This window comes from Portunus trituberculatus, chromosome 23 (genome assembly GCF_017591435.1).
Source record: "Portunus trituberculatus isolate SZX2019 chromosome 23, ASM1759143v1, whole genome shotgun sequence".
Taxonomy (NCBI): Eukaryota; Metazoa; Arthropoda; class Malacostraca; order Decapoda; family Portunidae; genus Portunus; species Portunus trituberculatus.
In genome coordinates, this window is record NC_059277.1 from 3,714,205 (window position 1) to 3,786,293 (window position 72,089).

The 72,089-nt window shown below is 38.7% G+C and overlaps 5 protein-coding genes, 1 long non-coding RNA gene and 1 other non-coding gene across 9 annotated transcripts in view; all 7 read right to left on the reverse strand.

The window, feature by feature from the left end:
* Positions 1 to 14,707, reverse strand: part of LOC123507852 — a 58,698-nt gene extending 43,991 nt beyond the window's left edge. The window contains exon 1 of the long non-coding RNA XR_006675804.1: positions 14,160 to 14,707. This is a non-coding gene — a long non-coding RNA (uncharacterized LOC123507852). The remainder of the gene's footprint in view (positions 1 to 14,159) is intronic.
* Positions 10,301 to 10,373, reverse strand: Trnav-aac. The gene has a single exon. It is a non-coding gene; the product is annotated as a tRNA-Val (tRNA).
* Positions 14,708 to 22,073: 7,366 nt separating the features above from the next.
* On the reverse strand, positions 22,074 to 28,353 carry LOC123507631 (glutathione S-transferase kappa 1-like). Its single transcript, XM_045260661.1, has 5 exons — positions 28,197 to 28,353; positions 25,939 to 26,121; positions 23,491 to 23,619; positions 22,937 to 23,089; positions 22,074 to 22,413 (listed from the first exon to the last, which is right to left on the reverse strand). Exons 1-5 carry the CDS (start codon positions 28,299 to 28,301, stop codon positions 22,270 to 22,272), a joined length of 714 nt encoding a protein of 237 aa, XP_045116596.1. The 5' UTR covers positions 28,302 to 28,353; the 3' UTR covers positions 22,074 to 22,269.
* Positions 28,354 to 32,500: 4,147 nt separating this feature from the next.
* Positions 32,501 to 41,341, reverse strand: LOC123507630 (2-oxoisovalerate dehydrogenase subunit beta, mitochondrial-like). The gene is made up of 8 exons (XM_045260660.1): positions 41,136 to 41,341; positions 39,272 to 39,349; positions 38,053 to 38,255; positions 37,557 to 37,712; positions 36,924 to 37,095; positions 36,210 to 36,355; positions 35,487 to 35,573; positions 32,501 to 35,084 (listed from the first exon to the last, which is right to left on the reverse strand). The coding sequence occupies exons 1-8, from the start codon at positions 41,278 to 41,280 to the stop codon at positions 34,944 to 34,946; spliced, it is 1,128 nt and encodes a 375-aa protein (XP_045116595.1). The 5' UTR covers positions 41,281 to 41,341; the 3' UTR covers positions 32,501 to 34,943.
* A 1,742-nt stretch (positions 41,342 to 43,083) lies between these two features.
* LOC123507629 (protein regulator of cytokinesis 1-like) lies at positions 43,084 to 58,718 on the reverse strand. Of its 2 annotated transcripts, XM_045260659.1 has the most exons (15): positions 58,596 to 58,718; positions 55,782 to 55,945; positions 55,347 to 55,445; positions 55,004 to 55,147; positions 54,635 to 54,748; positions 54,136 to 54,318; positions 50,101 to 50,238; positions 48,228 to 48,375; positions 47,879 to 47,988; positions 47,490 to 47,603; positions 47,057 to 47,215; positions 46,628 to 46,798; positions 46,053 to 46,181; positions 45,836 to 45,900; positions 45,382 to 45,523 (listed from the first exon to the last, which is right to left on the reverse strand). In XM_045260659.1, coding segments are annotated over exons 2-15 (1,710 nt in total). In that variant the 5' UTR covers positions 55,917 to 55,945; positions 58,596 to 58,718; the 3' UTR covers positions 45,382 to 45,522. The 2 variants fall into 2 exon arrangements, with proteins under 2 accessions (XP_045116593.1, XP_045116594.1); XM_045260658.1 differs by lacking the exon at positions 45,836 to 45,900 and having other exon boundaries at positions 43,084 to 45,523.
* A 6,217-nt stretch (positions 58,719 to 64,935) lies between these two features.
* Positions 64,936 to 71,505, reverse strand: LOC123507704 (4F2 cell-surface antigen heavy chain-like). 2 transcript variants are annotated; one of them, XM_045260845.1, is made up of 11 exons: positions 71,364 to 71,505; positions 69,889 to 70,046; positions 69,439 to 69,602; positions 69,073 to 69,197; positions 68,658 to 68,819; positions 68,385 to 68,503; positions 67,585 to 67,705; positions 67,096 to 67,328; positions 66,649 to 66,654; positions 65,538 to 65,678; positions 64,936 to 65,353 (listed from the first exon to the last, which is right to left on the reverse strand). In XM_045260845.1, the coding sequence occupies exons 1-11, from the start codon at positions 71,460 to 71,462 to the stop codon at positions 65,269 to 65,271; spliced, it is 1,413 nt and encodes a 470-aa protein (XP_045116780.1). In that variant the 5' UTR covers positions 71,463 to 71,505; the 3' UTR covers positions 64,936 to 65,268. The 2 variants fall into 2 exon arrangements, with proteins under 2 accessions (XP_045116780.1, XP_045116781.1); XM_045260846.1 differs by having other exon boundaries at positions 69,889 to 70,043; positions 71,364 to 71,499.
* LOC123507703 (T-cell activation inhibitor, mitochondrial-like) overlaps positions 71,407 to 72,089 on the reverse strand; it is an 11,533-nt gene continuing 10,850 nt past the window's right edge. The window contains exon 10 of the mRNA XM_045260844.1: positions 71,407 to 71,661. The gene's annotated coding sequence lies outside the window, so the exon portion shown is untranslated. The remainder of the gene's footprint in view (positions 71,662 to 72,089) is intronic.

Here is a 72,089-nt window from a genome sequence, read left to right on the forward strand (position 1 = left end):
CAAACCAACTAGAAAACATACCACCGCTGCCTATAGACAAACATGACCCCTGAATTACCATACATCCCTTGCACGCTCACAAACCTACGAGACAAAACACACAAACGAACTCAAAACAACTCCATTTGAATCACGTGAGCATTTGCATCCTTATGAGCGCTGCAGCTAGAGTAGAACGTGCCCAGATAGAGCAACCGGCTTTCAGAGCAGCTTCTAACAATGAGAAGGAAGGAAGCAACGCGTCAGGGAGCGCAAAGGATACACTCTATGAAGAACCTTTGACTTTTAGAGTTATAAATAATTGTATTCGCTTAAAAGCACATATGGGTGATTGTTCCTTACGGATTGCTGAGTGGAACAGAAATGGCGTAAAAAGATGTTTTGACAGTCACACGGAAAAGAAAATAAGTAATAAACATTAATTCGGTGTTTTTTTTCGGGTAAAAAAAATAATTTAAGAGACTGTGATAGAGAGAAAACACTGTCTCACTATCTAGAAAAAACGTAGGTGAATAAAAGCAAACCCGCACAATAGTTTAATGGTTCCGTGAAAGACTGTGTTAATCTCACCAATATATCAGCCCTATTAACGAGAATAGGCTTGATTCCCTCACTACAGCTATTTTCCACTGTTATACAGACGATTAATCGGGTTCTCAAGAGTGTTTATCATGTTAACCTTTGACTGACACTTGGTACACTTTTACCTAATTGCCAATCACTCTGAAACGACTTTCCTTACTCTACAATCACATCCAGTCTTTGAACTGAGAAAAAATAGCAAAACGCAATACTTTCATCGTTAACTTTTTCATAGATGTTTAAAAAGAACATGCATTACTTCTGTTGCTGCTAATTGTTTTGCATCGCTTTATAAATCATGTTATGTCACTAAAACAGCGAAAACACACACAAAAAAAAAAAACATTGCAAATCCAACTAACAAAGTTTTTTTTTTTTATAGTGGTGGTGCGGCACAGAAGCGTTACAGGAAAAATGTTGGCAATGCGTCACTCGGCACAAACGCCATTAGAGTTAGGCGTAGTATTTCTGTCAGGACTCAGGTGTCGCTCCACGTCCGCCTCGAATAGACGTTACAGTAATGATCCAAACTAACCTACAAAAAAAAATAAATAAAATAATACCTTCCTTTAGAGGCAAGAAGTACGTTAATTGTCTCTTATGTAGCGTAAACGAGAGATGACCACCTATCTCTGGAAGCAGCATTAGCTCTCTCACCTTTCTCTCCTGAATAAATAGCACCAAAGGTGACTGAAATGATGATAACGCCAGCGCCATAAGCATCAACAAATCCCGGTGCTCGAGAGTCGGCACCCTGACTAGCCTGCACTGCGACCGTCAGGGAGCAGAGAGAGAGAGAGAGAGAGAGAGAGAGAGAGAGAGAGAGAGAGAGAGAGAGAGAGAGAGAGAGAGAGAGAGAGAGAGAGAGAGAGAGAGAGAGAGAGAGAGAGAGAGAGAGAGAGAGAGAGAGAGAGAGACCACACACACACACACACACACACACACACACACACACACACACACACACACACACACACACACACACACACACACACACACACACACTCACAAGAAAGGGAATGAGAAAAGACTGAACTATGTATAAAGCCGAGGACAATGCTGTGAGAGAGAGAGAGAGAGAGAGAGAGAGAGAGAGAGAGAGAGAGAGAGAGAGAGAGAGAGAGAGAGAGAGAGAGAGAGAGAGAGAGAGAACAAAAAAGAGAACGAGAGAGAGGAACACAAAGAGACAAGATTTCAATGCATCTGGAGTTGACGTCCGGGCATCGATCCCTCCTACTATGGTGCCTCTTTTGTCCTTTGTGTCAAGCTAAACACTGACTTTTCTTCTTGTCATATGCACTCCTTCGATGTCTCCCCTCCACCACCACTACCACTACCACCACCAACGCTACCACTATCGCCACTATCAGAAAGCGAAACAAGAAAAGCATGCAGTGTTGTGGCTCTAAAACTCCATTTCTGTAAACTTATATAGGCACAGATATAGAAGGAAAAGAACCTGTTGTCCTCACGTGGAAAGGGAAGGTAAGGTATTGAGACTAAAATCTTCACCATGTTTTTCTCTCTCACTTTTTTTTTTTCCTTTGGTTGAGATTCCTTACAGGCTCACGTCTTATTCTTTACCGCGTCCGCATTGTCCACAATTCCAGTAGCAGTGGTGGTGGTAGTAGTAGTAGTAGTAGTAGTAGTAGTAGTAGTAGTAGTAGTAGTAGTAGTAGTAGTAGTAGTAGTAAAAAAAAGACGCTTGTTCCTTTTTATTACGAGTTATTTTTCGAAGTGATATGAAAGACGAGGTTCTGACACGCGGCTAAGGTGAGGGAAGAGAGAAACATAAAAAAAAAAATCTATGAAGGGTGAAGGAGAGTTGAGGATACCGCTGAGTGCAAGTGAGGCTGGGCAGAGGTGAGACAAGGTGAGGGTACCGCTGCGTGAAGGGAGGCTGGGACGCGGTGACAGTAGAGATGTGACGCTAGATGGAGTGACAGTGATTGGGTGACGTAGGGTAAAAGTGACGGGGAAAAAGGTGACGTAAGATGGCGGTGACGGAGAGACTCGATTCACAGGCCACCGGGCATCACACACACACACACACACACACACACACACACACACACACATTACCACAACCACCAGGCAGAGTTTCCCCGCGAAAAATAACAACAATAACAATACCCGAACTGGAGAAGCATCCGTTGTTAAGTCATTACGAAGCACACACGCATTGTCGTGAGTGTAGGAAATCACCTTTACGGAGACTACGAATGTCTAAAATTGCTTCAAATATTTGCAAGGAGACGCAGCGGTGGAGGAGACGAAGGCTAGACTGCCCCGCGGCTACCCGTAACAGCCTTGACAGACCGCAGAGGGACGACCGGCGACTCTGGCAACGGCTAGTAATGACAGTGGCGGCAGGACGACCAGGACTACCGCGGCCACGAAACACGATACTGGAAATGCTCCCCCGTCTTGAGCAGCCCCCGGCAGCCAAACGGACCGCGTCTCTTGGATTCGAACATGCAGACCTCGGGCTCCTCTTCCCCATCTCTCTCAGGACAATATTCTGAAACACTTCTGCGCCCTCTACTACTTTCAAAAGACTCTAGTTGAAGCTACTCGGGTATTAAGGATGTATCTTCAATGGTTCTAGTGACAGATTAACAAGACCTCTAAATTTTAAGCAGACGAAATCCCCTTGAGAACCCTGAACTTATGCGGATTTTATAAATGGCCAATGTGAGAGCAAAGCGTTTCTGAATACCGGCCTTTCTTCCTCTGCAGGAGTGTGGAGTCCTTCCCGAGGTTTTGTAGAGCGTTAAGTAACCAAGACACACCGGAACGTAATGAAGAGGGAGAGGCAGGGAGGGAGTGCGGCCTCAGGTGTGCCTCGGGGCCGTGTCAGGTGTGAGAGGTAAGCCAGCCGCAGCATTCCCCGTTCAGCTCATCGCACAGACTCAAATATGCGACCGCTAACCCTACCTCGTGGAAATAAACGAAGAGAATTAACTACTCAGCTAGGTGGAATTATCTTATCATATTCCGCTTCTTATTTTCTCTCTTTTTTGTGTTTATTTGGATAGAGTGGACAAACTGTTCGCATTACTTCATTACGAGATGCTTGGTTGATCTTCAGTATGAGGAAGAAAAGAAGGAAGAAGTGACAAGGCAACCATTTTTTCTTTAGCTATCGGTCCTTTCACCCGTCCATTAACTCAGTATTGTATAACATAAAGCGTTCACCTCTTCTGGAAATAAGAACTACGAAACTTTACACTTATTTGATGCTCTCTCTCTCTCTCTCTCTCTCTCTCTCTCTCTCTCTCTCTCTCTCTCTCTCTCTCGTACAGTAGTTCCATCAGTACTGTTCCTTTTGAGGGACTTAACCCCTTCAGTACCATGACGCATTTCAATATTCATTCTGTTTACTATTTGGTGATTTTACACAGCTTCAGAAAATTATGTGATGATTAAATAGTGAAGACTCTGGCCATTAATCTTCTGACCTTCATAGACCCTTCCTAGTGTCAATAAAATCGTCTAATCGCACCCAAAACTCAAGGTAGAAATGTGTCCCAGTACTGAAGGGGTTAAGGAAATAGACACACAAGGTACAGCGGTTCCGGAACACAACAAACCTCGCCGGTAAATACCTCTGCGGACGCACCGTGCTCATATACCAGAAGCTCCTCCAGGTAAAAAAATAATTAACTCCTATAATAAAGTAGGTTAGCTTCTATCAGGATAAGGGAGATTATCACGAAAAATATTATCATTTTCAGTGGATTTTTCATGGAAGAATCTTAGTGAGTACAATTTAGTTATGTTTCTTTTTTTATGTAACAGCGGACGTCCAAACACGTCCAAACACACACACACACACACACACACACACACACACACACACACACACACACACACACACACACTCTCTCTCTCTCTCTCTCTCTCTCTCTCTCTCACACACACACACACACACACACACACACACACATTAAGGAGGTAAGTCTAACACAGCTAAACATTACGAAACTCAGTCCTTCACCTATAACACCCAAAAACGAAAGAATGAAAGAAATCAACAAAACCATACACTGCCCGCTACCGTAACTAGAGAAAGCTACCTCTTCCACCGACAAATCACCACCAGCTAGCATCGAATTGAAAACCACCACCACCTCCTCCTCCTCCTCCTCCTCCTCCTCCTCCTCCTCCTCCTCCTCCTCCTTCCTCCGTCCGGTCGTCAGTCAAAGCAGCGTGCCAAGAAGCCAGCAGATTCCTCGTAAATGCCGCCTCCGCTACTGCTGCCTTATTAAATCCGAGGCGTGTCACAGGGAGGATGAAAATTATGGCAAGTAAGGAAATTACATCATACGCATATATTACTTGATGAAAAAATTTTGGATCATTTTCATCTAAATCGTCTCAAACATATATATTTTTTTTTCGTTTTCGTCTTTTTTTTTAAGAGGTTATTTATTTATTTTTTTTACTTTACAAGGTTGACGTTGGTGTTTTCTCATTACTATATTATGAGGAGGAGGAGGAGGAGGAGGACGAGGAAGGAGGAGGAGGAGGACGAGGACAAGGACAAGGACGAGGACGAGGACGAGGAGGACGAGGACGAGGAGGACGAGGACGAGGAGGACGAGGACGAGGAGGACGAGGAGGAGAAGGAGAAGAAAGAGAATGAGAAGGAGAAGGAGGAGGAGGAGGAAGAAGAGCAAGAAAGGGAGGAAGGAAGAAAGAAGGAGAGGAATCATGGGAAAGGAAGGAGGAAACATGGAAGGAAAAGGAAATGTGCATTAACTACCTCTGAAAAAAGAAAACAGACAGACAGACAGACAGACAAACAGACAGACAGACAGACAAAAAGGGGGAAAATGAAAAAAGAAAAAAGAAAAAAACGGGGAAATGAGTAATTACATCACCCGCGTTTGTGTGGCTTCTCTCTCTCTCTCTCTCTCTCTCTCTCTCTCTCTCTCTCTCTCTGGAATTCAACACTAATGGAGAGTTTCAAGGGCAGCAATTTCCCGCATTTATATCGCTATGGTTGTTTTCTCTTCAATCGTAGACGAATCACCGAATGAGGATGATCACTTACTTCTCTCTCTCTCTCTCTCTCTCTCTCTCTCTCTCTCTCTCTCTCTCTCTCTCTCTCTCTCTCTTACCCTTTACCTTTCCCATTTTCTCCCTTGCCATTTTCCCCCCCTCTCTCTTCTCCCTGCATCATCCTTGCATATGCTCCATCCTAACTTCTGTTCTAATCCTTGAATCCTCTCACCTCCTTCACTCACCAGGTCAAATACAAATAAGTATAAAAATCAACGGATAAAATAAAAGAAAGATAGATAGATGGGTGGAAAGATGGATGAACAATAAAAGAAACTTCCCAACAGAGGCGCAGGAACAGGCAAGTTGTTCACAAAGGCACGAACATAAACTTTTAGAGCCTCGCCGTGATATTTATGTTGACATCTTGAGCCACCGAACTGAGATGAACAATGTGGACTCCCGCTGAGGGCTCGCTTGGGAGGAGACGAGTTGAGGCTCCCGGCTTAAACTGAACAATTCGCTTTTGATGGTCGAAAAAGCTATTCTTTTATACCTATGTTCAGAAGCGCTTTGCTCTCTCATCAAGACTACTTTATAAGACCACAGAGATGATAAATCGGGTCTCTTGAGTGTTTTACCTGTTAACAATGTATAAAAACGTTAATTTATCACTAGAAGAGTAAAACAAAATCATTAAAAATCAGTGACACTATTCACACCCAGTTTTATTGAAAGAAGTCGAGGTATTTCAGAATATGGTCCAATATTGTATGGCAATTGGAAAGATGTAGTAGTATATATGGTAGTATACTATTAGATCAGGTGCTATCGTCAATACATATCTCTTAATCTTTCAGGGAACTAGCAATCAAGAGGGCCTTTTCTTTTCTTTCCTTTTTCTTTTCTTTTTTGCCCTTGATCAGCTTCCCCTATTCCATAAAAAAAAATACTGTGGCATTACGCAAAACCCGTTCTTTACAACATTTGCAGGACTGTTGGAAGCACGAAGGTGTGTAGTATCATCACGTGCCGTCATGAGTAAGAATTGTTACTGTAATACTATTCAAATCTTGCTTATCATTCACTTCCAGTTTGAACCGCCCACTCTTCCCGAGACGTGACTGTGAACTTAAGAGATTGTGGGACCAGTAGTGAATGTTTAAATTGCAAAGTATGACGCTCAGTCCCTTCCTTACACTTCAATAAACGGAGAAGTGACATTTTCTTGTGATTTTTTTTTTTTTTTATGCAACGGCAGGAAGGCAAGAGATCAGATTGTAATATCCATTCGCTTATTAGAGTAGCTTGTGTAGGTATATATTTACAGTTTTACCGCCAAAAATTTCCGTAACGTAAATCCTGTGCCTGTCTTCCGCTCATTGATATCGTCGCTTGTGTGTGTGTGTGTGTGTGTGTGTGTGTGTGTGTGTGTGTGTGTGTGTGTGTGTGTGTGTGTGTGTGTGTGTGTGTGTGTGTGTGTGTGTGTGTGTGTCTTGTCTATTGAAGGTGGACTTGTTTCTCCACAAGCAAAATATCTTTTTGTCTCAGTATTCTGTAGTTCTTAGCCAGACTGCTTTAGACGTAAAAGTATAGCGAAATGAAAGCTAAATACAGCATTTCTGTCTGGCTTCCCAAGTTTGTGCCTAATGGAAACGCTGATATGCATATTCAGTTACAAGCCAATGACAGAAGCCGAGAAGAACTACAAGTCACACATTGATGACTCGTGGAGGACTGATAAAACTAACAGATGTGATATTTCGGGGTGTATTAATTCAGTCTTTGTGTGATATGGGCCCCAGATAATACAGACTTGTTGAGAAAAAGTTTCACTGGAGTAATTTGATACGAGCTTGATATGAGTGATGAATGGCACGAGAAAAATGCTAAATACATAAACATGCTCATTAATTCCGCTGCCAGTAGAGTGAAACAGTCCGCGATCCTATGTAGAAGGAAATGGACCAAGCATCACCAGTAAATCAAAGCCAACCCAACACCACCAACTCAGCAGCATCAAACTAGCCACGTCAACACAGTATAATCAACCCATCAACTCAACACGCCATGAACTAACCCAGTAACATCAAGCGTCATATAGCTCCGCACTACCAGGTTCATACAGGTAAACATTCCCCATTCTCACCTTCCCCACCCTTACACCTTCCCTCCCTCCACACCTGCTCTCCCCCTTCCGCACACTGCACCTCCCTGCATGACGTCAGCTGGGTGGCCTCAGGTGGCGCGGGTGAGCATGGCCTACTTGCACATAATTGACCGATGAAAAGCCCAGTTTAGCAACATCCGGTATTGATTGGCAAGGTGAGTGTTCGGGGAGTCTGCTGAAGGAAAAGTCCATTGATAGTCGTGGCGGTGACTTGGGATTAGCATTGTCAGACTGTCTTTGTGTTTGTGTGGGGTGTTTGTGTCTGTGTCTGTCCTTGTCTCTATCGACGAATACCTATCTATGTGGCTGTATTATGTCTGCTTGTCTGTTCTGCTTGTTTTGTTGGTCTGTCTTTGTCTATCTTTGCTTATGTTTTTGTCTATTTTTGTCTTTGTTTAGTCTCTCTCTCTCTCTCTCTCTCTCTCTCTCTCTCTCTCTCTCTCTCTCTCTCCGGATCTCCATTTTTGTATCATTAAATATAGAAATACTCACATTTCAACGATTGTATGCATCTACGTCTCTCTCTCTCTCTCTCTCTCTCTCTCTCTCTCTCTGGATCTGCATTTTTTGTATCATCAAATTTAGAAACACACATACATTTCAACGATTCTCTCTCTCTCTCTCTCTCTCTCTCTCTCTCTCTCTCTCTCTCTCTCTCTCTCACGTGACCAGGCCGAACAGCAAGGCAGGCGTGACGTCAGAACTCGCTCCACGTCACCGAAGCTTAAAACATTTGCCGGTAAACCGACCCTGTCACTCGCCGCGGCCCCGCATGCTGAGCCGGGGACGCGAGGGGCCATGACGCGTGCAGGTGCTGATGCGCGAAGCTTGGTGAAGTGTAAATAAGTCGCTTTGGCAGCAAGTGAAACAACGATAGACAGGAGGGACTACTTGTAAGAATGAAGCAGCCACTTCTACAGAGAGGGACTTTGAGAATGAAACCGCGATAGAGAGAAGGGCACGAGTAAGAAAGAAGCAGCGTGGAGAGGATGGCACTGTAAGACTTGTAAAAATCAACCCCTTCATCACTGGGACACATTTTTACCTTGATTTTTGGGTATGATTAGATAATTTCATTTGCATTAGGTAGAGCTTACGGAGATCAGAAGAATAATAGCCAGAGTCTTTACTATTCTAATCCCAACATATGTTTCTGTATTATATCACCAAATAGTAACCAGAATGAATATGAAAACGCGTCATGGTACTGAAGGGGGTTAAAATCAGCCTTAAGAAGAATGCAACAATCACATAAATGGCCTTGTAAAAATAAATCAGCTACAAAGAGCGATTTGTAAAAGTGAAGTACATAGAAAAGGAGCTTGTAAGAATGAAGCAGTCACAGGGAGAAGAGGGAATGTACTTTTAAAAAATTAATCAGTGCAAGATTCAGGATCTAAGAGATTTTAACAGTGAGGTTGAGAGAAAATTAGAGCCATGTAGTACTTGTAAGATTGCATTAGCGATGGTAATACTATTCTGTTTGGGAGAGTAAGAATGTTGTAGACAGACAAAAACGTTAAAAACTACAACTAGAAAGAGAGAGAGAGAGAGAGAGAGAGAGAGAGAGAGAGAGAGAGAGAGAGAGAGAGAGAGAGAGAGACCAAGCCAGCCAGCCAGCAAGCAAGATATAGATAATTCATTAACCACAGACAGACAGAGTAGCACTGACTTCAAACGATTATGAAAGACTATTTTTTCACCACCTTAATAATAAAATGTTATACCAAGGTATCAGAATAAATAAAGGATATGTTTGATTAATGCATATCTTTAATTTACTGTATCAGCACGCTACAAATAAACAAAGCTTTGGCGACTTTTTTATCATTATGCACCGAATAAGCCGAGAACACAAGTCACGCACACAAGAGATCTGTGGCGCAGAAAGCGGAATTAGATACGAAAACTGATAATACAGAGTAGTGCAAGAAAAAGAATAATTACTCAATGGGGATTTAAAATGAGATTAGCTTCTAAAATAACAAGAACAAAACGGGTGCCATGAGAGAGACGACGAGACACCACAAAAACAGACCAGAAAACCTTAAATCCTTCCATCCACGGCCGCTTGATTACAGTACATAACACAGCATTACAAGAGAAGATAACATAGTAGAAGGTTTCTCCCCATCCACCAACATGAGCGAACTACGAAAAATAACTATATATATACCAGGAATACTTTATATCCTTCCTGCTTAACCTCTTTGGTACCATGACTCGCTTTCATACTTATTTTGCTTACGATATGGTGATTTTATACAGCTTCAGAAACTTGTGTGGGGGTTGAAATAGTGAAGACTCTGGCCATTAATCTTCTGATGTCCATAGACTCTTTCTAATGTAAATAAAATCATCTAATCATACCCGAAATTCATAGTAAAAATGCGTCCCAGTACTGAAGGGGTTAACCACACTACACGACACAACTATAAGTAGAGGGAGGCAGATATACACAACGGAATGTTCCTCTCCACTCTCCCACTCCTATACAGATCAAACTGACTGGACGAAAAATAAATTGAAAAATACATAAATTGTGCTCACCAGGGCTCGAACCTGGGACCTTCTGTGTGTTAGACAGATGTGATAACCACTACACCATGAGCACTTGGATGATTGTGGTTGGTTAAAAAATTAATACCAGTAAAAAAAAAAGGACGTAAGTACATTTATGAGTTTAGTTATGTTAGGTTAGGTTATGTTATATTAGATTAGGTTAGGTTTGAGAGATATTAATAGATAGATGAGACACTTCATTAATATTACTAAGCTAAAATCTCCCGTAAAAATAGTTTCACCCAATATTTTCACTTAAAAGTAGGCAAAAGAAGGGGAAACGAGACAGTACAGAAGGAAGACTCCTGAACCTGAATGTAAAAATAATATTAAGTTTTACTTTTCCCCTAGAACACCTGTGAGTACGAAAAGTAATGAGGCAGGTGTACTGAAAGGTTGCCTGAATTACATGTGTGTGTGTGTGTGTGTGTGTGTGTGTGTGTGTGTGTGTGTGTGTGTGTGTGTGTGTGTGTGTGTGTGTGTGTATGCGCGCGCGCTGCCACGCACCTCAATAACTGTTATCGTAGCAATTTACTTTAATCAAATGCAAATGTTGTTCCCTGATACACACACACACACACACACACACACATGCTTACGCGAACACATGTGTATGCTGCTACACACACACACACACACACACACACACACACACACACACACACACACACACACACACACACACACACTGAACATAAAAATATACCGGTAAAACTGTACACCCTGACACGCACATGCATAGACGCACGCGACCATGAACATGTAAGTAAAAGGAATGATGTACGTACACACACACACACACACACACACACACACACACACACACACACACACACACACACACACACACATTCTTACAAATTCCTCCTCCGTAAGAAAACGTGACTTTCCAACAAACACCTCACAAACTCTTAGTTAGTAATTATCTGATGATGAAAAAAAAAAAAAAAAAGAAGGAAAAAGAACGTGCATGATTTTCCTGTCGCTAGTAAAAACAAATAGCATAAACAAAAAAAAAGAATATATATATATATATATATATATATATATATATATATATATATATATATATATATATATATATATATATATATATATATATACTGTTTTTCCTTTACGTCGACTAGAGGTATTTAGCGAGTATATGATCTTACTTTGATAACAAATTAACAAAAACATAACATGGATAGTATGCAATATACATTCAAGGACGTTCTAACACTTGCTTGATTCTTCGACTTCAAACACTTGAACAGTGAAGCACAAGCCGTTGAAACACTGAGGTATTCATTGCAGCACTGTTTTAAGGATGATGATGATGATGATGATGATGATGATGATGATGATGGTGATGATGATAATGATGATGATGATGATGATGGCAAATAGTAAACTTTAAATATACTGGACCCGCCGCCTTGTGTCCATGTACGTCAGCTGGCTTTCTGAAGTCCCCTTAAATTTCCTGCGCGTGTTCCAGCAGTTGATGACCATGACCCTCCATCATACCCATCGTGTTTGTGAGGTCAGATGCTATACGATCGATACTCTGCTAGTCATCAGCAGAAACTTATAACAATAATGACAGTATAATAACGATATAAATAACGTCGATTCTTAGGTAAGGGAAAATCTAAGCCCTCGAAACAAGACAGCATAATAACAAGCGAATTAAATACTAATCGATATATGAGAAGTAATGGAAATTAGACTTGTGAAATCTAGATACATTGGCGGAGAAAAAGAAGACAGTAACAGCAAGGAAATATGTACTCAGGTAAATTAATTAATACACCTGATATAGCGGCATAGATAAGACTGAAGGCTAATCAATAAATTCAGCGATATTAACATTCAAACATGTGGAAACTGATAAGAATAGAGATTACGATACCATAGACAGTAACAAGAATAAATTCATAATGAAACTTAACTGATAAACACTTGATAATATATAATTAAGACAGAAGCAGACGTAGCTCCCTTTACACTGTTGCCAAAGCGAAAACGTAACCTTTCCCGGTACACTGAGGACATTTTGCAGTCCCTTGGCGCGCGAGCGATGTATTTTGAGTTGCTATAATGCAGTTGCCAGCCGCTGCGCCCCGCCCTCTCCCAAACTCCCCCGCCCACTCGCTGCCTTCACCGCCCTGTCCCCGCCTCTTCCCTAACCTCGCTACCCGCCCACTGTTAATCTTCCCCGCCCACCTATCCTGCTACTCTCTCCCCTGCGCATTTCTGTCCTCCCCTTGTCTAAGCCCTGAGCCGAGAAAGACATGGTGGTGGTGGTGGTGGTGGTAGTGATGGTGGTGGAAGCCAGGCATCTAATTCGCAGGTTCAGAGAGAGAGAGAGAGAGAGAGAGAGAGAGAGAGAGAGAGAGAGAGAGAGAGAGAGAGAGAGAGAGAGGATAGCTGTTTCAACACGAAGGTCACGACGAAACGGGACGGCCTCTGACTCACTAACTTGTACTCTTCCCTTCACAAAACACGAAAAGGAAAAGAAAGGTAAGAAAGAAAAAAAGGATTACCACGAGAGAGAGAGAGAGAGAGAGAGAGAGAGAGAGAGAGAGAGAGAGAGAGAGAAGGAAATAAGGGAGGAAGAGGACGGTGAGAGGACGTATGGAGAAGAAAAGTTAAAAGAAATTGAGGAGGAGGAGGAGGAGGAGGAGGAGAAAGGAGAAACGAAAATTTTTGTTACCATGGTTTGTTTATATTTCCTATTGGAGAGAGAGAGAGAGAGAGAGAGAGAGAGAGAGAGAGAGAGAGAGAGAGAGAGAGAGAGAGAGAATTTCTAACTTACACTGCAATGAAAACAAGTGCACATTATCAACATCCATTTGAAATTCCACCCATAAAGAAAAATAAACAAATGAATAGATAAAAGCACAATACGAAGAGAATTAAATCGAACATGAAATCGATTCTTCATTAATTCTTCAAAACTAGTAAGAAAAAGTTTACTCTCCACATTACATTGCAAAGAAAACCAATAATAACAGTACCTAGAATTAACTAATGCTTGAGCGGACGTGAACGGACATCATGGAGACGATTAACTGAGATTATTGAAGGAAAACTCTTGTCCAGGAAAGTACACGAAATATATCTTGATAAGGACTCTCTACATTCACCATTTCTCTGATTCCTCCTCACTGGGTCTCAACACCATCAACTCCACAACCTTCATGTAGCCTCCATACAGCCTCCAAAACCAGAACACACCTCCCCATAACCCTAACACAGCTTTCACAACTTAACACGGCCTTTGCAGCCTTCACATAAGTTGTTACAACCATACCGCCTCCTCAACTCTAACACAGCTTTCACAACTCTTATATAGGTTTCACAACTTTAATACAGCCCATACAACCTTAACACAACCTCCACAGTTTTGCAAGATATGACAATCACAGCTTCCACAACCTCCAGACTTCACAATCTGCTCCCATTCCAAGGCCTCCATACGTAGATCCTACCACAACTCATTCACCTCATTATAGCACAACCCTTACCACTAAGGGTACCTGAAGTCCCTGATCCGCCGACCCACATTACTACATCTACGACCCCATAACCGAAACTATTTTACAACACATAAAAACACCCATCCTTTAGGGAAAGATTTTCCAGCGTGACGCGTGTGAGTGGATGAGTGCGGTGTTTTGTAATGTGTGCTGACTGATTTCACTTCCCTGGAGCAGTTAGTCAAACGCGGGGCCATAAATCACTCGTCGCTCTCGGCGCCACGTGCGGGAGCGAGCAACCTAGAAGGCCCGCCAGCCAGCCAGCCAGCCATCAGCCCTCCCGCCTCTCGCCCCTCCCCCCTTCTGCTACTTACGGCAAGTGAAGGTGGCGGTGGCGCTGTGAGTGGCGTGGCGCGGAGATGCAGTCTCCAGTACTCCGGCACACGCGTCTGTCTCACTGTTACACTCCCGGGCGAGATGACCTGAGGGCTGTGCCGCGGACCGACGTGCTCGTCATCGCACGCATTTCCCTCGGCAAGGACCGAGCTCAGGCCGCGACGCGACTATTATGTTGCACTGTAAGGAGAGCACACCATCCCTACACTGAGGGTTGGGAACACTTAGCCACAAGCACGTCGGCAGCCATAGGCAAGAAGCGGCGGAAGGGCACTTGTCGCGGTACTGAAATGTACGGAGGGGCGCGCCGCCACACCACTTCCCCATCAGTTACATCCTGACAGTTTGTCAACACTATCTCGTGACTACATCCACGAGCCCCCAGTCCTGTGCGGACACCATCCTCCGCCAGGCTTCGATACATTGCTCCTGCCATGTCTTGAGCTGCTTTGAGCCACGATTCAACTGGTGGTTTGAGAACTTTTGGGCAGGAATGTGCGTGAGATGACTGACAGACCTCCACGGCTCAACGGCTGGCCGGTGACTGCGCTCTCCTGCGTGATGACGAACGGCCGCCCCGCCGCCTCCCGACACCTGCGCGCCGAGCCCCTCCGCGGCACACTCGCTCCACCTTGCCGAGTATTGCTCCCGCCCTCGCTCTAAACCGCTGAAATATACACCAAACCACTGATATTGTATTTAACATGATCAGTGATTAGTCTCCCCGCACGAGATGGGAAGCGAGATGAAGCCGAGGCCGCAATCAAACGCAGCCTCCCGAACACCCAGGTACACGGCGCCAAGCCCTATTACCTTGACAAACTCACCTTTCCATAATATCTATTTACATTTATCTTACTTAGTGCCGAGATGTGTATTCACAATAAAACAGTATAAATGTCTTTCACCTTACATCCCAGCAAGTATTGGGGTACCTGGGAATGCAATCGATTCCAGTGGGGTTTATTCAGCCTGAGGCGGTCCGGAGGGTTGGCAGGCGTGGGAGTTCCAGCGGATTCCCAGGTTAGCGGTGTATTACGTGAGCGACACAATTACCCTCGTGGACATGCACGGAAGCATTCCCAAGTTTCTATTAGTTCATCCAAATGTAGTCACTAGATGAAGGTAATCAGGTATCAATTAGAATAATTAACAGTCGCCACGCTAGTCGAGGCAGAAGTAAGTGCATACTTCAGGCGCCCTCGAAGGCTGCATTGACGACACAGCACGTTAGGGAGGTTGCTCAAAGCTCCCAGGGTTGTGTCTGCAGGACGAAGCCTTGTCGCGACCTTGGGGCATCTCACCAGGTTAGTTACCCGCCTAACACGTCTCGGGCACCACTATTCCGTGTATGGCAGTCGCTACTCACCTCCACGGAAGCCTAGAGGGCGCGTGAAGTCTGTTCGTAATGCAAGATTAATAGAAGTGTTTCTCCCACAGACCGTCATTAGGCAAAAAGGACTGGGGCCAAGTTGCCTTTCTCACCAAGCTAGCCTACCATCTTCCTTCCTCCCCCCCCGACTCTCGCCATCCACCGTACACCAGTCTTCCATGTAGGTGTTCTACCCGTATCCTCTACAGAGAGAGGAACCACTGTCTTAACTGACCTCGACCACCGCCTGCCACCTAAAGAAGACGCATCCTCCAGGCGGCAAGTCACGTGGCAGCAGACCTTGGCTCCCGCCGCCGGTCCGTACGGGTTGGCACTGCTTGAGACCGAACCTCGCGGACTCTCTCTCTCTCTCTCTCTCTCTCTCTCTCTCTGTGTCTTCATCAAGGTCCGTGTGCTCCGTTAGTCTGTAGATGGCGCCAAGCAACAACCTACACTGGCGCGTGATGTGTCTGCACCTGGCATATGTTACATTCCAAGTTGCTGATTATGCCCCACGCACCACGCTCCCAATTATGACATGATATGATTAGGACTGACGATTGACACTGGAAAAAAAAAAAAAAAAAAAAAAGCGGCTTAGACGGGACTGGTCTACCTCGCTAACACTGCACACTCGTCCATTATCTCTGTATGAACAATATTTTTTTCTTCTGTGTACAACTGCCATTGTTTCAACCCTACTCAATCAAAGAAAAAACAATGAAGTCTAACATTCGAAAACGTTCACATCCTTTAATGAAATACATTAATAATCATGACAAAAATTATTATATCTAATATTATATGATATGACAAAAATTATCATATCTAATATCATATTTATAACACCAAATTTTCAGTAACTGGTTGTTAGCATCATTACTCACTCGTAATATTAAAGCTCCACGGATCACGAAACATTTGAGGCGAATTATTTCAAAGGCTACTGTGAATCTTGTTCCGCAACTCGCCTTCTGAAATCCTGTCTTGTCATTTACTTATCAAGGCAGACCGGACACTTCCCCACAGGTTATGCTCGAAGATATCAAGATAACAGATGTCTCGACAGTGTTCCTTCAACTGCGATTCAGCTATGAGCTCAAATGAATTGTCCCTGTGAAGCTTCGGAACACCTTTTAAACACTACATTAATTCCTCAATGATGTTTTTGATACCTATACGGTCGAAAAACGAGGGGAAAACTAAAATTATCATAAATGTTGGCTCTTAGAAAGCTGTTTGTAATAAGCAATATTTCCTTATTATTTTGAAGTAACAAATGAAAGATAAGAAACATGAAGGAACGCGTAAAAATATGTACTCTCTCTCTCTCTCTCTCTCTCTCTCTCTCTCTCATACACTGACCACGTGACCTTCTCCCCCTCACTTCACCTCACACTCCGTTACGTGTCTCATCTCTTCCCTTTAGTTTCTTTTCCGCTTAGTTCCTCCCTCCCCGTCCCTCGTATGATATCTCCCTTATTCTATTGTCCTTGGCTCTCTCTCTCTCTCTCTCTCTCTCTCTCTGTGTGTGTGTGTGTGTGTGTGTGTGTGTGTGTGTGTGTCGTACTTTATTATAATTGATTGGTAATGGTTTCAAGAGAAAGAGAGAGAGAGAGAGAGAGAGAGAGAGAGAGAGAGAGAGAGAGAGAGAGAGAGAGAGAGAGAGAGAGAGAGAGAGCGGGTGTATGTTGCTCCGTATAAAGGGAAAAGATGAGAAGTGTACCTGTAGGTTTGAAGGTTCCTCTCTCAGGCTTGAAACGGAGACAAAGCTCTAAGAACGAAGCCAGACAGGAGCGATCATCAGTGAGTGCGCAGCGCCAAACAGGGAAATGTAAATTAGTGAGACTTGAAAAAGTTTTACCCTATGTCTGATGAAATGATGATGATGATGATGATGATAAGAATAATAGTAATAACAATAACAATGATAATAATGATAATGGTAAGAATAATAATAATAACAATAATAATGATAATAATAATAATAATAATAATAATAATAATAATAATAATAATAATAATAATAATAATAATAATAATAATAGTAACAAGGAAATAAATGAATTGCTCTTCGTAAATTCCCAGACATAACAAAGACAGTATTTACCAGAGCACACCTGGAATGCGATACAATTTTGTGTAGCGAAATACACGGCAGAAGAAAATTTACTGCACAAAGATGAACGGAAGCATAAATCCAAACACTGTATGATTTACTAAGGTCAACAGGGCACTGAACTTTGCACTGTACGTAATCTGTCTCGCCGACACGTTGTTCTTCCGTAAAGACTTAACAATATATATATATATATATATATATATATATATATATATATATATATATATATATATATATATATATATATATATATATATATATATATATATATATATATATATATATATATATATATATTCAGACTTTATCCTTTTAAGTGTCAACTATCAAGTAAAGTTTTGTTCTCCCATTTCGCTCGTGATCTGCGAAACAATCACTCCTACGAGTTTCTACATTAAGTTCTATATTTTTATACGGCAAAGTTCTCCAGCGAATGAGGTGAATGAACATTATGAACCTACTTTAGTATTTAATTTATATTTATTTTATTTCTTTCTATATTTTCTCTTATGTATAACAAACTAAAATCAAAGTCATTATGAATGGGAAATTAAAACTCCGACTTTCTTTCATGCATCCATGAACAGCAAATAATTAAAAATCTTTAACTCGTCGAATATAAAGGAATAGTCTCTTACAAGTTTAGAACATGATTTCGAAAGACACAACATTCAGCATAAAAAAAAGGAGAAAAAATCGATCGAGTAATTCAGATGTATAAGTAGTCATGATCTCTGTAAAATAATCTGCTGTAACAAAAAACACTGTATCTGGGCCTCACTAGCTATCATAGGATTGAACAAATATAATATACCTCTGCAGTATCAACGTCCACTTTTCTACTTGTCTCTTCATCTATCTATTTATGTATCCATCTATATCTGACGCATTCTCCTAAGAATGTGAATAGCTATGATAGGGTTGTCGGGGCAACAGCCGGCCGCCTAAAAGAACAGCAGTGGAAACAATCATACGAACACGAAAACAACATTACTGGAAATTACTTGCCGAGAATAAATAAATTTGAAAAACAAAACAAAACAATATTCAAAATTGGTTAACTCACCCATCAAAATAGACAATTCATTACAATGAAAGGAATGTATGGAATTTTTATGAGTAGGTATTTACAAAAAAGAAAAGGATAGAAAAAAATAGTAATTTCGCAATATCTAGCCAGTACAATGGTTGGCGATGGGTGTAGGATGAGAAAAGATGTCTCAGAGTGATTAATAGTGAAAGATATTTCAAACAGTAGTGAAAGTGATAAAAGAATAGATGAAAAGAGAGAGAGAGAGAGAGAGAGAGAGAGAGAGAGAGAGAGAGAGAGAGAGAGAGAGAGAGAGAGAGAGGAGAAAACAGAAGACCCAGAGTAAGATTGAACATGCCATGGAGTGACAATACAACAGCAACAGTCTCGACCCACAACTCAACTCACCTCTTAGAATGATTGTGGCCACACGTTATACCTAGCTGTAACTGGGACTTGTCTTGGTTATAGTACCATCTTCACCCGATGCTCTGCGATTCCACCTGCTATAAAATAATCGAACGCTCCTCTGACTGTGAAATCAGAACACACCTGTCTTTGGAGAGAGAGAGAGAGAGAGAGAGAGAGAGAGAGACGCACGACACCTCTTCCCCGCTTGGCTTCTCTGGGGAAGTTCACGTTTATTTCTTCAGTGTTGCGCTCACTTTGTTTTCTGTAATAAGGAATTGTTAAAGAAATCATAAAAAAAAACAGCATTGATAGTGGTGATAAGATAACGCCTAAAACAACAAAAGGAAATATGAACAAAAAGAAAACATAAGGACGACAATAATAATAATAATAATAATAATAATAATAATAATAATAATAATAATAACAATAATAATGATAGCAATTGCATCATAACCAGTTTTTCGTTCTAAAACCGTGACAAAACGCTCATTTTCTACGTCAGATCGCTGCAGTGTCATTATCAGGGGGAAAAGAAAAAAAGTAAAGATTATGAGACCCCCCTCCACTACCACCTCTTCCTCTAACTCATGTAACACACACGAGAGATTCCTTCCAACACCAGATAGCTAAAACACGGAATCTTATGAAAATGCACAGAACAAAATACGCTAAAAATCAACTTGCATTCGAGAAAATCCAACTGATAGCAGGTCAAAAATTCAAATAAATAAAGCGGGACACTGCTTGTGTTCATAATATTCCACGTTTAAGCAACAAAACAAAATAGAATATAGTAGAATGAAATCAAATCAACACTGAAGTCTACTCTAACAAACTTAGCATGCTTGCATTCATAAAAGTTAACGTAGCAAAATAAAGTTGTGAAAAATCATTTTAACCTGCAACAGCCAAAAAGCAGCCCCCTCTCCATAGCGATGACAGACGAGACGTGACGAGTGAGCCTGTGGGAGAGGAAGCTACAAGGGAGGCTGGTGTCCCCTTGTCACTTGTCAGTAAAGGCTTGAACGCACGAGCGTGTGGGGTGCATATACTCGGTCGATGGTGACAACAAAGGCAAGGAGAGGTCACCCTTCAGATAATTGACTCTTCAGACTTAAAACAAAAGCTCTTCGCCCCTAGACTTCGCCAGACAGGGCATCCTCCCCCGCAACCACGCCGTCGCGTCACCAGCTGTCTGTATCTGAGATGACTATAAGGAGGGGAGAATGGGTAAGCTCTGAATGTAGGAACTTAAATGTAACTCTCTCTCTCTCTCTCTCAAGCATTTTGTGAGTACTTTGGAGAACAAATAATTACACGGTGTTACCATGCAAAAAAAGATTCCTGTCATGTAATATAATGAAAAATTAAATTATTAATCATAATACAGGACTTACAAGTGGCTATCAACCAGCAATTAAGACGTTTGAGACTTTTGGATTTGATTACCATAACCTATATTAATTCAATTATGAGAAAAATAGCTACAAAATTAAAGAAAACAACTATTATAATCAGTGTCTCTATATCTAACTATATGATCCATTTTCAGAAAATACGCATAACAGAGGTATACTGATATTTTAACTTCTCTTTTCACTACGATTTTGCACTCACGGTAACCACTATAAATGAAACAAGTAGAAACCATGGCAACCAAAGTACTACCTACACAAAATGCTGACGGACAGTCGTGAGATTGGTAACCGAGGCACGGGAAAGAGGCCGGCAGAGGGCAGCACATGCCAGAGTTTATTCAGTCATTCTTTTCCACGGCTCAAAATAAGGCAATTTTGATACTGTTTGTAAACTTACTGTACTGTATAAATGGACAATTCATGAGTGCTCTTGAAGACATCCACTTCCAATCTCTCTCTTCTTCGTTTACTCCTCTTAAAATTACACGACCCTTATTAGTCAAAGGGTCACTAATGACAAGAGTAATGCTACCAGCAGTAAATAATAACACTTTCTTTCCACAAGCATGAGTGGTAGCTATAGTTCGGCGCGCCTATCTAGGTCGTTTGAAACGAATGCAGGCTTATTCGGACCGTGGCTGATTCGGACCATGGCTAATTCGGACCGGATTCGGACCATGGCTAATTCGGACCGGATTCGGACCTAAGTCTTGGCTGATTCGGACCATGTATTAGGCTGATTCGGATCATGTTTTGAATTATCCGAACACTTACAAACAGTAATGTGTGGACAGTAGAGAACTGGTCAGTTTTTGGGCAAACAAATGACGTGGAAGGATGGCATCACAAATTAAACAGAAGTGCTAAAAAAGGTAACCTTCCCTTCTATTTATTGATAAGTTTGCTATACTCGGAGGCGAAGGAAATACCTAATCACATAAAACTCGTAAAAGAAGGAAAATTAAAAAGGTATCAGAGAAATCGGGTGAAGGAGATACAAGGTCGTATAATACAAGTATGGAAGGAATATAATGATAAGAATATAACAACTGGCCAGTTACTCAAGAAGTGTGCATATATCTATGTGTAAGTGAAATTGTAGGCCTAGACTAAGACTTAGAGTATTCCTAATAAATGCATTAAATGTAATTTTTCAATAAAATGTAATTTTACCTTTTCTTATTCAATTAATATCCTCTCGGTAACAAGTGTTGGAATTATGCAAAGTCCCCCCTGGAAAAGGTCCGAATCAGCCAGGACAATAAGGTCGAGGTCCGAAAGAGCCAGAAAAAGGGCCGAATCAGCTTGGTCCGAATCAGCCACGGTCCGAATAAGCCTGTTTCCGTTTGAAACAGCAGCCTCTAGCTCTCCTAACTTAATTCCGCCTTATATTAGATGTGTACTGTACATCACTAGTATTAAACTTTCTTTGCAGTTACACAAGTTCACCGAGGTAACGCTCATCTTTGGGATTTAGCTTTCTTCTCTGATAGCTAGGATATCTTATATATTAGTATTGGTTTGATGAAAATCTACTTAGTCATTTATGAACAATGTATTTGCTTTATTTCTTAAGCTTAGCCTAAGTCTAAATAAACCCTGTAAGACCATATGACATTATTATATATTTTATATACATTATATTACACCCCTTCATTAATATGATTATTCATTATGCAACTTATATGCACATTATATCACTGCTTATCCTGGAAGACTAAGGCATGCCTATTCAAAGCTTTGCATTTTCTACACCTGGTTCAGGACCCATCCAGGTCTCATTGATTTCTTGAGCCAGAATGGGGAACCTGTCAGACCCAAAGAAAAGTGCTGGTTTTTCCCCGACATGGGCAACTATAGTGGGCACTCCAAAAGCCTGTAAAGAGAGCATGGAAAAAAAAATAAAATTATATACATAACTGGAAAAGATTCAATGATTGAATAGTAGAGAGACTTTATACCTACAAAGATTGGACAAATTTATGGATAAGGATGGCAGATACTCATATGTGTTTTATAAAGAGAATGTCATGTGTAGGTCAACTGGCTTCTTACACCTCCTGTCCATTCTGAAGTCTATCCAGTACATTTAGGTCATGTGTCTATAAATTACCTCACAATTACAATTTTCCAAAAAGCAAGATTTCATTAATCTCCCATCCTATGATAAAGAATCTCTAACACAAATTTACATAACACAGACATAAGTAATGTGAAAGACAACTTGAGACACCTTAATTATTTTGAGAGAGAGAGAGAGAGAGAGAGAGAGAGAGAGAGAGAGAGAGAGAGAGAGAGAGAGAGAGAGAGAGAGAGAGAGAGAGAGAGAGAGAGAGAGAGAGAGAGAGAGAGAGAGAGAGAGAGAGAGAGAGAGAGAGAGAGGAATTTTTCAAAATTACCCCATATCCAACAGCCTCATCAGTGTGGGCTTTCAGACGTTGCTTGGTGACTGGCTGAACCATCTGTTCCTTCACCTCCGCAAGAGTTTCTGGTGTCAGACCTGCTGCTAAGCCTGCTGCTGCTAACACCTCAGGCGATGTGATGTCCTCATCCTATGTTATTTCTTATTATCACAAAACTTTCATAAATCAAAACTTTCTTCTAAGTAACAGGCTGGTATCAGTGTACAACTGAGACAAAATGACAAGGAAATATAAAATTTTAGGTGTAAAGGTAAAGAAGGGATCCTTTTTCACTTGATTTTTGTAGCATACATAGAACCCAGCCTGCAACTATCACAGAGGAAATATCACAGTACATCAATGTGTATAAAACAGAATACACAACTCTACATATTGTCATTGCTGTGCAACAATTCACTTTTGTAAAACAAACCTTTATAGCACAAGCATAAATGACAACAGAAGACAGGGATAGGATACACATACACAAAAGAAATGTCCACATACTGTTTTTTTCATAAAATAAAAAGCAATAGTACATTAAACCTTACCCTACTCCAAGCTGCCAACCACAACTGGCGGCTTGCAGCCTCCAGAAGAGCAGGATACAACAGGCCGATGGCAGTCAGGAAGCGAGAAGGGATGAGAGAACCCTTACCAAACATCAACTCAAAAACGTCCTAGATGAAATATTTCAATATATTATTAAGATACTGCAATATTATGCATCTGTGTATCTATATATATATATATATATATATATATATATATATATATATATATATATATATATATATATATATATATATATATATATATGGCGGCACATCTTGAGAATGTACATAATTAGATACAGACTGCTGGGTGGACGTGGCATTTGGTTTGCCAGTGAGAAGCTTCGTACATGGAATTAGCATGCAACATGGATTTTGACTTGCAAGTTGAAGTGAAAGATGTAAGAAGTAATGGTTTGCATCTGTAATTTCTCTTTAGTAGAGGAGCTCATAAGTCAAGGTTCCATTGTGTGATCACATATATGTATATACATGTATTATGTTTAATAATGATTAATTTTTTGTTTTTACACACATAAGTTCTATAAATACCTTTTGATTATTTAAGTAAGTAGAATATTTTCTGTTCATGGAGAGTGCATTATGCATGTTTTAAACATGCCATTGAGAGCAGAAGTCTTCAGTATTTGGAATATATATATATATATATATATATATATATATATATATATATATATATATATATATATATATATATATATATATATATATATATATATATATATATATATATATATATATATATATATATATATATATATATATATATATATATATATATATATATATATATATATATATATATATATATATACACATATATATTCCAAATACTTAAGACTTCTGCATCACTTCTTACATCTTTCACTTCAACTTGCAAGTCAAAATCCATGTTGCACGCTAATTCCATGTACGAAGCTTCTCACTGGCAAACCAAACGCCACGTCCACCCAGCAGTCTGTATCTAATTATGTACATTCTCAAGATGTGCCGCCAAGCCTGAACCCAGATTGCTGGTTGGTCTCCATTCATGACCTGGGATTGCAGAGTGCTGCAACTAGATCCATGCAAGAGGTTGGGCAATGTCGTGTGGAAGGATCCAGCTGCAGCACTATGTGATCCCAGGTTAGAGATGGGGACCAACCAGCAATCTGGATTCAGGCTTGGTGGCTCATCCTGAGTTACCACCATCCCAATATAAAGAGGGGTTTGGTCCAGAGCGACACTCGCCGCAAAATCTTTAAAAAGACTTGTGTGCTTGAGTGACTCCAATAAGACTGTGCAACAAGACACTTCCTTTTATGTGTGCCCCTATTTTTGTGTTTCTGTATTGTAAATACTGCTTAATAATTCATTAACCTGTGTTTGTTGTATTTAGTTTTTATCTTTCTAATTAACATTGTATTGCTTTAACTTTGCTTATGTGTAAATATTGCTTTTTCACTCTCTATCCACAGCAGTACTCTATTTCACAGCAGTACAGGTGGTTTTCCCCCGGGGACTCCGGTTTCCACCCTAAGCCATTTGTACTGACTGTGGATAACTTTTCCTTATGTATATATGTATATTTGTGACTCCAATGTAACCCTCCCCACTCTCCTCTATTTCACAGCAGTACAGGTGGTTTTCCTCCGGGAACTCCGGTTTCCACCCGTTAACCTCTCATGTACTGCCCTTGACCCTCACCATCTTAACAGCTGCAGGCCGGTCCGCCCGGCAACTTTACACTCCTACTGTATTTCTATTTTTCCTCACTTTCTCTTCCCGTGTGCCAGCCAGGCGCACCTCCCCCCTCCTTTGTAACCCCCCTTTCCTCAATATATCTTTGAAATCTTTGAAATCTTTGAGCAAACTCAGTTCCCCTGAAGAAGCCACTGGTGAAACCAGTTGTGAAATAAACTCAAATCCTCCACCCTCCACCTTCACCATCTTCCTTTACAACAGGTTCTGATTTCCCCAACAAATACAGTTTTTCAAATAAATTTTTCTTTACATTCTCTTTGTTATACTCTACGTATTATATTTCTAGGCAGTATTTGTTTTTTGTAAATAACTTTCCTTTACCTAAAAACAGGAAAAAATGTTTTGGGGTGGTGCTGGCACACATTTATGGCATTTCAATTTATTTCAGTGAGGAAAATTTATTTGAGATAGTATGTACAAGCAAATGAAGTTAACAAGCTCTATCTCAGAACAAATTTAAACCTGTTAGTCAAGGTATCATCATAAGTGTGTGTGTATATATATATATATATATATATATATATATATATATATATATATATATATATATATATATATATATATATATATATATATATATATATATACTGTGTACATATATGTATATGCAGATATGTTCTTGCAGACAGCTATATATAGTACAGGAAATGAAAAATAGAAAATTAACATTCTTAAACTTACGCTCGGAAACTTGAGAGGTACATTAAAGTAGGTTGCTGAGCGAAGCAAATCCTTCACTAAGTAGGGAGCTCTGTTGGGTTTCATAGCTGGTGGAATAGTCCCTGCATGCTTTCCAATGCCAGCAAGAAGCACAGGCTTCAGGTGTAGATCAATGTTCCAGTGTGTCTTGTACCTATTGAGAGCCTGATAAGGAAAAAGTAAATTAAATATGAGAAAAAGTAAATACAAGCATTAGCTACACACAAATAACAATGTGTACATACATACTAATGCAGTATAATGGCCACATCCAGCAATGACCAAGGTAGCAGGACACCACAGGTGGACACTAGTGACTGTTTTTTTTCATAATATTCATGATGTATAATGAGGCTGTGGTGATTGGCGATACGACCACATCCACCATGTGATGCCTAGCTCTGTATCCTCTAGAACAGCGTTTCCCAACCTTTTCCGACCATAGTACCCCTGTTGTCATGTCTAAGCAGTCCAGCACTCCTAACTAATATCTTGTTATTAGAAGGGTAAAAGGAAGTGGAGTGTGTGCATCACTTCCCAGCACCCCTTGTAATTGATTTCAGCACCCCAGGTTGGGAAACGCTGCTCTAGAATCATGTGCTTGCCTTGGATGCCTGTCCTAGCTCAACCACATGGGATACAGTTTCTAAGCTTCTCCTGTCACCTCAAGTCAGTCAGTCCCTGTCCGCCAGCCAAAGGCTGTGGATGTGCATCTCCTAGCAGGCAGCTTCTCATTGTCTTTGTTATTTGTACTTGTTCCTCTTTTATTAACAATAAATCATAGCACTTGTCTACCCAGTGTTTTCTTACCACCCTTTACCCTTTGTACTACAGTATACATTACTAGTACAAGACTTGCCCTCTGCCTTTTATGAGTTTAAATGCATATCCAGTTTTGGTATACTCCTCACTATCAGGTTGCCAAGAGAATGCCACATGAAACAGTTTGGGATGTTCCAGTGGTCAATTAAATCAGCCCCATCACCACATTAGTGTTTGATATTTTCTCCCTCAGTAAAAATTTATAATGTTTTCCTTTGTCAAACATGGTATTTTCTCCTTAGATTTTTTAAGGAAAAAATTTTGGCTTACTTTTGTTTTTACCACCAACCAAGCTAAAAAAGAAAAAAAAAATTAACTCTAATTCTAGCTTAGTGTTGATTTTCAAAAGTATCACTACAAATCTATAAAGAATTATTTTACTTTAACACCAACAGCAACATGGCTTTTGCTACCCTTTTCATCTTAGAGCTTTTCATTCTGAGTAATTTGAACCCATACATACCTGTCCCAAATTGTTTATAAAGTTGATAAAAATCTTCACATTATTTGTGCACGTGTGAAATAAATGGCAATGATTGGTTCTTTTGTTTGAGCATGCAACCACTGACCAATAAAAATAATACAGAATAAATCTAGCCAATCAAAGCAGTTTGTGAAGAGAATAAACTTCTTTGAATTCAGTCTATGGAAGGTGTCTGCCCGTGCAGGGTGTTGCCTCGATCAGATTTTACGAAAAGAAATCAGGTAATGATTTTTATCAACTTCTTAGCATTGCCAGTCGTGTTAGGTTAGTTTACTTTAGTTTAGATCCCATTAATTGTGTTAGATAAAGTTAATTTTGTTTGGAGGAAGACGTATCAGGGTTGCTGCGTTTGCCTCAACTAAACTACATTAGCTAGAATAGGTTTAGGTTAGGTTAAGTTAGGTGCAGATTCATTCAAAACAGGTCAAAATATACCAGAAAAAAAAAAAGCTTCGTTTTACTGCAAAATCGTGTTTCCATAAGAAACGGGGAGGAAGGGTATTAAAAAAGAAAAGAAAAGAAAAGATTTGCAACGGAAATGAAGTGCATATTCATTCGAAACAGACTGAAATCTACCAGAAAACATTAATTTCATCCAGAATTGAGCTGATGGTGTTATTGTAAATATTTACCATAAAAAAAGCACATACCACATGTACGTAGTGCTGTCATGAGTTACTGACAAGGGCTTTTAGTAAACATTAATTGCTTTCTCAACCAAGACACTGCTTTCCCATCAGATCCTCATGTTTGGAGTACATTGATAAAGACACAGTTCAAGTATTAAACTGGTAATGTACTGAATTAGCTATGTCCACAACCACCTACCTAGACACCGCCTAATCTGTAGGATTATTCTTTCTTGTTTATCATTCCAATGAAGAAATGTGTCACCTCCTTACAGAAACACAAATGAATGTATTATGCTCCTTACCTCAAATCCAAGCCATGCATAGGGAGATACCACATCATAGAACAAATCAATCTTCACTTTTTCTTTGGCGGCGTGAACCGCTGCTCTGGCCGCTGCGACCCTCATGACTCCCAGGGTTTGTTTACACACTCAGCTGAGGCCAGTGTTGCCACGCCTTGGTGACTGTGGCTACCTACATCCACGGGAATTTTCCCCTACATTCCCCTACACGGAAAAAAACTTATGCATCATATATATATATATATATATATATATATATATATATATATATATATATATATATATATATAGAGAGAGAGAGAGAGAGAGAGAGAGAGAGAGAGAGAGAGAGAGAGAGAGAGAGAGAGAGAGAGAGAGAGAGAGAAGTAGAGTCTATAGAATTATATATACAATATAATAAACAAAGGTTATTAAATTATACTTACATTCTCGATACTGCCTCTGGACTTTCTAGAAGGATGGTTTAATTGGCTCTAATCAGCAAGAACGTAATTATTTTCATTTTCAGTGTATTTTGCAAAGTATCTAGACCTTGCACATGAATAGTGCTTAACCAAAGACGATGTCATATCAAAGGTTGAGGGAAAGCTTTCAGAAGTTTTGATAATTGATTCCAATGTCTTTACAGACAGTTTATTTCGCAGCTTTGTTTTATTGTTATTGAGTTTTGAAAATGTTCTCTCAACCTCTGCTGTGCTTTGCGGCAAAGCTGTTAGTTTGAGCATGAAAGTTGCTATTTTCTCATATGAAGGTACATCTCTCATATGCTTCCAGAATTCCACAATAGTTTTGTTTTCCCAAGCACTTTTTCTGACTTCTTCATCAACAAGAATAGATCTCCACTGTCTGTCGATGGTTTGCACGTCAACTTCAGGAAGAAGACGCGGTAACTTCCGATACAACACTGCTGCAGAGCCTACGTCAGCTTTGTCCTTTAGAATTCTTTCATGATTTACATCTTTCAGTCCCACAAGCACTGGATCCGACAGATCAATCCTTTTCAGTATTTGGCAGCATGCAATTTTATACCAGTCTCTGCACCGTGAAAGAAAGCTCTCCTTTTCATGCGGCTTCATTTTTGTTAACGTTTCACTAGCAAGTATACCAGGGTATACTTTATCTACTGGCAGCCATTTTGTTTGATCTTCAATAGCTGGAAGCTTGTAGGTAACAAATTCTCTTTTCATGAAATTCAGAATAAACATTCGAAGAACTCTTTCAGTCTCTGGTAGCAGCATATGTAACTTAAAGCTATTAGACTGAAAAAGTTTGTTCAAGCCAACAAGATCGCCAAGAACAAAGCTTGTGAATTCCAGGGTGGCTTTGACATAGGGATTCTTCAAGGTTCGTAGTATTTTGTCCGCCTGCAAGGTTTTCATGTCATGAGCCTCTGCTGTGAAATACAACTCCAGTGCAGACCACTGTGCAAGGATGCGTTCTACGCATTGTGAGATCGACAGCCACCTTGTCTGACAAGGTTTCAACAGTTTATGTGGATCACACTCAGCGAAGTGTTGAAACTCTTCATAACTCTTTTGACGATTAGGTGATAATTTGAAATAGTTATAGATGTCATGTATGAGCTGCTCTGCCGTTGCTGACAAAGCTTCACAAGCATGGCCAGCAACTAAATGGAATGTGTGACAAAAGCATTTCACAACAAATAAATCTGGCACGACATCTTGTAACTTGGTTAGCAGTGAATTTTATCTCCCTGCATCAGATTTTCTCCATCAGAGGCATAACCAATCACTTTGTCCCACCCAATGCCATCTCCTTCTAAGGTTTCTTTCAGCAGCTCAAACAGGCCTTCTGCACTGCCATCATTTACAGGGAGCAGGCGGTAGAAACGTGTAACTGGTTCATAGGTGTCACTTTTCAAAAATCTCATATTGACACAAAATGTTTTGTTCATTGTGAGATCTGTTGCTTTATCACACAGCACTGAAAATCCACCAGACAAAGCAACTTCCTGCATGAGCTTTTCGTGTGCATATGGTGATAAACATTCTGTCAAAAGATATGTTCCCTTGGTTCTGTTACAAGTCATACTGTTGATTGCTTTTGAGTCATCTGCCACAAAATGGAGTGTACTCACCATGTCATCAAGACAGTTGAAAGACAAATTCTTTCGGGCCACCATTGCCACAACATTTAATTCTGCTTTAATCCTTTTTTCATCTTTAGATTCCACAAACATGGTCATCCGTTCATTTGACTTAATTTGCTTAGCAAGTCTTATATGAGTAGACGATTTTGTGTGACCAGTAAGCTCAGATTTCTCTGCCACAAGCTCCTTATCACACACTTTACAATGAGCTTTTCCACCAGTTTTTCCAGCAGTGAGCCATCCTGAGGCCCAACTCTCTTTTTCCCACTCCGCCCTGTATCTTTGAGAGCGATAATTCTTTTCAACTTTAGGCATGATCAGTGATTATTATTCCTTTTGAGGTCAGTAACACAATATCAATGACACAATTCAAGTGGCCGCGCCGCGTGTCTGAAGTCAGCGTTAGTGCTGTATAACTGACTTGCCGCAGGCAACTGGTCAACTGTGTAAGACTGTAAGTTAGGCGGCTGTCGGCCCGGCCAGACAGACTACAAACAGAATTCATACGTGTATGCTACGAAGTTTTCACGTACTATAAAACATCATCACTTAGTCTACGTTGTTAATATGTGTTATTTTAATAAAAATACAAATACGTTTAAATGTTAGACTATTCATGACAAAGTTTTTGTTACGAATCAGTCCCATAATTTGGTAAAAATCAAAGGAATCTATAGTAACGGGGTTAACAAATTCACGTCTCGAACAAGAATGACCAACGTATCCCTCTCCCTCCACTCTCTCTCTCTCTCTCTCTCTCTCTCTCAGCAACTTGCACGACATTTCATGTGTGCAATATTATATTTGTAAATTTGTCTGTCTGTCTGTCTCTCTGAATTTTTCCCCTACGTTCCCCTACGAAACAACGATTTTCACCGTAGGTGCCCCCTACTCCCTACAAAGCCCTGAAATCCCCTACCGTAGGGATTTTCCCCTACGCGTGGCAACACTGGCTGAGGCTGCTGACCTGAACGACCTCACCCATCTGTCCTCGCCTCGGAGCCCGCCACGGAGAATATTCTTGCTCAGTGGTTCCCAATCTGTGATAGCCTCAGGTGGCACATGAACACTTTCGAGATCATATGCGACTTTTAGTTAAATTGAATTAATTAATCTATCAGAAAAGTTATTATTGCCATATTAAAGGTGTGTTCATACGTGTCAATATGCGACTGAAATTGCTAGATGTATCGACTGAGCCCTTCTAGTCGAAACACGCTCACACATAGCAACTAGGAAGTATCGGCTGGTTGGCGGGAAATGAATGTAAACAAACAGTTACCCAACAAAATCTTCCTCTGGTGACGATGACGATTGCGATCAAATTAAACCATCACTAGTATTCAATCCTCATCCTCAACACCCTGCACACAGGGAAGCAGTCATCAGAGGGTGGCAGCTATCTCATCGAACGCCTATTAATTTTGTTCTACCTATTTATTTTCTTTTGTTTTATTTTTATTTACTTTTTCATTTATTTATTATTATTTTGCTGTAGAATTCACTTTTAGGGTCCCAAATGTGATGTATTTTTCCTCATCAACTTCAAAATCTTCTCTACATCGACACCTATGCAAACCTTTCTCTGTGATTCTCAATGTAAACAAAGCTGCAAATCGACTGAAAAAGACCAACATGCTGGTCTTGTTTTCGACTGCTTTTTCCAGTTGCTGGGCACCGACATTCAGTCGGAAACTACCGACTTGTAATTTCAATCGCAAATTAACGTGTGAACCTGCCTTTACACAAGATAACCTGGCATCAATCAGCTGGAGAAATAATTAACGGATGCATATCTCGCACTAAATTTGAGCTGTTTTCCTTGTTTGTTCTATTGTGAATAAATCGATATTTCCTGGAATTAAGTTTATACTCGCTTATTAAAATTTTGTGAACCACAGTTTTACGTAACTGATATCGCGCTAATTAACATTTCTTGTTTTATCTTTTTTTTAGGTGACCAATATATATATATATATATATATATATATATATATATATATATATATATATATATATATATATATATATATATATAACAATGTTCACGGCTCATTATCATTGTTATCTTTAAGCATCATTCATTACATACTCCAGAAAAACACTTACACTACTGTCTTCATCATCCTTCCACAAGCTAAAAAGAACAAATGTAGTCCCCACTCAGAACTTTTCCTTGGGTATGAAAAAAAAACTCGTTTCTTTTTTATTCTCTCGAGACATTATTATCTATCAAAACTATAAATCATTTACAGCTATCTAGCTAGCCCTCTTAATGTAATACCTTACAAGTTCTCACAGCTTCAGCTAATCAATATCCACATCACAGGAAATTACAAAGCATTCTTAAAGCATCCTGCTCAACTAAACCCTGACAAATTTTAGGTATGGCAGAATACCAAATGTATGTGCACATCATCTTACTATGGTAAATGCCCTTCTTTAGAAATTCAGGAATATATACTCACTGAAGTAGTTCAAAAGTCAGAAGGGAGTAAATGTTATGCTAAAATTTTCTTTGTGGCATAATTAACTAGCTTAAAACAAAACATAGATCACAATAAAGTGACAGTGATAGCTAACAAAGGATGGAACAAAAACATTTTATCAATTTCTGTTTCAGATCTTGTTTTTCCCAGAATGGAAATTAAAAACAAGAGAAATCAAGGACTTTTGTTTTATCCTATATTTCTTCTCACCAGATCATTCTTTTGAATGGATATGTCTACTTTGTGATAATATGGCCCAAATTTAACAAAGCATTGAGTTATGTTGATAATACTGGTGTGTACTGCACACATCTTAAATAATTACAGGTTTGTGTAATGGCAGAATCTACGAAATAGAACAATTGAACCAAAAACTTCCCACAACCCATAACTAAAAGCATTGCTGATTAACGATTCACTGTAAAAATGCACATACCATGTACTATTACTAAAAGTGGTTCTTTGTCTTTGATCAACTAACTAACCAGCAACCTTGTTTCCTGTATAAGATCAAGACAGCCACAGGCCAGTCAACTATTCTACAACATAATATGTATATGCTACAACATTACTAGAGCACAAAATTTTCACATCTCGAAGAAAAAGAAGACCCTACTTTTAACTAATAATCACAGACAATAATAAAAAACAAGAAGGATAAAAGTTACACAATAATAGCATGTTTCACACCTCACACCTTCGTCATGAATTTATTTGACAATAAGCTCACTCCTCTTTGCCTCAGAGGAGAAAGCTGTATGTCTATGCTCATCCCTAGAAAAGTGTATTGTCCTGTGTTTACAAACAACCAAGTAATACAATTTTCATTCTCTATGGCACAAGAGCAGACAAATTCAAATTACACATTATTACTAACATCCACCATAACCTCCTTTTTCTCCTCCATCACCTGACACCTGATAACAGGGCACCTTTTAACCCTTTCAACCCAGGGATGTACATTTAAGCCTTAGATGCCACTCGCTCCCAGCCAGTAGACATAAATATACATCTTATTTGGTATGCTCCACATCTGGCAGATGTAAATACTGTAAGTTATGCCTAATTTAAGTTTGCCTTAGCAGGAACACATTTACTATGATATGGATAGTTTTAGAAAAAAAACAATATGGGTAAAAAAAATAATAAACAGTTGAAGACATTTTTCTACTTCAAGAACTCACTCACTCCAAGGAGGAGGAAGACCTTTTCTTTGAGGACCAAAGACTTCCTCAGCCAGCCACCACGTAGAAATAAAATCACACAAGTACATGTCCAAATTATTTCATTATCAAGAAAGGTTCATATTATTCAGATGGTTTACTGGTTTGAAAAACACCTGATTTCACTGAATATTTTCTTATATGATATTTGACTATTCGGTTTAGTTTGATGACAGAATCAACATTAGATACAGTAACAGCATTTGAAATTTCACACACCCACATATCCCAAATACAACATGCACATTCATGACACCATCCTGGGGCAAGAGGTTAAATATCCAGTGACTAGCATTTATGGTTCCGTATGGACATTCAACCAATACAAACAGAGCAAAACTATTACAACCATAAGAATCACACAAAATATTCAGTTATCATGGCATAGGTAGGCTGGCAGGCAGCTTGCATACAGCAGTGCTTGCATCGGTCCCATGCTACCTAAAATGATTGCACTTGAGAAAAAATTGTACTTAATGATTTATGTTCTCAATAACAATATTATGAGACAACTACATCACTCACCCATAAAGAGGCTGCCATCAAACTCACAACCTTCTGGTCATGAGCTGGGCACTGTACCACTGAGCCACACAGTACTGCCATGCAAGCCATAACTAGCATAAGTGGGTGATGATTGATCACTCATTTATGTGCAAGGTGGCATCTACAAGTTTTCAAATAAATAACAGTGACATACTATCACACAGGCATTATCGCCCAGACATCAAGGAAAAGATATTAATTTTGAGCATTACCAATGAGTAATTAAATACTATATCTCTGCATTAAGATTTAACCTTTTGTCATTATTACCATGATTATTCAACTTGGTTAATCTAATAGCAGAAAAGCAAATGTTAAATTTTCAACAGATGAATGAAGTATCCTTTAAAACATAGCTAGGTGGTAGCTCCCTCAGTATTTAGTAATTCATCAATTTCTTCAGAGCACTGAGACAACGCCATTTGTCTGGTAGATAGAATGGCTCAAAAATATGTGGGAACGGAGTGTCAAAACCACACACCCTCTCTACAGGTGCCTCAAGGTGAAGGAAGCACTCACTCTGCAGGTAGGAAAGTTTGACATCAGGTGACAATCATTTACACTTTACACTTAAGTCTAGCTGCAAAATAGCTTAATTAAAGTGCTAAAATTCATTAATATATAATTGCAAATAGTCATGGTACAGGAATGTAGTCTGGCAACACACTCTTCACCCAGTTAGACATATTCTTTGAGTGTCACAAACAACTAAAAGAGATGGCACCAAGGAGATAGAGAATGGCATGGGAAGCTGTTGCTTTTAAGCATGTTGTGAGCTTTTGGTTGAGCAAGACAACACATGCAGCAATACTGTACACAAACAATAATAGTGTTACTCCTCTCACTATTCTAATGAATCTACACTCCTCAAAACCAAGAGGCATATTAATAATTATGACCACAAGTACTTGCAGTATCTTACCTGCACTGTTGCTGCAACTTCTGCCCCAAAACCACTAGTGATGGGAGCTTCATGTGCAATAAGCAATCGACCAGTTTTCTTGACAGACTTTCAGAACAATGAAAAACAAGTAGTTAATACAGGAAATGCTAACTTACAAAATGGAATGTTCATATTCATTGTGTAAAGATTCAAATCAAGGTCATCTATGATGGTGTTCTTCAAACTTTTTAATATCATGAATAAGTTTACCAGCCAATGTTTATTCTATTGTACCAAATGTGATAGTGCTTTGATTTTATATACCTCCTTCACAACCCAGCATATCTATTCTATTGTACCTTTACACCTCTGATACTGAAACTGATTCCAGGCAACCGTGAATACAAATACACACACACACACACACACACACACACACACATACATATATATCTGTTTTTTGTTTATATGGCAACCCACTGAACAAGAACTTGCAACCTAGGTTTGGGCTCTGACTTGTACTTTAAAAATATAGAAAAACATGCACTTACGCTATTCATTCATCTCAAGTTTTATCTGGACAGACAAAATCATACTGTCAACTGCTTTATGTTGCAAGCTCCACAAAGACCATTTACTGGGAATAAAACATTTAGAGGTAATAGCTACTAGCTGCTGCTTTTATATTGAAAACAATTATAATTGTAAAATTGCTTAGTCATTAAGGATAGCTGTACATAAACTAACAAGCCTGGCACTCACATTACAGACAGTCTGTTGGTCCCAAGGAAGGATTGTTACCAGATCAATTACTTCACAGGAAACATTCAACTGTTCTCTTGCCAGCTCTGCCACTTCCCTTAACACATGTACTTGTGTTCCCCACCCCAGCAGGGTGATGTCTTCCCCTGAAAGTGTAAATCAAGAGAAGAGAGTTCTTGCAATAATTCCATCTTTTATCTATTCATCTTTTTTTTTCTGTGATGGAGAAATGATATATGGAAGACTAAACCTATGCTTTAATCATCTATTCATCATTCTGATGCTTTATACCCTCTGGGAAGATCCCAACAGGCATTATCAATAGCAGAGAAGCCTCCATTTCTCACTATCAAACATGCCCTCTTTGCTTATATAAGTATTTGGCCTCTATTCCCTTATTCAATACTTCTATCCTCTAAATGGAAAAAACACATAGTTTTTACTTAAAATTGCATATATTTTCTTATTATTGAAGTATTTCTGCAATTGGCTGAGCAGAGAGGGTCTTTCCTAATGTGCATTCAATTATGACCACATAATGAAAGCAGAGAAAAGGGCAACTGAAGAAAGAATAAAAACACATAAGAAAAAAATCACAATGGAGTATCATGATTAGCAAGAACAGAGTACAGCAAAACTAAAATAGTTACTGTAATAATAACAACACAGAGATGGAATGTAGGGAACACAACAATGGTGAAATAATGTCAATACCTTCCAACAAAATGTCTGCCGAGGAGAGAGGATATGTGTAGTCGCTGGTGGGCACCATCTCTACTGCAGAGCGATAGAGTACTTTAGGTTCCAAGAAGATGCAAGGATTGTCATCCCTGATGCATGACAACAGCAGGCCTTTTGCCTTTATAGGGCCACGAGGCACCACAACCTGTTAATCAATATGACAATGCTAGTATTAGTCAAAGATTTAACATTTTGCTTTGTGAGGTGTTTCTTGACATGATTTAATATTTGTACACCTGGTGTTTGTCTATTTCAGTCAGCACACTAATGATATTCATACAAGGCATAGTATAGCAGTACAGTATCATTGGGATCCAGTCACTTCCCAAATAATACTAGGTGTGCTTTTTGTTTGTATAGCCACTTGTATAATAAATCAAGGCATAATGATTAAACAGAGATACACTTACTAGAACATAGTTTTATGTACATAATATAATAGTGACTACTATAAAATTGTTAAGGCATATGAAATGCAAAGTTAATTTAAATTATCTATAATATATCAATTTTGAACAATAATGACCACGCATGCAATAAAACCTCTTCAAATTTAAAGATTTGAACTTGAGATTTGGATACAAATAGAACAAAGCGTCAACAAACCTTAAGTCCTGGAGTGTGACTGAAATAAGCCTCTGGGGATTGGGAGTGGTAGAGGCCACCGTGTCCTACAGCACCACATGGAGATCTGATGGTCAGCTTACCACAGCTAAAGAGGTTGCCTGATCTATAGCGATATTTAGCTGCTTCGTTCACTATCTGGGGAAGGTGAGGAATATTTTATTATAGTATCCAGTCCTCATTCTGGCTCACTAAAACTCCTATGCAATACAAGTGGATGTTAAACCACAACAATTCTCATGGTTTTGACTAAACTGTTTAATCTATATATACAATAGGTTTAGTAAAATAAAATGCAGCAAAAATGTTGCCTCCCACATCACGAATCACTATTCACTGAAACCAACAACAAATCAAATGACATCTCCAAATATTTTCTTTTATATAGAACTTCCATGATTTGCCTCACAATATATAATGTAATATACACAAATAAAGTTAGAGCAAAAAAATTGCTCTTAGGTGAGCCAGCACCCACTTGGTCAAAAGCAGGGAAGATGTAGTCAGCAAACTGCATCTCAGCAATGGTAGTGGCACCTCCCACTGCTGAACCTATGGCAAATCCTGCAATACCTTGTTCACAGAGAGGAGTGTTGAAGACACGGTCCTTCCCAAACTTGTCCTGCAGCCCAATAGTGCAGCGAAACACTCCTCCAAACCCAACATCTTCCCCAAATATGACTGAAACAAAAGAAAAATATGATGTAAAGAAATAAGAAATTATCTTAAATAGCAACAGAGCTTGTCTTTATTAGATGCACAAAACTGACTCAAAAAGCAGATACAGAAACTTTAAAAAAATTATTATTAGAGATACAAATTAATCAAGAGGATACTTCCCATTTATTTATTTGTATCTATCACTGTATGCATATTCTCCTTTTGTTGATTGAACAAACTTAACTTTAACTCATATGAAAGACCCCCCTAAGTTACTTTTATCTTGGCACACTTTGAGAGCACTTCTAGATGCAAACCTACAACATTTTGAGTCATTTAACTAGTTAGGAGCAACACACCCACACCCAGAGAGAGAGAGAGAGAGAGAGAGAGAGAGAGAGAGAGAGAGAGAGAGAGAGAGAGAGAGAGAGAGAGAGAGAGAGAGAGAGAGAGAGAGAGAGAGATTGGGGGGTGGCATAGATGGAGGAGAGACGGTGTGGATATGAAAAATGTAGGAACTAAGAGGAAGTGGGGATGGGGAGGTGGAGATGGAGTGGAGTTGAGAAAATGTGGCTTTATCTACTCATCATGACTTTTGGCCAATGATATTTACTGACTAAAATTTCTTGAGTTGACATGTGGCTTAGTTAATAAATAAGGGTAAGAAGGCTGCTTCACCAAGCAGTATGGAGCCAAATATACTTTACTGACTATTGACTATGATCAGAACTATTGATTCTAGCTACTATCGATGAAAATTTTAACAAGCATAGAAAATAAAAATCTTATCAAGTCAAACCTGAAAGAAACAGAAGTATGTATATATATAATAAGAATCACAAAATTACTAGGGAAATAAAAGCAGGCAGGAAAGACCATGCAAAAGTTGAAATTATGAAGATCAATGGCTTCTAAACAAATGAGTGACTTATTGCAATATCCATCTGCTTTTTACTCAACATATTCCAAAGATGGTGAAATAAAGCAGCCACTGGTATATACTAATGAAACACCAAGGAGAGGCTGCTTCCACTCACCAGCAGAATCGTCCGTGGCGAGGGCGAGGTCCAAGGCATTATTGATGGACTGGAACAAGTTAAGTCGCTGCGTCTCATCTAAAAATTAAATACATTATGACACTTAAAAACAGCAGAAACCTGCTGCAACACTTGTCATTTCCAGGAAGGTACATTTGGGCATAAATGGGTGCTGAAAATGTATTGGATATCTGAGAGAGAGAGAGAGAGAGAGAGAGAGAGAGAGAGAGAGAGAGAGAGAGAGAGAGAGAGAGAGAGAGAGAGAGAGAGAGGGGGGGGGTTGAGAACAAAGCTATAGCAGTGGCAGTCAACCTGGAAGCACAGTGAAACCCAGGATGTATAAATTTTCAAAAAGCATTTGTAAACAATGAGACAATATATGGAGAGGTACCTGACATGGTCAGTGTATACAAGAATGCACAGTAGGAAATAATTTTCAAGGAAAAAATTATATCAAGTCATTTAAACTTACATTAGGTGAAAGGGATGGATGTATGGGCAAACACAAGAGAGAATAAAAGCTAGAAGGGTGAGGAATGAGTAATTAGGGGAAAACAGAGTTCCCTATTCCTATACACAACTCAATTTAGTCCCTCCCCTTCATCCCCTTGCCACTTGCACTCCCTCCAATTTCTTGCCCTTTACTCTCCTTCCCCAGTTACATTTTCTAGTTTTACATTCTTGAAATATATAATATGTATCATTTTCATCAATCTTATCATTTATCATACCTATTGACATTAATGATTAACAAAAATTATAGCCCAAAGACTTGATATCACCATTAACGCTCAGATTACATCTTTTTCTTTTATTATTTTCTGCAGCAACTCTTCACATATACTGCAGTAATATATAGTCATGAGATTTGCACAAATCTTAGGTTAGGGGAGATCAATGAGTAGGACAATAAATGTTAGGTATATGTTTAGTGACTTTAAATTTGAAAATATAAGCATATTTGCTTCTTAAATATTTATCACCGTCAGAGCTAAAAAAAAAATAAATAAAAAAAAAGAAGAAGAAAGGAATGGATGGAGGAAAGAAAACATATGTAGCATATGTTCCCACGAAAAATAAATAATGGGGAATATTCTCAATTATTCACCATTTCTTATGCAAACTCAGGAATTCTCTGTCTACTCCTGCATTTCCACCTTCTTAAAACTTAAACGCATTAAGAGGTAGGTCTTAAAACATTTATTCCATACATTTGACAAAGTTTTTTTATCGCAATCAGGAATCATCACGTAAGTGAGCCTTTTTTATCTGTAATTTTTGTTGTCCTAGGCCATTTCCCCCTCCTATATATGTAACCAGCCCCCAGTTGCGATAGGTTTGTGGATGTGTTCAACTAGTGGCCTAGTGCGGGATTCCCTGGGAGCTGAGCCCCCACCCATTCTTAGGATAGGTCTCTGGTTGTTTGCTACATTTAGACAAGTTCCTTGACTTAAAGAAAACTTATCTGCTTCTTTCATTCTAGTAAAATTTCTCTACCTTTTTTTCAAAGTATAATATATTACTCCTGCATGATCTCTCCCCACCCAAAACCAGATTCTCCACAGGCCCTTGTGAAAGGACGAGAAAGAAAAAAATAAAACATACAAGGTGCTTTAGATTAAGTAAGATTTACCCATTAATGTAATAGAAACTCAATTGTTTTCATTTTTTTCTGATGGCTGGTTTTCATTCCTAACCTAACGTAATATTACACTAACTGATGTAGTGGCACTATATCACTGGAGTTAGTATTGCTCCATCTGGCAAGACCGTTGTTAACCGCGCTTCAATACAACGTTGATTAACAAAACAAAGACAAACAGTGTTACAGAGAGAACTGTTACTGGGCAAATAAAACGATTACCGTGAGACTCCGGGACGGTGTCTGGGTAGTAGGTAAAGTGTGACGAGTCTCTGACATGTTGCCATCCCGTCTGCACCACTGGCCGTAACACAGATTGTCTCCCCATTCTCCAAGCCGCTGATAATTTCCGCAGTGCCCCAGCCATGTTGCCGTCGACACACGGTCCGGTGTTGTGCAGCCCACTTCTGCTGCGGACCTAACTGGAACTGGCAGTTCAAGCAAGTTGCCACTTACGACTTAACCAGTTTTTTTTTTTTTTTTTTTTTCATGGGCTTCATTTTATTAATAATTGATTATATATATATAATGTTTTGATTGTATAGTATAGCAATACCTCTAGATGGAAAAAAAAATCTGACCTTAGAACAGAGAAGCATGGTGTTTATTATGTATTGTGTGTAGGTTCATTAATCAGAGACTCCAAGCCACCATCCGCCTCATCTCCAACCGCATACATGTTGGTTAATGTGATGATTTTTTCTTGCATCATTTGGGTTATTTTCAAGTCTTTGCAGCATTCAACAGAGTGGTCCGTATTGTTACGTTCCTCACACACAGGGTTCGTTTACTGCAATGTCGTCACATAGAAACTGCATGGTAACAACTAACAAACCGTGGAGAAAGATACACTGGGAAGAACTTGTTTATTTTACTTCCTTGTGTGAGAGAACTGCTAACTGTTCCTCTTCTTACTTCTTACTTGCACACTGCTTACTGCTCACTGACTTTTTAGCTTCCAATTTGATACTGCTTTGCTTCTTACAGACTCTTATTCCTACTTATTGCTGGCTATTACTCACTCATTGACTTAATACTCATTGATTGACTCCTGTTGGCTCAGAACCTCCTTTTATACAATATCTGTTAAATCTAGGTAGATAATTATACAACATTACAGAACTTTTCAATCATTTTGGCCACATGACATAAGAGGCTTCTAGCATCTACTATCTTTGTCAGTGGTTTAATTGGCCTTGTACTGGTTCTGGAGAAGACACCCTAATATATAGCAGTAGTGGGTTTCTGCTATAACAAAGCAATATACTATATATTTACATTAATTTTCCCTTCTAACTGGGTTGTAACAAGTCTTCTCCGTACTCGTCTCAAAGGAATTGTTCACAAAGGCAAGCACATCATCTCAAGCCCCTTTCCCAGCTTAGCTGATCAAGCATCCTCAAGGGCAAAATGGGAGAGGGGGAAAGGGTAGGGTACAGGAACCATCAGTCTTCATCCGCTCCTTATAGTACACACTAATTCATACAGAAGAGACGATAATGTTTCACAAATTTTAATGGGTAGAAAAAAAGAGGGCTGGATGGAGTCTGACCACAGCAATCAAGAATAACACTCAGGCTACTATGTAACTATCATAGAAAGAGAGCAAGACTGAGTGGGCAAAACTGATTAAAGAAGAACTTCAAGGCACAGCTTATTCTTCAAGTAACTGGGTGACACTAGACTGTCGCCAGGGGCTTGTTTGATCTTGCTTGCTCTCTCTTTTCTATATGACATAAAAGGATTTGTCATTCTTTCTCTACTTGTTGTAATAGGTGTAGCTCATATCAAAATACATATTCTAACCAATATTAACATGATTATCCTTGGAAGAAGTAAGTGAGCAGTAACATTCCCACTCACAAGCTTCGTGAAAGCCGAGACATAATAGGAAACAGCTTAGAATGAGTTTGTCAGGAATTTGACAAAATTTTTGGAAACTGTTTTGGAAGTCTTAACAATTTTACAAGCTTTGTTTCTATTTCCTGGTGTGGACAACCCTTTAGAAATAGCTGCTATCAGATACAATCAACAAATCAAAATGGAAGGCTGTGAATAAAAAAGGAGCAATTTCAGTGAGCTATAAACTGTGATACAAAAATTCTCTCATATACTGTGCCTTATACAGCTAACTTCCACTACAGACTCTATGTTAGAAAAAGACAAAAAATTAGTAGAAAACAATATTTAATCCAATATATATATAAAAAGATTATAAGAGGTATAAAATTATGCAATTTGTTGTATATTTAGTCATTTTTAAAATAAGTACCTCACAGCGCACACTCATACACTCCGCAATCAACCAAGGAAAAGTTAGCCTAGCAATAATGCTCCTACATAACTGTACTGTTAGCCTAATCAAGCCAACAAATGCATAACATGTTGCAGAAATCATACTCTATCACATTCCTTACATCTACAAAATAATGGTTATGATGCTACTACTTGTACATAATGCAAAAAGATATTTAAAGCTCTTGTCAAGTAAAAGTTGATCTACTGGATGATACATACATACATACATCTGTGAGGATTGCCTAACAGAGATCAAAAGAAAACTTTGTATCTCCCACACCGGGACAGCCCAGCAGAAGGGAATACCGACACAAGGTGTCCACAGACACACATATATTTACAATCATTCCCTCTATATTTAATCAAACTGTACATGATTAATATATTATGCTACTAAATTTGTTATGCCCAGAGTTACCTATCAGCATAAGGTAACAGTAAGCTTTTACGAACTTAATTAACCAGTGGTCACAAAGTGGTGGGAACGTTAAAACATTATATACTACGACAAAAGAATCAACCTAATATTGCAGAAGGAATATACACATATGTACATTATCCAACCTGAGAAACTTAACTACACTATTCCTCAAAACAGATGACAAAAATGTTCAACAATATGCATCCACAATCTGATTACACAGAAAAAATATCTATCTTACAAAGAGAACATAATAATATTACAAAGTTGAGTGGAATTAATAAGTAAATATGAAATATAAATAGCAACACAGATTATGAAGGACACGGCAGAGAGAAAAGAAAGTATTCAAGTTGGAATGGTGACAATGATACAGTGACATGCCCTAGATAGTGACCAGGAAGGAAGGTAAGATACATCAGTTGAAATCAAGCAGGATGATGATGAAGCATGATTATGTGATGAGATTAAGAATAAATGGAATAAATGAAATAAAAAAAAATGTATAGAGGGAAAGCCAAACAATAGCAGCCATATTATGTGTCTATATGGTGGTAAAATAAAAATTATTTGGGACAGCTTTCTCATGTTGATACCACCTATGATCCAGTCTTCTTAAAACATGTGTACATACCCTTACAAAAAAAACATAATTCAATATCGCAAATATCTATTACTTATTTGTGATCCTTTACTCTCTCAGAACTTTGGGGAGAAATCTGATTACCATGACAGATTTCCAGCCATACTATAAAATAATATAAAAGCATCTGACTGCACTGTGCCCAGGTTGGAAGAACACTCTCACCTTACTGTAAAAAACTAAGATATAAAAACAGGTAACTGGAGATTTAATTTTCTGCCTTCTTGTTCCTAAAATGAGATAATGTGTGATAAACTCAGATACAGACAGGCCTTTCCATATAATTATGCATTCCTTTATTTAAAATAATTTAATTCCTCTTTAACCTTCTCATTATAAGATCCTCTTCTTAAACATCATGTCTTATAATCACTTATTTTTTTATTTGCCTTTCCTTAAAATACAAAATGGCATAAAAAAAAAAAAATGGAAGTCATAGCAAAGAAACTGTTTTATAAAAATAAATAAATAGATAAATGAATAAATAAATAAATAAATAAAAACAATAATAATAATAAAGACACAAAAGAACAAAAAAAATATGTAATGGTGTACTGGCTTGTGAGATCATTCATGACCACTGGAACAAACTATAAACTTCCAATCCAACAAATTAGCTAATGTACAGAAAAATAAATCTTTAGGTTCAAGTTATTAATGAAACTATGAACATGACAACTAATTAATTCCATCTCAATTCAACATCTGAGTTGAAGAAAGGCAAATATTTCTTCAATTAAACCAAATTATTATATACACATCCAATTTGTATAATAAGAGGAATAACATTCATGTTCAGAGTACAAAATACAGAGAAGAGGATTTTCATGTTGCTAATGAGTCAGATTTTGCCTTCCAGACCTTGAGAAATAACTTCCTCACTTTAAGATCCTGGAGAACAATTTTGGCTCAAATGAGGAAGCTGACCTTGCTCCAGCGTGTGGGTGTGGCTGTGGCTGTCATGTTGGAGGCCAGTCTGTGAGATGACCTGTGCGGGGATTTAAAGGCTGCAGATAGACCAGGGGAGGCTGTGGATATGTTTCTTCCTGTGTTGCGCTGTGCCCTGGAAGTGTTGAGACGTGGGGAGCGGCGAGTGGCAATGCGTGGTAAGGTCTTGGGAGTCCTCGGGAGACCTTGTGGAAGCCTGCGGGGTGAGGTGCGCTTGGAGGTTGGCCCAGGAGTCTGGCTCATCCCAAAGACAGCAGAGCTACGAATGTTTTCACATTTGCTGCGCAGGTGAATTGTGTTCTGGGGAATGTGTGAATAATATCAATAAGGAAGAAAAGCATCATTCTATACACATGTGGGTAAACAAGTTTTCAACATCCTTAAAACCATCATTACCAATTATGCAACACATCACTGCCAACAATACCAAAACCATTACCACCCATTTTTCACTAAAAAGTTGGAAGAGAAACATTATCTCCAATTATGATAACTAATAAATACAGAAATCATGTGGACAATAGATTTAGTGAAGAAAAAGACCAGCTATGTCTACATGCCCTACCACCAACTAAGGTTCTATCCCAGCTGGTCTAACTACCCAGCACTGACCAGTTCAATCTGCGTCTCTTGGTTGATGAAAATCTCCAGCCAAAAGAATTCAGGAACTCTGAATGCTTAAAGAAAACATGCACTTATCACTATGAGTTTTTAAAAAGATAAACGGGAAAAAAATAAAAAATAAATAATAATAATAATAATAATAATAATAAAAAAAAAAAAAAAAAAAAAAAAAAAAAGAACTAAATATTATGTGAGCTAAACTTACAGAGAAATTGGAATAAGTAGAAATCTCCTGTGAAGAACCATGGGTCTTGTCCTTCTCAGTAGGAGCTGGTCGCAGTGTCTTCTGGTTGCGGTCACGAAGGATGCTTCGGCCACCTAAACCATGTGGGGTCTGAAATGAGGATAGCAGCCAAGATGACAACACTGTTCTTTTACTCTGTGTGTGTGTGTGTGTGTGTGTGTAATTCACCTCGATTGTCTGCTGGTCACCCAGCCAGTCTTCCCCATTTTAGAGCGAGCTCAGAGCTCACAGACTGATCTTCGGGTAGGACTAAGACCACAAAACTCTCCACACCAGGAAAGCGAGGCCACAACCCCTCGAGTTACATCCCACACCTACTTCTGCTAGGTGAACAGGGACTACACATTAAGAGGCTTGCCCATATGCCTCGCCACGCCCACGGCTCAAACCCGGACTCTCTCTTTCATGTGTGTGTGTGTGTGTGTGTGTGTGTGTGTGTGTGTGTGTGTGTGTGTGTGTGTGTGTGTGTGTGTGTGTGTGTGTGTGTGTGCACGCACACACTAATGACATTGGAAGAAAATAGCTAGTCAACTAACAGTTACGATGGTGGATACTAGGGAGGGTTCTGGAGAGTTGTTCTCTTGGATTCGCCTCTGTTTGGTCTTCCTGCCAGATTCCTCAGCTGCCATATGACGCTTGTAGCTCACAGTGCGAGGTCTGCTGCCCAGCCTGGTCTCATGCAGCAGCTCTTTGGTGCGTGCTGTTTGCTGCAGTAATAGAGAAACAATCTACATAATTTTTCATCTCTACTATGCTCAAATTTTCTTTCCTGTTGCACTGGCAAGTCCCATTTGAAGTACCTAACAAACATAAATTTACATGACAACAGTCTAAACACCTAGCACAAAACTCAATGTAATATTGCAAGTTGTTGTTTTCAGTTGTCCTTGGTGGTTCTGTTACTATATTACACCAAAATCCTGATTGTACATGGTACATAAGTTATGCTGGGTGGGGAAACTAACCCGCTCTTTCTTCTCCTGTTTCCTCTGGTCATAGTAGCGATGCCAGTGATCAAGGATGTAGTCGCTCACTGTCTGTCCTTTCACCAGGAATGGCTGGCCACTCTTCTCATTGTAGATTTCAACCAAATCTTCTAATTCCTTCTCCAGACGTGGCAGTTCCTTTGGTGGATAAAATTCAGTAATGCAGTTATGTTGAAAATAACCACATTGAAATAACAAATTAAAAGAAAAGGAAACATAGGGATCTTATAGGTAAAAGTCATCCTAGCTTGGTATTCACTTCCTTTCACAATGTCACACTTGTAAAAGCACAAGTTTGCTAAAATGTTGATTAATAAAAAAATAAATGAGGAAGATACCTACACCCCATACTCTCCTACACAAGTTTGTTAAAAAATAAATAAATAAAGACATAAATGACGAAAATACTTACACCCCTTACTCTCCTCCTCTCCTTCTCCTCTTGCAGCAGAGCACAACCCCGGTTCCCAAACAGTCGGTCTGGGTTGTTGGACCGTTCCTCCAAGTCAAGGTGTTTGCCCCACAACTAGGGGAAAGGATTTCCTCATTATTATTTTATTTTCTTTATGTAAGAGAGGAAATCTGGCCAAGGGCTACAAAAGCAGTTAAGCAAAAAGGCCCACTTAGATGCTAGTCCCTGAGCAGGTCTGAGAGTTACATTACTGAGATGGAGAAAGGTGGTCTAAGTGAAACGGCAATAAGTAATATGGCAATAAGAGATATTTGAGAAGAGAAAGAAGTGGGTTACAAATGAAGGATGTACAGTAATTCTCAGTAGCGCACGAAGACTAACCAACCCACCTGATGCCACTGATCCAGTACAGCATACACCTTCTGATTTTCTCCATGGAATTTCTTCAGCCTTTCCACCTCAACATTGTGTGCTTCCAAAACTTCCTCTGTGCATTCATCTGTGAAAAGAGAGAGAAAATTCATATAAGAAAAGTGTGGTTAGCTGCTCAAGTTTTCTTCCATGATAAGAAACAAATGTAAGAACTTTCTATCATGTATATGCTTGGCTTCTATGCCAAGATTATGATGTATCTATTATATCTTACATCAGAAACCTCTGGGAAAGAGATACTAGAGGTAGAGTCAAAGTACTACTACCACCACAACATAAATAATGTGTAACAAAGTTTTAACTGACCTGATACATAAGGAGAGAATGCCTCTTTCTCTTCCTCTCCCACATAGCACTTCTCCCACATCTCCTCCAGTTCATGCCTTAGTTGAGAGATGAAGTTCCCCATATTTTCTTTCTTCGCTTCTTCAAGCAATGCCATTTGTTCTTGTAACTTAAGGTAAAGAAAAGAAATATCATATGTATATTTTAAGATAGCAATAGTTTATGAAGCATGGAAAACACTTGTTAGTTGAGAAGGAAACCATTTCACACCCATGGTAACCAGATGTCTGTGTACTCCATTTCACATAAAATAATATATTCTTGGTTATGTGATGGAAACACACACAAACACAAACACACACACACACACACACACACACACACACACAAGGACTTGGGAGTGACGATGGAAGAAAACAATCAACCGGTAAGCCAGATTGATATAATTTTCGGAGACATATAATTTGCTAAGGAATATTGAATTAGCATTTCACTATATGGACAAAGAAATGATGAAGAAATTGATAAGTACTAAAATAAGATCTAGATTGGAATATGCAGGAGTTGTGTGGACCCCCCATAAAAAGAAACACATAAGGAAATTGGAGAGACTAAAAAAAATGGCTACAAGAATGGTTCCAGAATTTAAAGGGATGACATGAGGAAAAACTAAAAGTTATGGATCTTCCAACCCTGGAACAGAGAAGAGAGAGAAGGGATCTGATACAAGTTTATAAATTGATTAATGGAATGGATCAAGTGGATAATGAGAAACTAATCCTGAAAGAAGAATATGACATTAGGACCACAAGATCGCATAGTAAGAAACTGAGGAAGGGAAGATGTCTGAGAGATGTTAAAAAATATTGTTTCCCACAAAGATGTGTTGAGACTTGAAACAGTTTGGGTGAAGAAGTGGTGTCAGCAACGAGTGTGCATAGTTTTAAAGAGAAATTGGATAAGTGTAGATATGGAGACGGGGCCACACAAGCATAAAACTACCACTAGGTAAATACACACACAAAAACCCACCCATGCATGCACGCACACACACTCACGCACGTGCACGCTCGCACACACACACACACACACCCATCCATGCACACATGCACGCACACACTATTCCCACCCACGCACAGACACACACACACACCTACACACACACACACACACACACACACCCACACACTCACAAATACACGCATGCAAGCACACACACCCACGCATGCACATACACATACACACCAACGCAAGCACACACACACACACACAAACACATCCACGCACTCAAGTACACATCCACACCCACGCAAGCACGCACATACACAAACACACCCACGCACGCACACAACCACACATCCACACACGCAAACACAAACCCAAGCAAGCACGCACACGCGTGCACACACACATACGCCCAGTAGCTCAGTGGTTAGAGCGCTGGCTTCACAAGCCAGAGGACCGGGGTTCGATTCCCCGGCTGGGTGGAGATATTTGGGTGTGTCTCCTTTCACGTGTAGCCCCTGTTCACCTAGCAGTGAGTAGAAAAAAACCTTATATAAAATGGAACACAGCAAGAAACTTAAACAAGAGGACATAAGAATATGTAGAAACAGTTTTCCAAATAAACAACAGTAGGTCAATGAAATGAATATATATAGATTTAAAGAAAAACATGAAAATCTGTCTTCATAATATAGTAAACTATGAAATTCACTCAATTCTGGAGAAATACCTAAACATATACCAGTAAATACACTTCAGTAAGGACCAAATGCAACAATTTTACTTATTTGTAATTTTCAGTTACTTTCTACAACCACATGGAATAAAGAAAATATGGTATGCTAGTTCATTATTGATAGACAATCACTGAAATGCTAAGCTCACTTACCTTAGCGAGAGAGGATGGAGCATGGCCAGCCATAGAAGCAAGCAACTGATCCCTCCCACCAGGATCATGGCCAAGCCGATCTGACAACAGTCTGATCTTCTCTTGCAGCTCCACACTTTCACATTTGTTGTCCTCCACCTGCAGCCGCATAAGAAAATATTTAGACAATGCTTCAAATTATTTTGTATTCATTCTTTCTGTTCGTTAGTTAAATAAACAAAGGGACTGACCATTTTATACACTAAGTTTCATAATTGATTAAACATTGAGGTAAAAATGGGGTGAGATTGTCACATTTATATTTTCTTCATACTCTACACTATCCAATTTTGTCACACCTTTTACATTATAATTCACTGGAAGAACTTTTTTTTATGAAGGGAAGAGAACCAGCCAAGGAAAAAAAGGCCCACTTGAGTGCTGGCTCTCTTCAAAGAGAAATGTGACAGCCAAAATTAGGGATTAAATGCCTCAATACCTCCCTCTTAAAAGAAGACAAGTCGTAGGAAGTCAGAAATACAGATGCAGGGAGGGAGTTCCAGAGTTTACCAGTGAAAAGTATGAATGACTGAGAGTACTGGTTAACTCTTGCATTAGAGTTGGACAGAATAGAGATGAGAGGAAGAAAGCCTTGTGCAGCGAGGCTGCAGGAGATGGGGAGGCATGCAGTTAGCATGAAAATAGCGATAAAAGATAGAAAGAGATGGAACATTTCGGCAGTGATAAAGAGAATGAAGACAGTTTGTCAGAGAAGGGGAGTTGACGAGCCAAAAAGCTTTTGATTCCACCCTATCTAGTAAAACTGTGACTAGAACCCTCCCAAACATGCAAAGAGTACTCCATACAGGTATGGATAAGGCCCCTATATAGAGTAAGCAGTTGGAGGGACGAGAAAAACTGGCGGAGACGTGTCAAAACGCCTAACTTCATAGAGGCTGTTTTAGCAAGAGATGAGATGTGAAGTTTCCAGTTAAGATTTTGAGTAAAGGACAGACTGAGAATATTCTGTGTCATTGAAAAAGAGGGGATAGTTGTCTGGAAGCTTGTGTCGAGTTGATAGATGGAGGAAATGAGTTTTTGAGGCATTGAAAACTATTAGATTTTTTCTGTCTGTCCATACAGGTATGGATAAGGCCCCTATATAGAGTAAGCAGTTGGAGGGACGAGAAAAACTGGCGGAGACGTGTCAAAACGCCTAACTTCATAGAGGCTGTTTTAGCAAGAGATGAGATGTGAAGTTTCCAGTTAAGATTTTGAGTAAAGGACAGACTGAGAATATTCTGTGTCATTGAAAAAGAGGGGATAGTTGTCTGGAAACTTGTGTCGAGTTGATAGATGGAGGAAATGAATTTTTGAGGCATTGAAAACTATTAGATTTTTTCTGTCTGTCCATACAGGTATGGATAAGGCCCCTATATAGAGTAAGCAGTTGGAGGGACGAGAAAAACTGGCGGAGATGTGTCAAAACGCCTAACTTCATAGAGGCTGTTTTAGCAAGAGATGAGATGTGAAGTTTCCAGTTAAGATTTTGAGTAAAGGACAGACTGAGAATATTCTGTGTCATTGAAAAAGAGGGGATAGTTGTCTGGAAGCTTGTGTCGAGTTGATAGATAGAGGAAATGAGTTTTTGAGGCATTGAAAACTATTAGATTTTTTCTGTCCCAATCGAAAATCTTAGAAAGATCGGAAGTCAGCCGTTCTGTGGTGTCCCTGCTTGATCTGTTGACTTCCTGAAGGGTTGGTCGTCTCTGAAAGGACGTGTAAAGATGTAGGGTGGTATCATCAGCGTAGAAGTGGATAGGGCAAGAAGTTTGGTTAAGGTCATTAATGAATAATAGAAAGAGAGTGGGTGACAGGACAGAATCCTGAGGAACACCAATTTTAATAGATTTAGAAGAACAGTGGCCGTCTACCATAGTAGCAATAGATCGGTCAGAAAGGAAACTCGAGATAAAGTTGCATAGAGAAGGATAGAAGCCATAGGAGGGCAGTTTTGAAATCAAAGCTTTATGCCAGACTCTATCAAAAGCTTTTGATATGTCTAATACTACAGCAAAAGTTTCACCAAAACCTCTAAAAGACTCAGTTAGGAAAGCCAGAAGATCACCAGTAGAGCGACCTTGACAGAAGCCATACTGACGATCAGACAGAAGATTGTGAAGTGACATGTTTGAGAATCTTCCTATTCAGGATAGATTCAAAAACTTTAGACAAGCAAGATATTAAAGCTATAGGACGGTAGTTTCAGGCATTAGAACGATCACCTTTTTTAGGAACAGGCTGAATGTAGGGAAACTTCCAGCAGGAAGGAAAGGTAGAAATAGATAGACAAAGTTGAAAGAGTTTGGCCAGGCAAGGTGCAAGCACAGAAGCACAGTTTCTGAGAACAATAGGAGGAACCTGATCAGGTCCATAAGCCTTCCAAGGGTTTAGGCCAGCGAGGGCATGGAAAACATCATTAAGAAGAATTTTAATTGTAGACATGAAATCCCCCTTTGGGGGATCCTGTGGAGGGATTGAAGAAATAGGACTGGATACAGAAATGAGATTGTGATCAGAGGAGCCCAATGGAGATGAAAGGGTGACAGCATAAACAGAAGGATTAGAGGTGAGGAAGAGATCAAGAATGTTGGGCGTGTCTCCAAGACAATCAGGAATGATAGTAGGGTGTTGCACCAGTTGCTGTAGATCATGGAAGATAGCAGAGTTGAAGGCTAGTTCACCAGGATGGTCAGTGAAGGGAGATGAAAGCCAAAGCTGGTAGTGAACATTGAAATCTCCAAGAATGGAAATCTCTGCAAAAGGGTAGAGGGACAGAATGTGCTCTACTTTGGAAGTTAAATAGTTGAAGAATTTACAACAGTCAAGAGGAGTTTGGGGAGAGATAGACAGCACAGATGAATTTAGTTAGAGAGTGACTGTTGAGTTGAAGCCAGATGGTGGAAAACTCATAAGATTCAAGAGCGTGGGTATGAGAGCAAGTTAAGTCGTTGCGTACATAGACACAACATCCAGCTTTGGAACGAAAATGAGAATACAGAAAGTAGGAGGGAACAGAGAATGGTCCACGGTCAGTTGCCTCAGACAGCTGTATTTCGGTGAGGAAAGGAAGATGAGGTTTAGTAGAGAAGAGATGGTGTTCCACAGATTGAAAATTAGATCTAAGGCCACGAATGTTGCAAAAGTTAATGTAGAAAAAGTTGAGGGAGGTGTCAAGGCATTTGTGGTCGTCACTGAGAGTGGCGTCCGACCGTGGGACATTTTTGGTCCCCTCCCCAGAAGAGGACTCCAAGGTATGGTAAATTGGAGTACCCATTTTTAATTTAAATTTTGATTTTCAAGTGAAAGGTATATGTGTGGTAAGTGCATATAGTTTTGTGTGAAGAAGGAGAGTTGTCTTTAGAGGGCAAGCTGTGACTGCCCCCTTGAGTTGTAAGACACAAAGGGAAATGTTCAGCGAGACCACAACTAGCTTTAATGGAAGGTTTACAGCACTCACTGAACTAGTGCTATTAGAGCTCACTAGGAGTAAGTTATAGTTTCAGCAGGTGTCTACTACCTCCTCCTGTGAGGTGAGAATATAAACAAAAGATCTATTATTGCAGAAAAGACCTTGAATATTTGAGAAAATACTTATTGCAGAAAAAGACCTTGAATATTTGAGAAAATACTAGAGATGGATAAGGGGATATACTAGTGTGTGTGTGTGTGTGTGTGTGTTTGTGTGTGTGTGTGTGTGTGTGTGTGTGTGTGTGTATGTATGTATGTATGTATGTATGTATGTATGTATATATATATATATATATATATATATATATATATATATATATATATATATATATATATATATATATATATATATATATATATATAAATTACTTGCAATAGACTTAAAAATGCAATAAGAGATGAGGAATGCTTATCAGTCATGTTAGGAGCATGATAAATATGGATGACAGACAGGACTACTGTGTAGTCAGATATTGCATATGACAAATAGTTCAAAGCACCCAAGACTACATGTTCAATACTTACCCTCTTTTCATACTCTTCATTCAGCATTTTAAGTCGCTTTAAGTTGTCAGTGGAGAGAACAAACAGCTCCTCCAGTCCAGCCACTACTGAGCATTCAAAGGAGCTCACTGGCGACTGTTCCAGCTCCTTTAGAAGCCTTTCCAGGTTGTCTTTCAGACGATGAAAGGTCTTCACTCTGTCCACCTGCAGAGAAAGTGCTTCATTGAGTTATATATTTTTTCCCAAAAACAACAAATACACTAAAGAACTGAATTAGATTGTCTTTTTCTCTCCTTTAACAACATGGCATAATTAAATATTAGAAACCAGTAAATTTTTTGATGAATGATATTTCAAAATCTTGGTAAATGCTGTCTGCAATGAGAATAACATGATATCCATTTTGTTAGTAAGCCAAGGAAGCAAATTTTCCATGAGATGATACAACTCTAATTTCAAAGCATGAATCATATGAGCGGAAAAAGCTACAAGAGACAAGTAAACATGTTTTCACACATACCTTTTCCTGTTCTAGAGTTTTTACAATTCTCTCTAAGTCCTTGATAGATTCCTTAGAGGGAATTGCCTTCTTCTCAAAGTCACTGAGTTTCTCTTTCAAACACTCACATAGTTCCTGTGAAAATTTGCCAGTTAATATCACACAAATATAAGTAAAGCAATTATCTATATTATGAAAAGTACTTGTGATATATTCAACAGGCAAGAACTTTAAGGCAAAATAATAAAACAGATGGGTACTGATGATATCATGAAAGGCTTGTTTAGCTCCAGGTCTAGCAAGTTCCTTTGTCACACCTACATTACTACTGCCATCATAATGAAACTCATCACAAGCACCGATTGGTAACTGGTCTCTCTCTTCACTCACTTTTTCTTGACTCCTCAGCTCCTCCAGGGCATTCTGCCGCTCCTTCACCTCTTTCTCCATCCCTGCCACAGCTCTCCGCAGATACCGCTCAAGCTCTATCAGGGACAGGTTTTCCTCTGGATCAGGTATGTCAGCTCCCAACTCCTGCAGAAATACAACATACATAAGATTCAATCATAACCTTAACAAATATAGCAGAAGTAAAATCCATCAGATATCACTGGTAGCAATGAAACCAGTGCTCACAATCTCTGTTGACTTGAAGCAAAATAACATTAATATGTATGTTTTGAATTGATACTTTTCTTTTCTATAACAAATTGCCTCCCAAACAAAATATAACCTTGTTGAGGTGGTAGAACTTTGATCCATTATCATCAATGCTCTTAACAAGGGTCTTCCTGAGGTTCTTCTCTCCATCTATCATCTGTGACATCAATGCCTGCAAAAGGAGCAAATAAGAAGCCATGTACTATATATTGTAAATTTAATCAAGTGTCCTGAGTCATATCATACAATTCTACTTAAAACAAAACTTATAAAGGCTTGCAATCACTACTGGGTTGTTGGATTATACTTCACTAAACACAAGTACTAATAAAAAGCACAGGATAGCACAGAGGAAGATTTCCCCACATCTGCCTATCTCTGTACTCAAAACTGACAGGAATAAAATGCAAAACCACATAATATTAACACATTACATCAAGTTTTCAAGGAGCAATGGAAAGGATGATACATTTTACAACTACAATATGGCAGCACACAGGATACTTACCTTGACATGATCCACCATTTTGTGACGTCTGTGGCGGCACATTTCCTCACTGAAGCCACACTCTGACCAAATGGAGTTCAGCTTTGTTGCTGCCTCATGCACCACCTCATTGATCTCCTCTATCGTGGTCTTCATCTTGAGTCTTCACTGTCACTTTATTAGCCCTGGAATGATAGGACTTATTAAGATGAGGTGCATGCACTTATAAACAACAAAATAATACAATCAGTATATTAATTACATTGCTCAGTTTATTTTTCTATTTTTACAAACATGATCATGGAGAATAGACTTAATCCAGACTGCAGTAGAGATGGAAACAAGGAATGCATGGTTGCTAAAAAATGGTAGAGGGGGAGGATGGGCACTGGGAAACAGCAAAGGGCATGTGATAAGGTTAAGCGCCTCTGCAGCTCTGTAATTGCTTCATAGCCCTCAGTATTTCATCAAATTATTGCCATACCTATTCTCAGTGGCAGCCAGTTTCCTTGTGAGGTCTACACACTTCAGCAAGCAAAGACAGGCCAGTGTTTCCTGGACTCTCTGTATATTCCTTTCATGTCTCAATAAAACTACGTAAGTCTAGCTCAAAACTTCTTGTTTCATTTCTGGACAGTGACATTGCCACGTCAGTTTCTGGATGCTATTAGTTTCTCAGCTTAATCATCATTTCAATACATAGCTTCATAAATTCAGCCAACATGCCTCAGTGCCTATCTGTCCATCACACATCACATCCCAGCATTGGCATGGAAAAGAGTGATCTCGTTTCCCTAAGCTGATAATTCTTTAAAATTTGCTGTCAGCATTATAAAACAATTAGCAGTGTGTATATATATAGAGTTCAAATTATGCAGAATGAGAAGCTCTATATCATAAGAAGAATAAGAAAAGCCATGCTGAGACTGGTGCAGGAGTTAAAGAATGCCAAGAGAAGGTGGACACTGCCAGGACTATATATAAACAGCAGGAATCTCCAGAATATATAGTAAATATGGAGAAAGGTGTCAGTCTCACATCAAGTAATAAGGAAAAAATTAATGGCTGTAGTTATTTTAAAGCTTTCCTAGAACACAAAATGAGCACTCCTGACTATCAGAAAAAAAAATTTCTAGATTGCAGAAAAAATTATCTTGTTTTCAGAAAACTTAGACCTAAGGATTTTTCTTCTAAATGCAGAGATTTTTGTGTTCTATGCATATAAAACTATTGATGCATTCTAACTAAACCTAACCTAACTTCATGCAGGAATTTTTGTGTTCTGCCCAAAACTTATTTCTTAGCATTAATACTAAATGAGTAATCTGCAACATAAAGAGTATAGAAGAAAAGCATCTTAGAAAGATGTGTATTTTCTAAGGGTACATTCCTTTTTGTATTAATGAAACTGACAGCTTTCTCCAATACCAGGAATACATCCTAACAGTCATTTTTAACTCTAGTTCCGCTGAAATGGGTGTTTTTAATCTTTCTTTTTTTCCCCACACATACCCACTGGGGTATCATGTCAGCCCTGTAACCATTCCCTTTGTGATAATTGGGGTAAAAACATGGTAAACCTACAGTTTCACCACCTTGCCCTTTCTGGACGAAACTATTTTTTTCTGGTAGATTTCGGCTTGCTTTTAATTAAAATACCACTGGTTTTTGGCGCAAATCAACCAATTTTTTTTTTACAGCCCCAAAACATATTATGATTTGCATAAAAAAACAACTGGTAAATTAATCAAAACAAGCCGAAATCTACCAGAAAAAATTAGTTTCCTCCAGAAAAGAACCTAACCTAACCTAACCTAAAGAAACCTAACCTAACCTAACTAAACCTAACCTAACCTAACTAAACCTAACCCAACCTAACCTAACTAAACCTAATCTAACCTAACCCAACCTAACCTAACTAAACCTAATCTAACTTAACCCAACTAAACCTAACCTCAGGGGCCGTCGTGATTGGTTGAAATAATTATGTTTGTTTTGTTTTTCATTGGCCGCCGCTTCAGTTTCAAAGAACAGAACCAATCAGCATAAACAATTAAGCGCATGCTCAGACAATGGTATGTCACGGAGCCCGCCGAGCCGCTGCGAGCTCATGACACCATCAGCGTGCGGCAGGGTTTGATGCGGGAGGCAAGTGTCACGGCTCACCACCAAAACACGCTTAAATTTTTAAAAATCTGTGTCGCCATTCAAAAAGGTTGCACCTAGTATATATGGGGTTCAAATTACTCGTAATCAGGAGCTCTATCTCTTGAGGTGGGTAAAAACACGTAGCTGATTGTGGTGAAACTCTGCAGTAATACCAAAAACATTTCCTTGCGTATATATGTAAACACCCAATGGGAAGAGCGTACCTCCGTGACAAACCCCTTGTGTACCCCAGGTTGAAATCCCCTGCTCTACAATGACGGACTGCACTATGGGTGGGATTAAAAATAAGAATTCTGATTAAGTAAAGGGACACAACTTGGATAAAAGTTAGCGAGATTATAAAATGCACAGCCGGTTTACGTAGAAATAAATGAATATAAAGTACGATGGCTATCTAATATCTTGACAATTGTTTTTCTTTAGCAGTACCAATGAAAATAATCCGAACCAACTGATTTCCGGTATAACTTCATTCCTGAGCAAAATCATGGCTTTCCCTTTACTTACCATTTACACAACGAGACCAACAGTGGAACTACAGTACTTTCAAATTCATCCTTGTATGTTAGGGTGTGTCCCCATTACTTCCTCGCCGATGCTAATAACTCACTTGTCTTCCACTCCATTGCATAACCTGTCCTCTCACTACAGCCCGTGCATCCTTACCTTAACACAGGACACGGAGAAACACATAAACAGCGAGTTAATATACAGAAAATAGCCCATCCACTTCCCACACGCCCGCACACTCCATTCAAAAGCACGATTTGTTTGTAAAGCGACGCTCGGGAAGCGCACGTTAAGTTTTTGTAGCCGTAGCAAAAAGAAAAGAAATATTTTTCTTTCTCTCTGAATATATTTGGTCTATGAATACCTTTGGCCATTCGTTTTCATCTACAAGTGTTTTAATTTCGTACATATGTTTTCTTCAATTTTAATCGGATGTTAATATTTCCCTTACTTTTCCTTCTGCGAAAAGCAGCGAAGGCAGATTTACCCATGGTACAATAACGAGAGTTATTGTACCATGGATTTACCTGTCTAATCATGTGACTGAAGCAGGCAAAAAGGCATGATAATGTTCATAATATGAAGTAGAGTCACCGAAAATAATAGCAAACTATTATTAAAGTACATAATACTACTGATGAATAACGTACGTTGCTTAAAAAGCCATCGCTCTATATAGGCAGATATATATATATATATATATATATATATATATATATATATATATATATATATATATATATATATATATATATATATATATATATATATATATATAAATGGTAGGTAGATGGGTAGATAGATCTATGAAAGACAATATATACCTATAGCTGACTGATGAGTACCAGTAGAACATAACATAACATAACATAAATAATAGGATAACAAAGGGCCACCAGGGCCCATCTAGGTTATCCTGTATCAGTCGCACAGCGACCTCGTCATCAGTACTTAAAGATACACTTACAAGTACACAATACATTATATACTAATTTTAAATATTTGGCCCATTAACAGGGGTAAGTCCTGCAGCGAAATCCTCTACAATTTGTGGTCCCCATACATGGGGATCATGTCTTGTTTAACTATAGTAAATTTCTTATAAAAACTATCATGCAGCGCTATACATAATTATAAATCTAATAAATTTAAGTGCTTATCTAATCTGTTTTTAAACATTGTCAAACTAGTGCTATTTACAACCTTCTGGCAATGCATTCCAGAAGTCTACCACCCTATGACTAAAGAAATATTTTCTTATATCTAACCTGCAGCCTTGCTTTCTAATCTTCCTGCCATGATTTCTAGTCCTACTTCCCTCCTCTAAGGTAAAGAAAGATCTCACATCTATGTAGTTTGTATCTGAGAACATTTTAAATAACTCTATCATATCCCTCTTATACATCTCCTCTCAAATGAAAACATGTTTAATTCCTTTAATCTATCTCTATACTCCAGGCGCTTTAATGCTGGTATCATCCTAGTTGCTCTTCTCTGAACTGCTTCTAACATGTTGATATCCTGCCTATAGTGGGGTGACCAGGCCTGTATGCAATACTCTAAATGGGGCCTAACATAGGAATTATATAAGCTACGCACCACTTCCTTACTTTTATAACTAACATTTCTATTTATAAAACCCAGGATCCTATTTGCCCTATTTCTTGCTTCTAAACATTGCTTTGAAAATTTCATAGTCCTGTCTATCACTACTCCTAAATCCTTTCCTTCCTCTACTGCCTCTAGCCAACATCCCTCCATCTCATAGTTAAAGTTTGTGTTGTCTTTACCTAAATGCATAACCTGACACTTTTTAGAATTAAACTCCATCTGCCACCTGTCTGCCCATGCTATCAGCCTGTCCAGGTCTCGTTGTATTCTGTAATTGTCCTTTTCACCCTGTACTGCACATGCTATCTTAGTATCATCTGCAAACTTTGATACTTTGCTACTAATTCCTATATCTAAATCGTTAATGTACACCAAGAAAAGAAGAGGTCCTAGCACTGATCCTTGGGGTACTCCACTAATCACTTCCTTCCACTCAGACATTGCCCCATTTAATACTACTCTCTGTTTCCTATCAGAAAGCCATTCACTAATCCAATCAACTAACCTACCCCCTATCCCATGTAGTCTCAATTTGTACACTAGCCTCCTATGCGGTACCTTATCAAACGCCTTGCTAAAATCTAGATATATAACATCTATGCTATTTCCATCATCTAACTCCTTGGTAATATATTCTAAGATATCGAGCAAATTTGTAAGACAGGACCTCCCTGATCTAAAGCCATGTTGGGTATCTCTAATTAATCTATTCTCATTTAAATGCTCCCAAATACTACCCTTAATGATTTTCTCTAGTATCTTACATACTATACTAGTTAAACTGATCGGTCTATAATTATTCGCATCATCCTTCCTACCTTTTTTTAAATATTGGAGTAACATTAGCTAACTTCCAGTCCTGTGGTATCTCAGCAAACCTAAGTGATCTTTCAAAGATTAACTTAAGTGCTTCAGAAATACTGTCTACACCCTCCCTAAGTACTCTGGCATGTAGCTCATCAGGACCACTAGCTTTCCTATCGTCTAGTTCAAGAATAAATTTCCTAATAATTCCCGGTTTTATATCAATATTTTCTAAAGCTCTTAAACTACTCGTCGCACTGTTTGTAACAGGATTTCCTATTCTTTCCTAGTAAATACTGAAGAAAATTGTTCATTCAATAATTCTACTATGTCTTCATTTTGATCCACTACTACACCATCTTTTCTGAGTGGTCCAATCCTATCCTTATTTCTTTTATCACTGACCTTGTAATAACTATATAATTTTTTGGGATCTTTACTCCCAGCTCTAGCTAGTTTTATCTCTGCCTGCCTTTTACTTTTTTTTATAACCTTACTCAAATCATCTCTGACCTGTCTGTACCTAATCAAATCTACATCTTCCCTACTTTTCTGCAACTCTCTGTATGCCCTCTTCTTCTCTCTGATCTGGCTACCTATCTCATGAGTCCACCATAATGGCTTCCTGTTTCTCTGCCTTATATCTTTGTAAGGGAAGAAAATTGTTCATTCAATAATTCTACTATGTCTTCATTTTGATCCACTACTACACCATCTTTTCTGAGTGGTCCAATCCTATCCTTATTTCTTTTATCACTGACCTTGTAATAACTATATAATTTTTTGGGATCTTTACTCCCAGCTCTAGCTAGTTTTATCTCTGCCTGCCTTTTACTTTTTTTTATAACCTTACTCAAATCATCTCTGACCTGTCTGTACCTAATCAAATCTACATCTTCCCACTTTTCTGCAACTCTCTGTATGCCCTCTTCTTCTCTCTGATCTGGCTACCTATCTCATGAGTCCACCATAATGGCTTCCTGTTTCTCTGCCTTATATCTTTGTAAGGGATACACTGCATCACTATACCCTTTACTACAACCTTAAAAATATCCCACATCTCCTGTGCAGTTTTATTTCCAAAACTATCTTCCCAGTTTACCTCTCCTAATAACTGACGTAACCTACCATAATTGCCTTTCTGATAGTTTGGGACTCTAGTCTTATTCACTATATTATCCCTACTGGAATTAATGATAAATCTAATTATATGATGGTCACTGTTTGCTAAAGTCTCTCCTACCTCAACTTCCTTTAAACAATGCTCAATATTTGTTAGTACTATGTCTAAAACCTTCCTCCCCCTAGTAGGTTTATCTACCATCTGCACTAAATAGTTATCCTGAAAACTTTCCATAAACTTATTTTCACTAGCATCTCCTACCATCCTCTCCCAGTTTACTGACTTAAGATTAAAATCCCTAAGATAATTGTCTGACTAGTACATCCCCTATTTATCTCATCTACCATAAGGTTGTCTACATCTGCTGACTGGTTAGGTGGTCTATAAAAAGCTCCTACTCTAATAACCTTACTTTTGTTTACTCTAACATCCAGCCATAAGGACTCTACTCTACCTTAATACCATTAACCTGACTGGAAATGAAGGATTTTTTACATAAATAACTACTCCTCCACCTATCCTACCAATTCTCTGGTGTAAATACATAATGTATCCATCTACTTCATATTCTTTCCTATTTTCCCTAAACTTTTCCTCATTTACCCATGCCTCTGTAACACATACAACATCTAAGTCCTCCTCAACTATAACTATAACTATATTACTAGATAACTCGTCCTTCTTGTTCCTAAGACTCCTGGCATTTACATAAAAACATTTAAGTCCAGCTACCTTCCTAGATGCTGTCTCCTTATTTGGAATCCTAATCTTATTCTCTCCTATTTGCACCTGGAAATCTTTCCTAATCTTTTCACTATCTCTGTTTATCCTATCTAATTTATGTCTAGCATCTTTCTTCTGGAATGCATTTGCTACCTCACCCCCTACACTCCATCCCAACTCCCCTCCAGACATCCACTCAGCACATCCACACCCTTCCTACTCAGATGCACACCATCCCTAGCATACAAATCCCTTCGCCCATAGAACCTATCCCATACATCCACAAAGCTGACACCCACATCCTTACACATCCCTTTTACCCGATCATTCACACCAATGGCTCTAGACAACCATTCCTGCTAACATACACACGAGGCAAGATTCCTGACACTACACACCTCCTACCACTCTCCCTTATCTTGCCTAACATTTCCCGAAATCTTGCCACTAACTCCTCCGACCCACCTGCTCTGACATCGTTCCCACCTACGTGCAAAACTACTACACCCTCCCTCTCCATCCCCCCAACCCTCTTCTGCACCTCCTCACTCACTGCCTTCACACCTGCACCAGGCATACACACGTTCGTCCTCCTATCCCTGTCTTTCCCACAGAAAGTGCTATCTAAATACCTAACCTGAGAGTCACCCACCACACACACCTGAGGTGTGCTAGGCACAACCATCCTCCTCCTCTCCTCTACCCCCTTCTTTCTCCTTTCACTCACCACAACCACTTCATTCACTCCACTCTCACTTTCACTCTCCCCCTCCAACAAACCAAACCTATTTTCACACTCAACAGGTTTAGTCCTATCCTCCTTAACTGCCTCCGCTTTCCTTCCCCTCGCAACCTGCCATCTCTGCCCATCCTGACTACTATCTTTCCCCGTCTGGCTCGCCTGCCAGTAAAGAAGGATCACTACCACCATCACCAGAAGAAAAAGACGAACAAGAAGGCTCACTACCACCAAGATGAAGAAGGGCCACCAGCAGCAGAGGAAGAAGAAGGGCCACCACCAGCAAGGGAAAGAGGAAAAAGAAGGGCCACCACCAGCAGCAGAGGAAAAAAGAAGGACCACCACCACCACCAGAGGAAGAATAAGGACCACCACGTACCTGAGGAGGAAGAACCACCAGTCCACCACCACCATCACCAGCAGAGGAAAAAGAAGGACCACTGCCACAAGAAGAAAAACTAAACATCAATATGAGAAGAAAGAAGAGAGAAGAAACACCTCCAAATTGTCGACCCTGAAAACTTCCAGTCTAGACAAAGTATTATAACAGTATAACGAAATTCTGACTTTTCGATAGTGTCATGTTTAAAAAATTGCAGGAAAATGCACAGTACACGTAGAAATTGGTGAAAAATACTTAATTAGGTGATATAGGAAAAAAAATATATTGGCGTCACTTTGTTCTATTATTAGCGATTATGGAGCTAGGAGAAACTATCATGCAGGAAGCATTTCTATTATATCTAATCATAGGTGTGTGTGTGTGTGTGGTTATCACAAGGGAGTTTATATAAGCTGTACCTTATTCACAGTACTATTATCACCTAACATCTTTCATGTGTACACAGCAAACACATGTCCTGCTGATCTATTCAAGACTCATTGTCACTGACAGGTAAACACTCAGTTACGTATTTTTTCCACTCATACTGCCACTTCTATGTGACAAAAGGAAAGGGACTGAATAAAACAATTAAAATCTTTCGGTTAAGTGCCCATCTCCATTTTAACTTTTGTTTTCTTCATTTTTTTCTCCTCATTCTTTCCCATACCCTATTCCTCCTTAAGAGAGAGAGAGAGAGAGAGTATTGTGAACAAGGCAGATTGAAAGCTGCAAGTTTTCCGGTTAGAATAATCCATACTACTATTCGTAATAGTTATGTACTGTATGTGTGTTTCCAATCATTTGATATTGACAGTATGAATGGATAAAAATAAATAAATGTGTGTTTATCTGCCAGTGACAGTGAGACCTGCATAGAGACCAGCAGAGGATATGTTTGCTGTGTACACAAGAAAGGTGTTTGGTGTGATAATACTGTGAATAAGATAAGTTTGAATCGACTTCCTTGTGAGGACCACACACACACACACACACATATATATGTATATATATATATATATATATATATATATATATATATATATATATATATATATATATATATATATATATATATACTTTTTTTCCTAAAGCAGAGTAATAAAACACATTATAAATTTGTAATTTAATTTATTATTCATATTACGGAGGTAATCGTCGCAGCAATCCCGCAATGAATTGCTATGCACTATAGTGCATTAATATTTTTGTTCATAAGCAAAACTGACTTTTCAAAGTAAAACGATACTTCTCATTTATTAGTTAAAATGAACAATGTATTTTAAAATCCACATTAGAGGAATGAACATTCAATACTGCAGGAATACATGTGGTGCCCACACCAGGCAGCCAGTGAGGAGGCCCCAGATCCTGGTTTCTCATGGATAAGATCTCTGGTCCTCAGCTATGGGACTGGCAGCCACTAGTGCATGGGATGGATGCATATTTAAAGATCAGGCACAAAGAGCACCACGAGACCCTCAAGTGGCTGTAATACCACCTTTGATAAATCCATACTTTCAATTTCACCACTGAGGGGAGAAAACAATACTTATTAGGCATGTGACTAAAGACAGTATGAAACCTATAAATCTTTTGTCAATAGTTGCTTCTTTACTCATTAGTCATTCACTTCAGAGTAAGCCCCCACTGCATTTTCCATTTCATCAAATTTTAACCAATCAACATCTTATAAGGAAACAATATTATATTTACCTTGCAAATATGCCATTTGTTACTTTGATGTGCACATCGCCTTTCTCTGGTACCCCTTTTATGTTGCTGAAATCAACTTCAGTGCTGTTGCGAGAGTGGAAGTTAACTGCTACTGCACATCCGGGGGTTCCCTTCTTCACTCTGATGAGAGAAACAGCAGTGAGTGAAGGATGGTGTGGTGTGATAAAATTAAGAAATGATCATTAATGACGATGTGCCAATTAAACTGAGTTAAGTTAGAAAGATAAGTATAGTAGAAAGAATGATAAAATATGAAAACAACAAAAACAATGATAAAAAACAAGATCAAACACAAACAAATGCAATTATGAGACAAGTGAGACAATGTCCTTATTTGCACTTAGAATAATACTGATCTTCATGCACGCCTTAACTGTAGCATATTATTCTCATCACATTTCTTTATGCTAGTGTGATGACTTGAATCCACTGAGAGGCTTAAAACTTGCTGTTACAAATGTGCTCACAAAGCAATGTCAAGAAGACAATCACACTGTTAAATATTTGATGTATTCTATGATGGTAAAAAAAAAAACTGGCTGTGGAATGTACTTCATTATGGTCTCCAGCAATTCCCCTACTGCCATAATCATGTATAAATAACAAAGTATGGCTGTAAAACTATTAAATTCAGAGGATTGCACTTCTCAAAGCAATTCTGAGGACCTTATACACCAAAGATAATGTGTGTCCTACATTATACACTTGATCAAAATTAATTGTCTATGATGAAAAAATACAGAAGCAGATCCTTGTATCAAACCTCCTGATTTGCAAATATCTATAAATTTCTAGCCTCCATTTTAATGCTATAACAGAACTAAGGAATAAGGCAGTACGTACAGGACAAGCAAAAAAGTAGACATACACCTGCTTTCTAGACAGTTAGACAGTTATTAGAAGCATATGAGAGAGAGAGAGAGAGAGAGAGAGAGAGAGAGAGAGAGAGAGAGAGAGAGAGAGAGAGAGAGAGAGAGAGAGAGAGAGAGAGAGAGAGAGAGAGAGAGAGAGAGAGAGAGAGAGAGAGAGAGAGCAAGGCTAGCATCAGCAACATTAATTGTAAGTATAGAATGTGACAGATAAGACTTACGGCATCCTGATAGTAAACAGAGAGGAAAGGATGGGAATAGTACATATCAATGTCTGAGTGAAGAATATAAAACACCCTAACAAATAATTACAATAAGGTAAGAAGCCAAGAATAAATGACATGTAGACAAAACCCTTAAAGTTATCAATATGGATAAAAGTAAAAGATCTGAGATTGATAAATTTCTATTTGAAAAAGAATATTGATCCTAAAGAAGGGTTGTAGATATGGGAAATCAGTTCAGCAATAAGGTTTTTAATGAAGTGTCAATAACAAGCTTTTAAATAAATATATAATCTGCATAAAAATGAGAGATGAATGTAACTAGGTGTTATTCTGCCAAATATGGTCTTTGTGACTTTTTGTGGCTTTTCTCATGTTCTTAAACCTATATATATAAGAGACAAGAATAAAAATATACTTAGTAAAAAAAATCTGCCATCTTACCTGGCAAATGCCATGACTTCTTCTGATGTGGTATTAACAAAATTCATGTTGCCAATCTGCACAGATTCCTTCTCCCTGAACTGTGAGAGGGACTTGATGAATTTTTTCTCAGCCATAAAGTAGTCTTTCTCAATGCCAACAAGAACTGGTGTCCCGGGCACAAGGAAGAGAGTCATAGTCACTAACTTTGCTTTGCTAGGGTTGAGGGTCGACTCAGCTAGCTTGGGGTTGAACTGTGAGAGATGGAAAGATTTTGTTGTGAAAACAAAAAATCTGATCCCACTCCACAATGATGATTGTCTATCAATAATATTCAAAATTCCAAAGAAGAAAAAAAAAAAAAATAAAATAAAAATAAAAATAAAAATAAATAAAAAAAAAAATAAATAAATAAAAAAATAAATAAAATAAATAAATAAATAAATTACAATAAAGCACAAACTGTAATAACATAAAATGTTAGTGATGATAATAATAATAATAATGTACCTGAAAATAGGACCAGATATCACTCTTGTTGCCAATGTGGTTTTCAAGGAACTCCCGATACACCTCAGGCGTGAAGTCGTTGATCTTGTAGTTCACGTCTACCATCCCAGAGACAACAGCACTGAGGGAAAAAAAGGTACAGCTGTGGGATAGCATCTGTATGCCAGGATGGAGTGCAGGATAGGAGAGAAAAAAAAAAAAAATAAATAAATAAATAAATAAATAAATAAATAAAAAAAAATAAAATAAATAAATAAATAAATAAAATAAATAAATAAAAAAAATTAAATAAATAAAAAAATAAACTAAAAAATAAATAAATAAATAAATAAATAAATAAAAAAATAAATAAAAAAAAAATAAATCAAAATAAAATATAATAAATGAATGGATAACAAAAATAATAAAAAAAACAAAATAAAAATAAAATAAAAATAAATAAATACAGTAACATAATAAATCAATAAAAATCTTGTCTTATTGCAGAGAATACAAGCAGTACAGTGGAAGATCCCTATTTCCTTTGCTCTGGCCTTTTGGGCATCCTTCATGATGGAACTATAAGAAATGCAGTGGCTCTATTCTTTTCTTCTTAGAGAATGACCAAATACATAATGTGCTTGGAGATGAACAAATATGTAATACAAAATAAACATGGCAGCTAAACAAAGTTTATGAAGTATTAGTAGAATAAGAATAAATATAATTTTGACAAGAGTACTGTTGCATTGAAGTCAAAGGGAACATGAGGCAAAACAACAGTAATGATCGTCAGCAAAACTGATCACATCCTGACTTACCCATTCACATCCTTCAGTCTGCTGCTGATGAAGTCAGTAGCATTTTTAGGTGTTTTTTCGCCAATGTTTGCCATGTATCCAAGAACACCCCTATCTGACCATGTGGTGCTGAAGAGTTCCTGCAGGAGCGAGACACAACAAATGAGGGCATTTTTCTATTATCATATTGCCATAATTTAAATGTCTGGTAGTCTATAACTTATGGAACTCAGTTTACAAGTAACATTTAGGGTTTTGATTATTTATGCATCTCAGAGAGTAAGCAACACTCACAATCAGCTGATCAAGAAGACCCTTGTTGAAGAAGTCAAAATTTTCTGAGCCTGGTGGATTAAAGAAGTCAGACATGTTTGGATTCTGGCGCCACGTGTTGTTAGCATACACCGGAGACTCCACGAAGTCAGTCACAATGTGCAGATGGGCATGCTTGGCAGCCTGTGGAAATGCAATGGATAGTTCATACTACAAAATTACTCTCACATATTTAATTAGTAAAATCAGTGTTAAATTATCAAATCTTTTATTTAATTTTGATTACTCCCCCCCCAAAAAAAAAAAAAATAATAAATAAAAATAAATAAATAAATAAAAAAAAAAAAATACCCCAGAGGCTTCATCCATTGAGATAAGACAGAAAGAGTACAGTACTAAATGACACACTGATTAAGACCAGATCAACAAAGCAAACCTTTAGAACAGCCAAAGCATCAGCAGAGTCGTATATTTTGTTGATATGTTCAAAGTTGTACTTGCTGATCAGGTCCTCTATGTAGACCGTCTCCACTCCCAGGTCTTTAGCCATCATCAACAAGTCTGTATAAAAGCAATATTCAATATCAACAACCTGAGAGCACTACCACTGTCAGTCCAGAAGGCCTTCCTACTGATAACATTATATACATTCCTTTCTCAATCATGTTTGCATCATTATAGTTAACACGTATATAAGGAAACTGATCTGAATCCTGTGATGAAATCATTTAAAACTATAGACTCTGGAAATTATTTTTTCACTTAATCTGAGGTGATGTCAAAACTTTCCAACTTAACTCACCCTCAGGTGTTTCCCCATCCTTGCCGTCAATGTCCATAGGGTGATTGATGTCATACCGGAGAATGGCAGACTCCTGCACCCATTCCAGGTTCTCCTTGGGGGTACAGCGGGGTGTCTGAATGATGATCACGATGGCCATCACCAACATGGCCAGCCAGCCAGCCCTGAGGAAGAAAGATGCAGAGTTGCATATCCAGGTTATCTTTTTTCATTATCATTAGTACTTCATTATGAGAGAGAAAAAAATAAATAAAAATAAAAAATAAAAATAAATAAATAAATAAATAAATAAAAATAAAATAAAATAAAGAAAGAAACTTGTTTCTGATACCCAACAACTATTTCATCATAATGAACAGCTCTTATGAGGATATAATAAAGATAAAATGTAATCAAGGTCAACACCTATAGATTAAATTTGTCTTGTTAGTGTGCATACACAATACTCACCAGAAAAGCATGAAAAGAATCCATCTCAGACGCACCCAAAATGGATCGTCAGCATATTTCATGAGTTCTTCCTTGGTGAGACCACTGAAGGTTGGGCCAGAGGCGATATTAATCTTGGCGTCCCCATTGGGTGGGTTGTTGCTTGAGAACTTAACCTGCTGGATAAAAAAAACAGCTTATTATCTCTGCTAATATAAAAAGGTGTTTTAATACTTCAACTGACAAATTGTATGGATCATTGCAATACAAAAAATGAAAAATGTAACAGTAATTCTTGTACAAAGGATCTTCAGATCTTCCAATGCATCTTCTATATCTGAACACTAATGTCATAAAGCCTGTTAATGCATCTGCAGATTGGTACAATACTTAGCACAAATTATTACAACTATTCCCATGTCTTAGAGAGAGAGAGAGAGAGAGAGAGAGAGAGAGAGAGAGAGAGAGAGAGAGAGAGAGAGAGAGAGAGAGAGAGAGAGAGAGAGAGAGAGATTCAACCAAACTGAAACCACTATTCTTGTGAAAAAAAAAATATATATAAATAAATAAAGTACTATGCAAAAGGAAATGCGAATAATCCACCTGCCAGCCAGACTCCACAAAATGTCTGCCGGGAGGAGGTTGTAAGGTTTCAAGAAGCCATTTCCTGCCCCCTCACTTCCTCAACCACCACCTCCATGCACCAACTAAAGGCGCCCTTCCGTTCACCACGTGTGCAAAAAATGGCCACAAAATACATGACAGAAGGCCCAAGATGTCTGCTAGAAAAGATGTTTGCCTGCTTGACCTTGAGACCAGCATGGCTGCCCACTTTCCAATTCTCTTCTAGCAGTAAGTTCCAATGGAAGAATTTTCGGAAAGACGCATCCACAGTTTGTTCCCTTCTTAAAGCTAAATTTTGCAGCCTAACTTAAAGGGACGAAAAAAAAAAAAAAAAGCACGAGTCATTGTGTATAAGCTTTTCACATTCTTTTTCTGTATTTAGCTTCAAGAAATAATGCCACCGCAAAGAACACCGCGTTTATATAATTATAATGTACCTACATAAAAAAAAAAAGTGAAAATAATTGAAAACAATACGTAGACTTTTTAATGATATCATTACTCCACTTTAAAAATATTCGAATATCACACAAATCGATTTTCCACTTAGAAAAGAAAAAAACTCTTGAACCACATTTTCCTAATGAATTAACAGCAAAAAAAAAAAAAAAGTTAACATCTGAAATAAAAAGTAAAACCCCACAAAGATCACACACAAAAAAAAAATATATATATATATATATATATATATATATATATATATATATATATATATATATATATTTTTTTTTTTTTCCATAAACCATTAATTTCTTTAACGTACCTTCCCAATATACAAAAGTAGGAAAACAAATCACTGTTACAGTAGGAATACATTACAAGACACCACTGTAAATCCATTCATATGGCACCAAGGAACATGGAGGCCTTACCCCGGCTTCGTCGGTGAGAGGAACCTTAGTACCATCCTCCTGCGGTGCCATCTCGCTGTTTGCCGATCCGTGGGTCAGCCCGTTCTTCTCCTCAGTCATGGTTTTCGTTTTTGGCTACCCCCGCAAGACTAAAAATAATCTGGTTAAGGGGCTGAGGTCACAGTAGGGCTTCGTGCCAAGTCCTTCCTCGTGCAGCTCTTGCCGTGCAATGGAGTGCCACACCCGCTGTTACTGGCGCATCATGTCCTCCCCACCCCTTCTTCTTGCCTCCTACTCCTTTTGGCACCGTCTCCTATCCCTTTAAACAAGATTAAAAGTTAATTTTGCATTAAAATTTATCCCCAGCAGCTTTATAGGATGGAAACAACCCTAAATACGATAGAATAACCAGACAGTTAAACACACTATGAATACATTTATTTATATAAAACTACATTGCCTACTTTATATTATGCATATATGCAATTTGAAATTTTTTCCAACGTTTCAGCAATAGATTAAATATACATGTACCCAGTTATGTTATCTTATTGAGTAAAATTCTATCACGTGATCTGCAGACTGTATTGGGGTGGTAAAAGTAACAGCCACATTGCATGCTCAGGAAAAGTGAAGGAGTTGGTAAGGCTGCTTCGATTTCTAAACGTTTACTTTTGCTATAAAACATCATATAAGACTCCAGAATTTATAATGAAAATTCGTCATACATGATAAATTTATCAAAAG

Excerpts from the sequence above, each read along its gene's own strand:
- LOC123507631 (XM_045260661.1), bottom strand. The coding sequence starts at position 28,301 with ATGAGGGTCGCAGCGGCCAGAGCAGCGGTTCACGCCGCCAAAGAAAAA. Across the intron at positions 26,122-28,196 it reads ATGCATGGCTTGGATTTGAG|GCTCTCAATAGGTACAAGAC; the intron begins GTAAGGAGCATA and ends TTTCCTTATCAG. Across the intron at positions 22,414-22,936 it reads ATGAGGCTGTTGGATATGGG|GCTTTTGGAGTGCCCACTAT; the intron begins GTAATTTTGAAA and ends CTCTCTTTACAG.
- LOC123507630 (XM_045260660.1), bottom strand. The coding sequence starts at position 41,280 with ATGGCTGGGGCACTGCGGAAATTATCAGCGGCTTGGAGAATGGGGAGA. Across the intron at positions 39,350-41,135 it reads CACCGTCCCGGAGTCTCACG|ATGAGACGCAGCGACTTAAC; the intron begins GTAATCGTTTTA and ends TTTAATTTTTAG. Across the intron at positions 35,574-36,209 it reads ACCAACAGACTGTCTGTAAT|TCTGTCAAGAAAACTGGTCG; the intron begins GTGAGTGCCAGG and ends TTGTTCTGAAAG.
- LOC123507629 (XM_045260658.1), bottom strand. The coding sequence starts at position 55,916 with ATGAAGACCACGATAGAGGAGATCAATGAGGTGGTGCATGAGGCAGCA. Across the intron at positions 54,319-54,634 it reads AAACTCTAGAACAGGAAAAG|GTGGACAGAGTGAAGACCTT; the intron begins GTATGTGTGAAA and ends CTTTCTCTGCAG. Across the intron at positions 47,216-47,489 it reads AGAGGAGGAGAGTAAGGGGT|GAACTGCCACGTCTGGAGAA; the intron begins GTAAGTATTTTC and ends TATCCACCAAAG.
- LOC123507704 (XM_045260845.1), bottom strand. The coding sequence starts at position 71,462 with ATGACTGAGGAGAAGAACGGGCTGACCCACGGATCGGCAAACAGCGAG. Across the intron at positions 68,504-68,657 it reads GTCTTCTTGATCAGCTGATT|GAACTCTTCAGCACCACATG; the intron begins GTGAGTGTTGCT and ends TCGCTCCTGCAG. Across the intron at positions 67,329-67,584 it reads ATATCTGGTCCTATTTTCAG|TTCAACCCCAAGCTAGCTGA; the intron begins GTACATTATTAT and ends CATCTCTCACAG.